This window comes from Oryza sativa, chromosome 11 (genome assembly GCF_034140825.1).
Source record: "Oryza sativa Japonica Group chromosome 11, ASM3414082v1".
Classification (NCBI taxonomy): domain Eukaryota; kingdom Viridiplantae; phylum Streptophyta; class Magnoliopsida; order Poales; family Poaceae; genus Oryza; species Oryza sativa.
Window position 1 is genome coordinate 12,140,155 of NC_089045.1, and position 71,431 is coordinate 12,211,585.

General features: G+C 46.8%; 3 protein-coding genes, 2 long non-coding RNA genes and 1 other non-coding gene across 10 annotated transcripts; 4 read left to right on the top strand and 2 right to left on the bottom strand.

Moving 5' to 3' along the window:
• Positions 1 to 978: 978 nt before the first annotated feature.
• Positions 979 to 2,091, top strand: LOC4350346 (uncharacterized). The gene is made up of 2 exons (XR_001541126.3): positions 979 to 1,548; positions 1,638 to 2,091. It is a non-coding gene; the product is annotated as an uncharacterized lncRNA (long non-coding RNA).
• Positions 2,092 to 7,178: 5,087 nt separating this feature from the next.
• Positions 7,179 to 9,592, top strand: LOC9272067 (uncharacterized). The gene is made up of 5 exons (XR_010737791.1): positions 7,179 to 7,750; positions 7,820 to 7,952; positions 8,537 to 8,628; positions 9,059 to 9,158; positions 9,375 to 9,592. It is a non-coding gene; the product is annotated as an uncharacterized lncRNA (long non-coding RNA).
• A 16,764-nt stretch (positions 9,593 to 26,356) lies between these two features.
• LOC4350347 (uncharacterized) lies at positions 26,357 to 46,849 on the bottom strand. Of its 2 annotated transcripts, XM_015761826.3 has the most exons (8): positions 45,942 to 46,082; positions 29,332 to 29,466; positions 29,176 to 29,236; positions 29,071 to 29,106; positions 27,374 to 28,138; positions 27,134 to 27,298; positions 26,884 to 27,054; positions 26,357 to 26,769 (listed from the first exon to the last, which is right to left on the bottom strand). In XM_015761826.3, the coding sequence occupies exons 2-8, from the start codon at positions 29,400 to 29,402 to the stop codon at positions 26,428 to 26,430; spliced, it is 1,611 nt and encodes a 536-aa protein (XP_015617312.1). In that variant the 5' UTR covers positions 29,403 to 29,466; positions 45,942 to 46,082; the 3' UTR covers positions 26,357 to 26,427. The 2 variants fall into 2 exon arrangements, with proteins under 2 accessions (XP_015617312.1, XP_015617311.1); XM_015761825.3 differs by having other exon boundaries at positions 29,176 to 29,466; positions 45,942 to 46,849.
• Positions 46,850 to 48,889: 2,040 nt separating this feature from the next.
• Positions 48,890 to 50,648, top strand: LOC112936982 (uncharacterized). The gene is made up of 2 exons (XM_066305839.1): positions 48,890 to 49,375; positions 49,470 to 50,648. Exons 1-2 carry the CDS (start codon positions 48,890 to 48,892, stop codon positions 50,646 to 50,648), a joined length of 1,665 nt encoding a protein of 554 aa, XP_066161936.1.
• Positions 50,649 to 53,866: 3,218 nt separating this feature from the next.
• Positions 53,867 to 57,356, bottom strand: LOC9270483 (uncharacterized). Of its 4 annotated transcripts, none has more exons than XR_010737343.1 (6): positions 56,790 to 57,356; positions 56,428 to 56,577; positions 55,865 to 55,995; positions 55,052 to 55,134; positions 54,746 to 54,896; positions 53,867 to 54,339 (listed from the first exon to the last, which is right to left on the bottom strand). It is a non-coding gene; the product is annotated as an uncharacterized protein (transcript). The 4 variants fall into 4 exon arrangements; XR_010737344.1 differs by having other exon boundaries at positions 55,073 to 55,134; positions 55,865 to 56,151; XR_010737342.1 differs by having other exon boundaries at positions 55,865 to 56,151.
• A 9,273-nt stretch (positions 57,357 to 66,629) lies between these two features.
• Positions 66,630 to 69,143, top strand: LOC136353844 (uncharacterized; the record flags this gene model as incomplete). Its single annotated transcript, XM_066305120.1, has 1 exon — positions 66,630 to 69,143. A coding segment is annotated over exon 1 (2,490 nt), but the record flags the coding sequence as incomplete, so codon positions are not given.
• Positions 69,144 to 71,431: the final 2,288 nt, after the last annotated feature.

The following is a 71,431-nucleotide window of genomic DNA, read 5'->3' on the forward strand; positions in this document are numbered from 1 at the left end:
AAGAGGGAGGAGAAAAGCACTGTGCCTTTGCCAAAATGCCCTTTGAATAGAATCTCAGCCCCCTTAGCCTCGGCCCTCGGCCCCTCTAGCGGGCTAGCGGCATGAACAGCAGAGTGAAAAGTGGGAGGGAGGTGGCGGATCGCGAGAATTTTCAGAATTTGACATCCAATACGCACTGTCTTTAGGATAAACCATCCAATTCGTACTACTTTCAGAATAGGCCACTAGCACGCGAATTTTCTTCATTTTGTGACACTCCGTCCACGGACGTCAGTCCTCCTCGTCGCCCGTCCGTCTGCCGCCGCCTGCGTCCTCGACTCACCGTCCATCCGTCGGCGCCGCCGCTCGCGTCCCCGTCGATACGTCCATCCGCCGTCCGCGTTGCCGTATTCCCGACCATCCGCCGGCGCCACCCGCGTTCGTGTGCCGCCGGTCGTGGCAGCCACGTCATCCGACCATTCGCTGCCGCGGCAACAACTTGCTCAAAGTCGCGGTAGTCGAGGAGCTTGCGGCAGAGGTCGTAATCGAGCGAACAGAGGGGAGAGGAGGGGCGCAGCGGCACCGTCGCCGGCGGATGGACCGAGAGAGAGAGTCACCTGTCACAGGAGACCGCGGGCACAGCGCACCCTCGCGCCGTCACGCCTCTGCCTCCGCTTCCTCAACAGCCGGCGACCCGGGGAGGGGGCGCCCCTTTCTCGACGGATGGGGACGCGGCGGCGCCGGCGATGGACGGGGAGCGAGCAACGACGCCGGCGCCGGCGGATGGACGGGGAGTTGGGGACGCGGGCGATGGCAGACGGACGGGCGACGAGGAGGACCGACATCCGTGGACGGAGTGTCACAAAATTAAGAAAATTCGCGTGCTAGTGGCCTATTCTAAAAGTAGTGCGAATTGGATGGAAAGTAGTGCGAATTGGATGGCTTATCCTGAAGAACGTGCGTATTGAATGTCAAATTCCGAAAATTCTCCGGATCGCCGGGTCCCCCTCTCCCCCTCCCCGTCATCCGGTGGTGTTCGGGCCTCCACCGTTGCTCTCCGCCCAAGAGCCAGCCGGATCCAGGAGCTACAACACGACGACAACCTCCCGCACCCAGCTCTACCCACGTCGGGCTGCATCGATGGTCCAGAAGAGGGGTGTCGCCGGCGTGAGCCTTGCCGCCGGATCCAGTGTATCCGGCGCCACCTCCCCCCCCCGACGTCCCTCCTGCCATGGTCCGGTAGCTCCGGCATGCAGTGCGTCCGTGCTATCTTACTCCAGCTCCTCGAGGTCCCGCAATGCCCAGATCTAGGGGAGACGAGAGTGGGACGAACGACGATGGTAAGCGGGGCTGCAGAGCCCTTCCTCTCGCAGCTTTCCTGTTGTCGGACGACGTCCACGACGAAGGCGAATTTGCTGGGGGCCGATTGATCCCCACCACAACATCTTTGCTGGTTCCTAGCGGTTCAAGAGCTGCTATAGCCGTTGACCTTGGTGGTTCCGAGCAGAGGATGGCTGCCTGGCAATCTGGAAGCTGCTCTCCATCCGCCGCCCGCCCCTACAACCCGAGGTGAGTGCCTCTCGATCTGCTACTTTCTTGAGTCCGATTTTGCCTCTGAATTGTTTTAATCAAATGTCTTTTCTGTTCTGGATTAACAGATGCAGGCCTTGTGCGATCGAGATGCTTGATTTGGATCTGCTGCTTTATGCCTTTTTAGGCTTGATCTTTGCATCTGTTTGGGATGATCCAAGAAACCGTTTGGTCGTTTTGGCCAGCAGAAAATTTCCGGCAGCTGAGGGAAGAAGCGATCTGCATCCTGTGCTTGTGATGAGAGGGACATGTTCATCTGAAGCATCTGCATCTTACCATCTGTTATCTATGTTTTGTATTTTGAGTTTTTTTTACCAAGGTCGTCTCTTTTGTTTCGTAGCAGACAATGGTGAAGACGCACCTGTAGTAGTTCTTCATATTTTTCTGTTCTTAAGGTCTTCGTCAACTAGTATTTCATTTCATGTTTCCGTGATATGAAACGTGGAGTTCCTCCTATACCTTGACTTATACTTTGAATTTCTGAAGATTTTAGCTCCTTTGGGGGCAGTATTGCTTTGAGCATATTAGCTCCATTGCTTCTATGTGCATGTAGAGTCACAATTTATGGACTTGGGCTGTTGGCTGATTTCTACCTTCTTCGAAAGTTTGGATCTGTAATCTCTCGATCTGTAAAGGTAATGTTTGTCTGGTTTCTTCTTGTGCGCAGCCGTGCAGGTATGCTGAAATTCTGATAAAGAAGAACGAAGCTTCACCTGGGAAGTTGGAGGTGTACTTTTTTTTCACTTCTCTACTGATGTGTTGGGCGGAGATTTATTCTCTCTACTGATGTGTTCAGCAGATTCAGATGTTGTCTTTTTTTTCCTTGGTTGTGGATTTCGTTGTAATCTTCCTTGGTTGGAACGAAATTATATATGATGTAAATAAAATAATAGCACCACAGCATTAACATTAGTTTGGCCCTTAGTTTTACATTCATTTTTTCTCTTGATTCCAAGTGCAGTCATTTTACAATTTTTATTTTGGTCGATTGGACTTTGTTAGTGTTGTTAGTGATATGCCCTAGAGGCAATCATAGAGATGATTGTATCACATACTATGTTTACACATTTATCCGACATTGTTCCTCGAAATAGATAACTCATTATTGGTTAATGAATATGTGATTCATTATTGGTTAATGAATATGTGATTCTTTCATGAGACTCTTTATGTTATGTGTTGCTATTTCTAAAGGATCTCTGATCAAATATCATATGTGAAACAAATATGTTTATATGATCAGCACATGTATTAATTGATGATCATGTCTTATGGATCATGATATAGAGATACCAAATTAATAATGTGGACACATGTTGGCGAACATGTTGTTGGATAGACCCAACATGAGACACTGCAAGAGCCATATGTGTTGTATCATCAGTGATCTCTTTTAGTGTTGGTGTTGAATCCTTAGACCTGAGATTATCATGGTTCTCAACATGTGTAGTAGCTTACTTAGGGACTGCTAAACGCTACTCTGTAATTGGGTAGTTATAAAAGTAGTTTTCGGGTATGCTATGAAACATGTAGTGGGATATGAATAATCAAGATGGGATTTGCCCCTCCTATGGAGAGATATCTCTGGGCCCCTCGATGTTGTAAATTATAGAAGTGCATGGCTATACCAAAGGTGATTGAGGAGTCAATCACAAGTTATATAATCTATTAACAGGTTCGAGTGAATGATTGAGCTATTAGAGGATGGCACATATTTAGCCTTAAGCTTAATTGATATCGTGAGGCAAAGGGGTTCATACAAGTATACACTAGAGGTTCAGCCGATATGATCTTTATATATACCCGGTGGGTCAATTTGTTCTGCTAGGGGCCGCTGTTGACACGTGGACCAAAAAGGAGTTTTCGGGTTATAGCCGAGTATACATGAACCTACAGGGTCGCACGCTTAATGGGCCGGAATAAGGGGATTGGATGGAGATCCAATATGAGCTTAATTCGGATAGGGATCCGAATAGGAGTCCTACAGGCCTTGGAGGCCCGAGTGATGGATCCTATATATTCGTGAGGGGTGTGACCGGCGGAGGCATTGCATCACGTGAGAAACCCTAGCCGTCAGTTCCCTCCCCAAGCAAAACCCTAGCCGCGCCCGGGTGCTAGCACATCTGCGCATGGCGTTCCGTCCCTGTACGTGTGGATACTGGTAGAGCCGCCGCTGGTTTGCAGTCCTGATTGACGTGGGAGTACGACGAGGAGAACGCACGAGGAGGAGAAGGTCGAGCCGGTGCGATCGACTACTTCCTATACATCGATGCGCGCTAATTCGCGAGAGTTCCTTCGATTTCTCAGCGTCTTCTTCTGCTGCGCAGCGCGTCGAGTGGTAACGATCTATGATCTAATACTTGCATGGTTCCTGGTTTACACGATAGAAAATTTTGATTTATGCTATCGTAGTCTACGCATATCCCAACAGTCGTATCAGAGCCGCCTTGTATAGTTTATGATCTAGATCATTGCATATAGTTGATATGCAGGTGTAGTAGATAAGATCAATTATATTGTACATGAGTTCTTAGGTGATCGGAACGTGAGATGAACCGATAGCCGCATGGGTTGATGAGATCAATCGGTATGTGTGTTGGTGACTTCACTAGAATGTCTAGTACTCACCAAGGCTGAGCGCGATTGTGTTCATCGGATAGTCTGATGTCCACTGGAACCGCACGCCAATGAGAAAAAACGAGCCAATGAGATTGACTCTGTTTCGGCATAATTTGATTACGCCGTTAAGGTTTTCACATGGCGAATCGTAGATGAGATCTATGTACCCCGTGTGCGTTGCCCCTTAGATTTCGCTTGGGGTTTTTATATCTATCTTACTTTATTGCTGTTATATATTTGATATGACATGGTAGGATAGATTCTCTCAGAAAAATTAAGTGTAATTTATGCTCTTCCAGTAATTGCACCTATTACGGTTCACTACAAGAATCTATTTAATCTGTGACGAAATTTGACGAAATTTTCGTGATGTTTTCAGAGATTGTCACGGATATGCAACTATGGATACAAGGCCCATAATACCGTGACAGTTTATCGATTTCGTCATAAACCGGCCCAAAACCTGTGACGTTATAGCAATTTCGTCACGATTTAAATACTTCAAAACCATATAAGAGATATGTAAATTTTGTGAACAATGTTACTATCACTTTATCGGATGAAGAAATGACCAAAATAAAAGTTATAAATATTGATGAGTTATACAACTTGGATGTTGATGACTTTTTCCGTTGAAATAATTTAGTATATGAAAATATTGTTTGAACTTGTCATAATTTGAAATTCAAATTCAAATTATTGAAACAGAGTCATATACCAAAATGGCCAAAACAAAAGTTGTAGATATTGATGATTTATACAACTTTGTTGTATATGACTTTTTCAGTTGAAACCATTTGGTATTTGAAAATGTTGTTTGAAGTTGTCATAATTTGAAATTCAAATTCAAATTATTGAAGAGAGTCATATAGCAAAATGACCAAAACAAAAGTTGTAGATATTGATGATTTATATAACTTTGTTGTTGATGACTTTTTCAGTTGAAATCATTTAGTATTTGAAAATATTGTTTGAAGTTGTTATAATTTAAAATTAAAATTCAAATTATTGAAACAGAGTCATATAACAAAATGACCAAAACAAATGTTGTAGATATTGATGATTTATATAACTTTGTTGTTGATTACTTTTTCAGTTGAAATCATTTAGTATTTGAAAATGTTGTTTGAAGTAGTTATAATTTGAAATTCAAATTCAAATTATTGAAACAGAGTCATATAGCAAAATGACCAAAACAAAAGTTGTAGATATTGATGATTTATACAATTTTTTTGTTCTGGACTTTTTAAGTTGAAATCGTTTAGTATTTGAAAATGTTGTTTGAACTTGTTATAATTTGAAATTCAAATTTTATATAGGTCAATTAAACTCAGATGGAGAAATAATCAAAATAAGATAGGTAGATCTCAATAAGTTATACAAGTTTGTTTTTGACAACTTTTCCACATAAGTTTATTTAGTATGATAAATTCGATTCAAAGGTTTAATATTTTCAAATTAATTGGAAGGAGGGAGGCAGTACAGACTTCTCGGTGAGGGATGAACAAAAGGGCTGGCTCGTAACAGGCCTTTTGCTCCTCCCTCACCGAGAAGTCCATTCTGCCTCCCTCCTTTCAATTAATTTCAAAATATTAAACCTTCGAATCAAAATTTTTCATAGTAAATGAACTTATGTGAAAAAGTTGTCAAAAATAAAGTTGTATAACTTATTAAGATCTACCAATATTATTTTGAATATTTCTCCATATGAGTTTTATTGACCTATATAAAATTTGAATTTCAATTTATGACAACTTCTAATAACATTTTTAAATACTAAATGATTTCAACTGAAAGAGTCATCAACAACAAAGTTGTATAACTCATCAATATCTGCAACTTTTGTTTTGGTCATTTTGCTATGTGACTTTGTTTCAATAATTTGAATTTAAATTTCAAATTTTGACAACTTCAAATAGCATTTTCAAATACTAGATGATTTCAACTGAAAATGTTATCAACAACAAAGTTGTATAACTCATCAATGTCTATAACTTTTATTTTGGTCATTTATTCATCGGTAAAGTGATAGTAACATTATTCAGAAAATTTACATATCTCTCTTATAGTTTATAAACTATATAAGAGATATGTACATTTTGTGAACAATGTTACAAATCACATTGTCGGATAAAGAAATGATCCAAATAAAAGTTATAGACATTGATGAGTTATACCACTTTGTTATTGATGACCTTTTCAGTTCAAATCATCTAGTACTTGTAAATGCTGTTTGAAGTTGTCATAATTTGAAATTCAAATTCATACCGTTCAAACAAAGTCATATAGAAAAATGACCAATATTAAAGTTGTAGACCTTGATAAGTTATATAACTTTGTTGTTGATGACTTTCCCATTTGAAGTCACTTACTACCCAAAAAATTATTTGAATTGCTTATATTTTTAAAATTCAAATTTTATATAGTACAATCAAACTTAGATGGAGAAATGACCAAAAGAAAATTGGTAGATCTCAATGAGTTCTACAACTTTGTTTTTGACAGTTTTTTCACATGAGTTTATTTAATATGATAAAATTCGATTCGAAGTTTTAATATTTTGAAATTAATTTTTTTCCCTCCTCCCTCCTTCAAATTTTTTCATCTCGTCTTCTCTCTCCCATTCTCTCCTATATTTTCACTTCCCCATCCTTATCTTATCCTCTCCTCTCCTCTCTGCCTCTTAGGGCATCCATAATGTTGCTAAAAACCAGGCATTAGACATTCAATACATCCTTACTACCTGGTAAGAAGTATTGTGAGGGTGATACATAACTACTATTTAGTCATATAGCTAATACCTAGTAAGAAGCGCTGTATGCCTGACACATGGAGTAAAAAATTAAATGAAAGCAACTGGTTGCCACGTGCAGGTGTACAATTGAGTGATGGATGATGTTTTTTCAAGAGGGGTCTACCTTATTCCTCCCTATTACACATAAGCATTGTGGCCTCCTGTGATATACTATTGCTATGTACTGTTTGGGCCCACCCTCCTACCGATTTGGGTAGGATACATTGAGCTTGCCCTTACTCTTTCCTCCTCTCCTCTCTCTCTCTCACCGACGGCAGCGGCGGGCTCGGCACCGGCGGCGGCGGCCTCGACCGCCGACCGCCGACGCCCCGCGCCGCCTCCTCGCTCATCAGGATGGGCTCGGCGGTGTATGCCGGTGCCGGCGTGCTCGACGACTTCCTCCGGCGGCAGTCCACTTTGTTCGCGGTCGCGGCGACGTCCCCAACCTCCATGACGTCGTCGCCCTCGGCTACTCCGGAGCCCGCTGCCCCCGGCCGGATTTGGAAGCCAGCTCCACAACGACGGGCGCCGTTCTTCGCCCTCGGCCTCCACCGGCTTCCCTTCCGACGTCGCCGCCTTGAGCTCCTCCTCACGCCCTCCCCGCCGGCCCTTCCCGATCTGCTCCACCCAAGCCACCACGACGACCAGATCCAGGAAGTCTCTCCATCGCTCTGGTCCTGACAGTGGCTGGAGGACCCCGGCCGGTTGCAGCACTTCATCCCCGCAAAAATATCAAACTTGACATCGTCAGCCTCCTCATTTGGATAAGTAAGCCCCTTCTTCACCCTGATTTGTGCGCTAATGCTGATCTTAATCGGTGAATGGTTGTGTTGCCAGGAATTTGTGAATCAGGATGTTCCATCTAATTTGGTTTTGCTCGGGTTGTCAAATACTCGATGGATATGTACCTGCGCATGTGCATCAGGTTGGTGTGTTTCGGCATATGGTGGGTTGATTTTCTTCAGCCAAGGTTGTGCTCATCTCTTGTATCCTCAAACACTAAGATACTGATGTTCTTTTCCTCTTCTCACCATTCCCTTGCATGCCATTTTTTTCAGGTAACCAGGTTCAATGAAGAATGGGAGAATTATGTTTACTGATAATGTGCATTTTTATTTACTGTGCCTTATTAGTTCATTTGGCATGGACGCCCTTACTTTTGCATCAGCTCAGGCTTAGCAAGAAAGATTCTCATCCTGTTTTAATTGCTGACCCATGAATGATTAATCTTGACCCCCCACCCTCAAGCAACTCTGTTGCTTTTCGCTTGCGAGAACGCAGTTCTGTAATCTAGCTTAACTCAGACCGATTCCTTATTTTATTGATAATCTCATCTATTTGTCATGTGAGTAATTTAAGTGGCGCTTAAACAACAATGAAACAATTGTCCAGATGTGGTTGGAACAAAACCATATCCACTTGCCGTCAAAAAAAAAGAAAAGAAAAATAAGTGCAAATTTGTTATTTCTTGTTCCTCGTATGGTTAAAGATGGTCTTCCTCGTATGGTTGAAGATGGTCTTGTTTCTCACTATGAATTATTCTTGTGCTTGCAGATGGATGATACTCTGACAACTGGAAGCATCAGGAGTACAGAGGGGGAAAAGAGACGTTTAGCAGAGGCTTCACTTGCCTACAACTGTGAGAGGTAATTCCATCATACATCTATTTAGGTTTGTGGGAAATGATAAAAGCTCTTGCAAGCATGTATTGTTAGGGAGTAACATACTTGCCATAAAAGAAACAGCTCAATTTTCAGTCCGAATGATCTTCCCAAGCGTAATGAATTATGTTAGATGGGTGACATTTATTACTTGTGCTGATGTGTAATATGATGCCATCAATCCTTCCCTGTTTGAAGCCATGGGACACTAACAAGCTTACTTTGTTCTTGTTTCCAAAATGTGTTAATATTGCGACTAGGTCTTAATTCCAAAATGACAATGGAGAAGTGGGCACTGAAAAGAACAGTTGATCATGCTCTCTATGTTATTTTTATGCCTCCATTTTCTTTTCTTCCCCTTCCGTTGTTGTTCTTCTCTTCTTTTGCTTAACATGTATCTGTTTTGCACTTTCAGCACCATCATCCACATATTAACGTGCGCAGCGTGAAGCCGCGCTTGTTCTTCTAGTAACATCCAATGGCCAATGCTATCTAGAGAATATTCATCAAGAGCAGTTAAGTATGCAAATTATTCAGGAGTTGAATAGTTCCAAAAAGTTGGTATAGAGCATGCTATCTAGTAATTCCTTGATGACATGCACATCATTTTAGAACACTTAGTCTTTACTTGGATTTTGAATATTTCTGTTGAAATGTGAACACTGACTTTCGACATGGTCACTACCTCAAATGAATCATTAATATACCTTGCCTGATTTTTGTTTTTGCAGGATATAGAAGACTAAATGATTTACAGATTACAGGGGAAAAGAGAAACGGCCAATTAATCAGTTCTACATGTAGAAAGCTGTAGATAGCTTTAATTAGTGAGACAATTGTGTGAACTTCATTTTTTTTTTGCCATTGCACCTTTTTTTTTTGGTTTAAATGTACCGTTGAGCTGTAACTTCGATGATTTATCCAATATAAATAAAAATAGTTATGATCATATAAATTTTACAGTTAAATAATGGGCCGTCATTAAATAATCAATGGACCAATGTAAAAAAAATAATGGGTTGTTTAAAAATTAATGAGCCGTATAAAAAAGTTGCTGACGTCAGCTGCCACATCATCATTGACATGTCATCGCACACGTGTCAAAACGACCATGTCACCTGCCATGTTGGTCGCCACGTGGCAACCATCCGTGACGTTTAATTTCATCACAAAGGTTGGGCCTGGGCTGGACTACACGAGCCCATAAGCGTTTTATGACGGTTAAAAAACGTCATAGATTGTGCTGATCCGTGACGATTTCGGAGAAAACGTCGGCACATTTAATCTGTGACGCTCAATAGATGACAATAAGTATAATCGTCACAGACAAATTCCTGTGACGAATTTTCAGTGATCCATGACGATTTTTTTTCGTCATAGATTAAATAGATTCTTGTAGTGGTTGTGATCATAAGTGATGGGTTTGCTATAGCAAAGTGTAACTTTTTATCATGATAAAATAGGATAGATGTCGGACATCTATATGCGGAGATTATTGGTTTACTTGACAAGGTTATCAAAACAGTTTTGGACCTTGGGGCATAGGTTGGGTTGGACATGGAGATGTCACCTCAACAGCACAAGAGTCACATATGATGTGATTAGCAAGGTGTTGCTTACCTATTTTGATAGTTGTCTAGCTGTGATGCCAAAGCTCACTAGAGACTAATAAAATGATGATCTTGACTCACTATGTTACTAGAGGGAATTTTGTTTCACAATACATAGTGGCAGTATCTTTTGTTAAATTTTTTAATGAAAGGTTAAATGTAAACATGGTGCTGATTTTGCATACATATATTTCTATTGTAGATCATGGCAGCTCCTGCACCATACAATTTTATCTTGCAGTCTATTCTTGAGAAAGAGAAGTTGACTGGAACAAACTTCATGGATTAGTATTGCAACCTGAGAATTGTTCTCAGGCAAGAGCACAAAGAGTTTATGCTTACACAACCTTTTCCAGCTGACTTGCCCAACAATGCTCCTGTTGCTCAACGTAGGGAGCATGAAAGGCGATGCAATGAATACCTTGATATAAGCTGTCTCATGCTTGCTACTATGTCCCCTGAGCTTCAAAGGCAATATGAGGCATTGGATGCTCATATGATAATCACGGGACTACGTAACATGTTTGAGGACCAAGCAAGAGCTGAGTGGTTTAATACCTCAAAGTCCTTGTTTGCGTGCAGGCTTGTAGAAGGTAATCCAGTGAGCCCACATGTGATCAAAATGATTGGTTACATCGAGAGTCTGGATAAGCTTGGCTTTCCCCTTAGCTGAGAGTTGGCTACTGATTTGATTCTCTAGTCGCTCCCTCCCAGCTTTGAGCCGTTCATAATAAATTTCAATATGAACAACCTGAACATGACCTTGACAGAATTGCATGGGATGCTAAAGACTGTCGAGGAAAGCATTAAGAAAAACTCCAACCATGTGATGGTTATGCATAAGCGCAAGCCCAACAACAAGAAGAGTGGTCAAAAGAGAAAGCTAAACTCTGATGAGATCACGAGTACAAGCAGCTCTAAGACCAAGGTTCAAAAGACAGGGCCCGCTAAGGATGCAGAGTGCTTCTTTTGCAAGGAGACAGGTCATTGGAAGAGAAACTGTAAGAAATACCTACAGCAGCTCAAGCAGAAGCAGCAGGATGGAAAGAGTTCCACCTCAGGTATTAATGTTATAGAAATTAATCTTGCTACTTCCTTTACTGATTCTTGGGTATTTGATACCGGGTCAGTTGCTCACATATGCAAATCGTTGCAGGGGCTGAAAAGAAGTAGGAGCTTAGTGTCACACCCTGAAGTTCCTTTCCCAAGCCTAAATTGAATTTTAAAATCACCTAGAGAAAATATCGGTGTAAAAGCAAGAGAGAAACCCCAATAAATTAATGCAAATAATAAACAGAATTGGCATGTGGAATTTTTTCATGAGTTCTACATGTCGAAATATGGTAACAAGATTTTTAGTGGAATTTTTTAGAGCTCTGGAAATAATTTTAACTAATTAAAAACGAGCACAAGCAATATTTAATCCCTGGAAATTCTTTTCCATTTTTCTTTTTCCCTTTTTCCCCCTCCTTTTTCCCAAATGGGCCGCTGGCCCATTTCCTCCCCCTCCCGCGCCCTTGCTGGGCCGACCGAAGGCCCCGGCCCAGCCGCTCGCCCGAGCCCCCTCACACCCTCGGGCACTAACAGATAGGGCCCACCTGTCAGCCCTTTCCCCAACCTCTAGCCGCTCCCCCCCGGGCCGGCAACCGCCGCCGCGCGCACGCCGCCCGCGCCCGCCTTTCCCGCGCCATGTCGGCCACGCCCGCGCGTGCGCCCGCCCCTCCCGCGCCCCTCAACCCCCTCTCCCGCTCGTCCGCGCCCCGAGATGGCCGGGATTCGAATTTCGAATCCTGCCTCTCTCTCCACCTCCACCTCCCCACGTCGGCCGGTGATATCAGGCAACTCCCGGCTGTTCCCGACCTCTCCGCCCCTATATAATCCATCCCCACATCCTCCTCCTCATTTTTCCTTTTTCCGCCGGCCTCTCCCAAGCTCTCTACCGCTCCCGCACCGTGCACCCATCCGCCGCCGCCTCTTCCACTACTCCGGCCGCCTCTAGCCGCCACTAGGGCCGCCGTCGCACCGCGCCGCCGCCGCCGTCGGGTTCGCGCGGTCGAGGTCCACCTCGTCCACCCCTCCTCCGTCGAAGTCCGCCGCCGGAGCCCGCCTCTCCCCAAGCGCCGGTGAGCATCTCCATTACCATCGCCTTTGGCTGGCTATGCCGTGCGCCGTGGACTCCCTCTCTCCCTCTAACCTCTCTCATCGTGTTCCCTAGGTCTCTCCCGACGCCGCCCGCTGTTCGCCGACCTCCCTCCATCGCTAGTCGCCCTCGTTCATCGTCGGTAAGGCCCTCCCCTTCCTCTCCTTTCTCTCCGCCGCTCGCCACTTGTGCACCGCCGTCGCGTCGCGGTGCCGTGTCGCCACGGTGGCGCCGCTAGCCGCGGTGCCGTCGCGTGCCGCCGCTTGCCGTCGGTCGCCGCCGGTTGCCGTCGCCGGCGACCGCGCGTGCCGCTGCCACTCGCCATGCTGGGCCGGCCGGTTTTGAAGCCGAGCCGAGCCACCAGCCGCGTCCCTCCCGCCTTGTGCCTCTGCAAGTGGGGCCGACGTGCCGGCGCCCCCTCCCTCTCTCTCGAGTCACTGACCCGGGGGTCCCGCATGTCGGCGCCGCCCCCTCCTTGATGACGTCAGCCCTGGGATATATTGCGCAATAAATAATTAAGGTTTTTCTCTTTATAGTAAAACACAGTGAATCTTCTAAAATTCATAGAAAATTCATCCGAGCTCCGTTTAAGCCCATTCAAGTCTCAGTAAATTAAGAAAAATGCATAGAATCCATTAAAAATGGTTTTGTTCTCTGTTTCAGTAGTATTATGGCCTGTTTGTATTGTTTGCTTTGTATGTCGCTTAGATTCCGGCTCTCCCAACGCTCCGGTGTATTTTGAAATAGTCGCCGAGGCTCCTCCAGCAGCAGAGCAAGGCAAGTCATGCTTATCACTTGAACATATTGAACCTATGTTGCAAATGCTCTACCGTTTTCCCTTAAATACTGCATTGTTTTAAATTGTTACTATGGGATATTTACCTACTGTTACAGCCATGCTATTTTTGTACCTCGCTCCTTTGTTAGCTTGGGGTTGTAAAATGATTCGCTGTTGGATTAGGAAGTTCCTAGCCTTGCTTAGTTCAACTAGCACACAATGGTGGACTACATTAATGCATAGGTATCAGATTCTACTAATGATGTTGGTTATTGCCACCGTTCCGGTGTTGGTTAATTAAAAGAGAGAATCCCTTATATGCCACTGAAAATTGGTTTGATCCCTTATATGCCATTGAAAATTGGCTCTTCCCTTATATGCCTTTGATCCAAATTTGCACACCCTCTCATGCCACTCCCGTCAGTTGACTGTGTGTTGACCGTTAATTCTCAGGGAAAAAAGACATATTTACCCTTCTGAGTATTGGGCATGCCTAACAGCTCAGAGAGGGCAAATATGTATTTTTTACTTGAGAGTTAACGGTCAACACACGGTCAACTAACGGTAGTGGCATGAGAGGGTGCGCAAATTTGGACCAATGGCATATAAGGGAAGAGCCAATTTTCAGTGGCATATAAGGGATTAGATCAACTTTCAGTGGTATATAAGGGATTATCTCTAATTAAAATGTATTAAATGGTGGGCTTCGCACTTAAGGACCGGTTCGCGGGATACCCTGGAAGAATTCCTCGTACTTACCACAAGCCAGCGTGGGCAACGGCTGGGCTTGTATTGTAGCTTTCCTCTAGCTGACGCAACCAGGCAAGGGTGGGCATGATGGAGTTTGGATGGGCCCTGCGACGGCCTATGCAGCTTCCGGATTCACCTAGGCACGAGAGGGGACTGCCCGCTGCCTTGCGAGGAGTGGGGGTGAAACCTGAGGTGTGGTGTGTTTGGTTATGCGAAGGGTCCTGTCACGGCCTCTTTCCGGTATGTCGTGGTGGCATGTCGGCACACGGAAACGTGTCGTGGGGCTGTGTCTTGTGGGTACAGTTGTACACCTCTGATCAGAGTAAAACTATTCGAATAGCCGTGCCCGCGGTTACGGGCGGTCAACCAGATTCACCGTGATTAGTCTCACCCTAGCTTAGTCTAATGGAATTGAGTAGTTCAGGTGGATGGTTGGGCCTGTTGCAATATGGTGTAGCGTTGGACAGTGGATGGTTAATATTGATTAATTATTACAACTGTTTTACTGCTTTCAACTACTGTTTATAAATGCTCGATTTATACAAATGAACCGCTCTATCTATCCTTTGATTATATCCTGCATCATACCCTCTATTCCGGTATGACTTGCTGAGTACAGTGGTTGTACTCAGTCTTGCTCTATTTTCCCCAAAACCCCAGAGATTGAGTGCGTGTCAGATGGTGGCTTCTCCGAGGAGTAGGCTTCGTCCGTGCCGTCGAGGATGCCTGTGGAGTGGTGTTCTCGCTGCAGTCCAAGTCAAGGCTTAGCTCCATTTATCTTTTAATTTTCCGTTGCATTTATGTAAGACTTTTATAATGTTTGTAAGACGTGGATCTGTATGTCAACTTTGTCGTTTGTGTACCCCGGCCGGTCCTGGACGGGGGTTTAAATGCACATTCTGCTTGGAATTCTATTCGGGAATTTCTGGGCGTGACAAGTTGGTATCAGAGCCGACCTTGACCGTAGGACAAGCCAAATGGAAAACCTAAGAGCCCTCTGAATCCTTTTCATTGCATATGTTCTTCGCAATTTGATTTGCTCCGGGAAAATTGGGATTTGTTCCTGTGGTTCAAGGGAAAAAAGCTTTGTCGCTTGTTTAAGTGAGATTTGTCAAATCAGGTCAGTCTAGGATTTTAGTAAAATTATTTGAGGTTTATTTGACAGTGAAGTCGGGATTGGATGGGAGGAATGCATTAGGTCCTAACTCAGGAATATGGGTTGCAAGGTATTTATGCTATTATCGTTATTATTAGTATGTATCTAATTTCTCATTATTTTATCGCTATGTAAGTCAGTCTTATTTGTTCGTTCTCATGCAAAAAAAATGATCTATGCACAAAATTCCGGTCTCATTCGCTTATTTTATTTGAGTTCATTGCCGTTTATTTTATAATTGGATTTGAGCATGCATTGACTCTCCATCCTTTGTCTTCTATAGATGGCCGACTGTCCCCTCACGCACCAAGGTCAGACTATGGGAGGCTTCGTTGCAGAGTTGTCCCGCATAGCGTTTGTGATTGGTTTTCCAAGGGAGCCGCAGTACACCAGCATTCACCCCCTCAGTGGCGAATTCCCGCATCAGGTCCGCTTGGAGATTCATGACATACCCACCTACCTGCCCAACATGGAGGTGACAGCTTGTGGGGGCACATTTGAGCATGCTTGTGAGGAGGCCGCCCTCAGGATGATGGCCCATCTGAGGGAGCTGCATGACGGCGTCCTGAACACCACCGCCTACCGCTTCCACCCTTGCCGCGGTTCCAGCTCCAACAGCAGCACCTTCAAGTCAGCGTGGGGAGAGAACGACGTCACCTTCGGCCACATGAGTGACGTGATGAGGAGCTACGACAAGTTGCACGCCATGCTCCACAAAGCGACCAAGAGTCTCAACGACCAGAAGCTTGTGAGGATCGCAGATCTGCAGGATGAGAACGCTCGACTCAAGAAGGAGGTCCCTAGGCTTTAGGGACGTCCACCGCCAGGAGGAGCCCGCATCCGCACCACGCCAAGGAAGTCGACCACAGCTCCAGTGCGCATCCAGCTTGCGCCTAGGAACCCGCCGCAGCCTCCACCTCTAGCACCGCCTGCAGCTCCGGCGCCAGCTCCAGTTCTAGCTCCAGCTCCATCTACCGCAGCATCTTCAGCCCCCGTGCCAGAGTTCGGCTTCACTTTCGTGCCAGCTTCGGCCTACAGGGGTCTAGCAGGTGGCAGTGGAGGATGGCTGCCAGCTTCTCCCAGTGGTGGTCGTGTGGTCATCAGCAGTTCCAGCTTGGAGTCAGGCAGCGGCAGCACCTATCAGCCTGAGTACTCCAGGAGCCGCTCAGAGGGGCCAGGCGACGAGCAGGAGGACGCCTTCGACTCCACCGACCGCAGGAGCCGTTCCGAGCATTAGTCCCATTATCCCTTAGCTTATCGACTGCTTAGTAGTTGTCTGTTAGTTGTGTGTTTAGGTTTGTTCGCTTATGGGTCAGTTGACGGTCGACATCATGTGTCTATGATGTGGCTATCTTAATAAGGATTTGTTTGCTATTTTAAGTGTTTTAATTCAGATCAGAACAATTGCAGTTTAAATTCCTATATAATAAAGCTTAGTTCCTGAGCATATGTTTTTTCTTCTTTTCCATCCCCTCCGCCTGCTCTTCCTTTAGATGGTCAACACTAGGAATGGCAGCCGTGCAGCAGGTGAGGGCAACAACAGCGAAGAACGCACCGACGGTGGATACCCCAACAGTGCCTCCGGCAATGGTCCGCCACCGCTCCCCGAGAATCCGACTCTTGCATAAGTGATGGCCCATCAGACCCAGATGATGGCAGCCATGATGTAGCAGATGCAGCAGCAGCACCAGCAGATGCACCAGAGGATGCAGCAGCAGGCTGAGCAGCAGCAACAGCAGTTTGGTCCCCCTCCCCCTTAGTCCAAGCTGCTGGAGTTTCTACGAGTCAGGCCACCCACCTTCTCCAGCACCACCAACCCCATGGAGGCAAATGACTGGCTCCATGCCATAGAGAAGAAACTCAATCTTCTGCAGTGCAGTGATAAGGAGAAAGTCGCCTTCGCCACACACCAGCTCCAGGGTCCCGCGTCAGCTTGGTGGGACAACCACATGGCTACCCGTCCGCCAGGCACAGAGGTCACCTGGGCAGAATTCTGTCGCAGCTTCAGGAAGGCTCAGGTGCTAGACGAGGATGTGGCACAAAAGAAGAGAGTATTCCGGGCACTCCACCAAGGCAACAGGACAGTAACCGAGTACTTGCATGAGTTCAATCGCCTAGCGCGATATGCACCGGAGGATGTCCGCACTGACGCAGAGAAATAGGAGAAGTTCCTAGCGAGCCTGGATGACGAACTGACCAACCAGTTGATCTCCGGGGATTACGCTAACTTCGAGAAGCTGGTAGACAAGGCAATCCGTCAGGAGGACCAGCGCAACAAAATGGATAGGAAGAGAAAGGCAACTCAGTTCCGATCCAACCAAGGAAGTCATCAGCGACCGTGCTTCACTTCTGGATAACAGGGTGGACCTACCACCATGATTGTTCGACAGCATCATCCTTACAACCCAAGCAACTTCCATCCCGGCAGCAGTGGCAGCCATCTTGGCTAAGGGCAGCACAACCGCGGCGCAGCCCCACGCCCGCCAATGGCGCCAGTTCAGCAGACTGCACCCGTTCCCCCAAAGAAGGACACCGGAGGCAAGCCAGGAGCCTGCTTCAACTATGGTGAGTCTGGTCACTTCGCCAACAAGTGCCCGAAGCCGAGGCGCGCTGGACCCAAGTTTGTCCAGGCTCGGGTTAACCACGCGTCCACAGAAGAGGCGCAAGCAGCACCAGAGGTCGTATTGGGTACGTTTCCTGTTAACTCAATCCCTGCAACAGTACTTTTCGATTCTGATGCAACGCATTCATTCATTTCAAAGAAGTTTGTTGGGGTGCATGGGTTAAGAAAAGAAGAGCTTAGTACACCAATGAGGGTTCATACCCCGGGAAATAGTTCAACCTCGGTCAGTTATAGCCCTTCCGTGCTAATAGAAATCCAAATATCACGATTTCTACCCAACCTCATCCTTCTCGAATCCAAAGACCTAGATGTCATCCTTGGGATGGATTGGCTGACCAAGTTCAAGGGTGTCATTGATTGTGCGAATCGCACAGTCACTTTGACCAATGAGAAGGGAGAAACCATGGTGTACAAGTCACCAGTCTCACCGAATCAGGGAATCTCCTTGAATCAGATTGAGGTGGAAAATCCGGTGGTCACCGAGGAGAAGGGTTCGAGGAAATTGGAAGGTATTCCCATTGTCTGCGAGTATCCAGAAGTGTTCCCTGAGGACCTCACTACCATGCCACCCAAGAGGGAGATCGAATTCCGGATTGATTTGGCACCGGGAACTGCTCCAATTTACAAGAGACCGTACAGAATGACAGCCAACGTGCTAGCAGAGGTCAAGAAGCAGGTTGATGAGCAACTGCAGAAAGGGTACATTCGACCAAGTACTTCACCTTGGGGTGCTCCAGTCATTTTCGTGGAGAAGAAGGACAAAACGAAGAGAATGTGTGTCGATTATTGCGCACTCAATGAGGTCACCATCAAGAACAAATATCCTTTGCCGCGGATCGATGATCTATTTGATCAGCTGAAAGGAGCCAAGGTGTTTTCCAAAATAGACATACGATCAGGCTATCACCAATTGAGAATCCGGGAAGAGGATAATCCCAAGACAGCCTTCACCACTCAGTATGAGTTGTATGAGTGCACGGTTATGTCTTTTGAACTCACCAATGCACCTGCATTCTTCATGAACCTGATGAACAAAGTGTTCATGGAATTTCTGGATAAGTTTGTCATGGTATTCATTGACGACATTCTTATCTATTCCAAGTCGGAAGAAGAGCATGAGCAACATCTCCGTCTGGTACTCGAGAAGTTGAAGGAGCACTAGTTATATGCCAAGTTCAGTAAGTGTGACTTCTGGTTGTCGGAAGTCAAATTTCTGGGTCACGTCATTACGGCCCAAGGTGTGGCAGTGGATCCATCGAATGTGGAGTAAGTTACCTAGTGGACCCCACCTAAGACAGTGTCACAGATTTGGAGTTTCCTTGGACTTGCGGGTTATTTCCGTCGGTTCATTGAAAATTTCTCTAGGATTGCCAGACCTATGACTCAGTTGCTTAAGAAAGAAGAAAAGTTCAAGTGGACGGCCGAGTGTGACAAGAGTTTTGAAGAGCTCAAGAATAAATTAGTGTCTGCTCCAGTTCTGATTCTGCCCGATAAGACGAAAGACTTCCAAGTCTTCTGCGACGCGTCCCGCCAAGGGCTAGGATGTGTTCTGATGCAAGAAGGTCAAGTGGTCGCATATGCCTCGCGGCTATTGCGCCCACATGAAAGCAATTATCCTACCCATGATTTAGAGTTGGCAGCAGTAGTCCACGCTCTAAAAATCTGGCGGCACTACCTCGTCGGTAACCGTTGTGAAGTTTACACGGATCACAAGAGTCTGAAGTATATCTTCACCCAGCCTGATTTGAATCTCCGACAGCGAAGATGGTTGGAATTGATAAAAGATTACGACATGGGGATACACTACCATCCAGGCAAGGCTAATGTAGTAGCAGACGCTCTGAGCAGGAAAAGCTACTGCAACGCCTTGGGTATTGGAGACATGAGTGACAAGTTGCTACAAGAGCTTGAACCCCTCAACTTAGGAATTGTAGAACACGGGTACGTGGCTGCCCTTGAGGCACAGCCCATGCTCGTGGACCAGGTCCGAGCAGCTCAGGTAAATGATCCTGAAATAGCTGAGCTGAAAAAGAATATGAGGGTCGGAAAAGCCCAGGATTTCCATGAAGATGAACATGGCACAATCTGGTTGGGAGAAAGATTTGAAAGACCTGATACTCACCGAGGCTCATCAGACTCAATACTCCATTCATCCAGGAAGTACAAAGATGTATAAAGATCTCAAGGAAAAATTTTGGTGGGCCAGCATGAGAAGGGAAATAGTGGAGTTTGTCGCACTCTGCGATGTTTGTCAGCGAGTTAAGGCAGAACATCAGAGACCCGCAGGATTATTACAACCCCTCTAGATCCCGGAATGGAAATGGGAAGAAATTGGAATGGATTTCATCACGGGTTTGCCCAGGACATCATCAGGGCACGATTGTATCTACATGGGTCATGTGTCTGCATGGGGTACCTAAGAAGATTGTATCTGATCGAGGGAGTCAGTTTACCTCAAAATTTTGGCAGAAGCTGCAAGAGGAATTGGGGACCCGTTTAAATTTCAGCACAGCTTACCATCCTCAGACAGATGGCCAGACCGAGAGGGTCAATCAGATCTTGGAGGATATGCTGCGAGCCTGTGCACTCGATTTTGGCGGAGCTTGGGATAAGAGTCTGCCTTATGCTGAATTCTCTTACAACAACAGCTACGAGGCCAGTTTACAAATGGCTCCATTTGAAGCATTGTATGGCCGGAAGTGCCGCACACCTCTCTTTTGGGATCAAACCGGCGAACGTCAGTTGTTCGGGACAGAAGTGCTAACTGAGGCAGAGGAGAAAGTCAGAACTATCAGGGAAAGGCTGAGGATTGCACAATCTCGACAGAAAAGCTACACAGACAACCGTCGAAGAGAGCTCACTTTTGAAGTGGGGGATTATGTGTACCTTCGTGTCACTCCGCTCCGGGGAGTGCACCGTTTCCAGATAAAAGGCAAGTTGGCACCACGCTTCGTGGGACCATACAAAATCTTGGAACAAAGAGGAGAAGTTGCATATCAGCTAGAACTCCCATCCAACATGGCCGGTATACATGATGTGTTCCATGTGTCTCAGTTAAAGAAGTGCTTAAGGGTACTGGGAGAACAAGCCAATTCGGAGCACATCGATATCCAAGAAGATCTGACTTATGTGGAGAAGCCAGTTCGCATCCTTGAGACCAATGAAAGGAGGACTAGAAACAAGGTCACCAGGTTCTACAGGGTTCAGTGGAGCCACCACTCAGAGGAAGAAGCAACCTGGGAAAGGGAAGATGAGTTGAAGGCCGCCCATCCGCACCTCTTCGCCAGCTCTTCCGAATCTCGGGGTCGAGATTCCGTTTAAGGGGGTAGGTTTGTCACACCCTGAAGTTCCTTTCCCAAGCCTAAATTGAATTTATAAATCACCTAGAGAAAATATCGGTGTAAAAGCAAGAGAGAAACCCCAATAAATTAATGCAAATAATAAACGGAATTGGCATGTGCAATTTTTTCATGAGTTCTACATGTCGAAATATACTAACAAGATTTTTAGTGGAATTTTCAAAGCTCTGGAAATAATTTTAAGCAATTAAAAACGAGCACAAGCAATATTTAATCCCTGGAAATTCTTTTCCCTTTTTCTTTTTCCCTTTTTCCCCCTCCTTTTTCCCAAATGGGCCGCCAGCCCATTTCCTCCCCCTCCCGCGCCCTTGCTGGGCCGGCCGAAGGCCACGGCCCAGCCGCTCGCCTGAGCCCCCCTCACTCCCTCGGGCACTGACAGGTGGGGCCCACCTGTCAGCCCTTTCCCCAACCTCCAGCCGCTCCCCCCCGGGCCGGCAACCGCCGCCCGCGCCCACCTTCCCCGCGCCACGTTGGCCACACCCGCCCCTCCCGCGCCCCTCAACCCCCTCTCCCGCTCACCCGCGACCCCGAGATGGTCGGGATTCGAATTTCGAATCCCGCCTCTCTCTCCACCTCCACCTCCCCACGTCGGCCGGCGAAATCGGGCCACTCCCGGCTGTTCTCGACCTCTCCGCCCCTATATAATCCATCCCCACATCCTCTTCCTCATTTTTCCTTTTTCCGCCAGCCTCTCCCAAGCTCTCCACCGCTCCCGCACCGTGCACCCATCCGCCGCCGCCTCTTCCACTACTCCGGCCACCTCTAGCCACCGCTAGGGCCTCCGCCGCACCGCACCACTGCCACCGTCGGGTTCGCGTGGTCGAGGTCCACCTCGTCCACCCCTCCTCCGTCAAAGTCCGCCGCCGGAGCCCGCCTCTCCCCAAGCGTCGATGAGCATCTCCATTACCATCGCCTTTGGCCGGCTATGCTGTGCGCCGTGGACTCCCTCTCTCCCTCTAACCTCTCTCATCGTGTTCCCTATGTCTCTCCCGACGCTGCCCGCTGTTCGCCGACCTCCCTCCGTCACTAGTCGCCCTCGTTCATCGTCAGTGAGGCCCTCCCCTTCCTCTCCTTTCTCTCCGCCGCTCGCCGCTTGCGCGCCGCCGTCGCGTCGCGGTGCCGTGTCGTCGCGGTGCCGCCTCTAGCCACGGTGCCATCGCGCACCGCCGCTTGTTGTCGGTCGCAGCCGGTTGCCGTCGCCGGCGACCGCGCGTGCCGCCGCCACTCGCCATGCTGCGCTGGCCGGTTTTGAAGCCGAGCCGAGCCACCAGCCGCGCCCCTCCCGCCTTGTGCCTCTGCCAGTGGGGCCGACGTGCCGGCGCCCCCTCCCTCTCTCTCGAGTCACTGACCCGGGGGTCCCGCATGTCGGCGCCGCCCCCTCCTTGATGACGTCAGCCCTGGGATATATTGCGCAATAAATAATTAAGGTTTTTCTCTTTATAGTAAAACACAGTGAATCTTCTAAAATTCATAGAAAATTCATCCGAGCTCCGTTTAAGCCCATTCAAGTCTTAGTAAATCAAGAAAAAATGCATAGAATCTATTAAAAATGGTTTTGTTCTCTGTTTCAGTAGTCTTATGGCCTGTTTGTATTGTTTGCTTTGTATGTCGCTTAGATTCCTGCTCTCCCAACGCTCCGGTGTATTTTGAAATAGTCGCCGAGGTTCCTCCAGCAGCAGAGCAAGGCAAGTCATGCTTGTCACTTGAACATATTGAACATATATTGCAAATGCTCTACCGTTTTCCCTTAAATACTACATTGTTTTAAATTGTTACTATGGGATATTTACCTACTGTTACAGCCATGCTATTTTTGTACCTCGCTCCTTTGTTAGCTTGGGGTTGTAAAATGATTCGCTGTTGGATTAGGAAGTGCTTAGCCATGCTTAGTTCAACTAGTACAAAATGGGGGACTACATTAATCCATAGGTATCAGATTCTAGTAATGATGTTGGTTATTGCCACCGCTCCGGTGTTGGTTAATTAAAATGTATTAAATTGTCGGCTGTGGGTGCATGGTTTTGATAGTCACGCCCATGGCACTTAAGGACCGGTTCGCGGGAAACCCTGAAAGAATTCCTCGTACTTACCACAAGCTAGCGTGGGCAACGGCTGGGCTTGTAGTGTAGCTTTCCTCTAGCTAACGCATCCAGGCAAGGGTGGGCGTGATGGAGTTTGGATGGGCCCTGCGACGGCCTATGCGGCTTCCGGATTCACCTAGGCACAAGAGGGGACTGCCCGCTGCCTTGCGAGGAGTGGGGGTGAAACCTAAGGTGTGGTGTGTTTGGTTAGAGGGGGTTATGCGAAGGGTCCTGTCACGGCCTCTTTCCGGTATGTCATGGTGGCATGTCGGCACACGGAAACGTGTCGCGGGGCTGTGTCTTGTGGGTACAATTGTACACCTCTGATCAGAGTAAAACTATTCGAATAGCCGTGCCCGCGGTTACGGGCGGTCAACCAGATTCACCGTGATTAGTCTCACCCTAGCTTAGTCTAATGGAATTGAGTAGTTTAGGTGGATGGTTGGGCCTGTTGCAACGTGGTGTAGCGTTGGACAGTGGATGGTTAATATTGATTAATTATTACAACTATTTTACTGCTTTCAACTACTGTTTATAAATGCTCGATTTATGCAAATGAACCGCTCTATCTATCCTTTGATTATATCCTGCATCATACCCTCTATTCCGGTATGACTTGCTGAGTATGGTGGTTGTACTCAGTCTTGCTCTATTTTCCCCAAAACCCCAAAGATTGAGTGCGTGTCAGATGGCGGCTTCTCCGAGGAGTAGGCTTCGTCCATGCCGTCGAGGATGCCTATGGAGTGGTGTTCCCGCTGCAGTCCAAGTCAAGGCTTAGCTCCATTTATCTTTTAATTTTCCGCTGCATTTATGTAAGACTTTTATAATGTTTGTAAGACGTGGATCTGTTTGTCAACTTTGTCGTTTGTGTACCCCGGCCGGTCCTGGACGGGGGTTTAAATGCACATTCTGCTTGGAATTCTATTCGGAAATTTCTGGGCGTGACACTTAGCAAGAGGCAAAGTGGACATTCGCGTGGGCAATGGAGCAAGAGTTGCTGCTGTTGCGGTCAATGTTGTAGATTATGGAAGTGCATGGCCATGCCAAAGGTGATTGAGGAGTCAATCACAAGTTATATAATCTATTAACAGGTTCGATTGAATGATTGAGCTATTAGAGGATGGCACATATCTAGCCTTGAGTTTAATCGATATCGTGAGGCAAAGGGGTTCATACAAGTATACACTAGAGGTTCAGCCGATATGATCTTTATGTATGCCCGGTGGGTCAATATGTTCTGCTAGGGGCCGCTGTTGACGCGTGGACCGAAAAGGAGTTTTCGGGTTACAGCCGAGTATACATGAACCTACAAGGTCGCACGCTTAATGGGCCGGAATAAGGGGATTGGATGGAGATCCAATATGAGCTTAATTCGGATAGGGATCCGAATAGGAGTCCTACGGGCCTTGGAGGCCCGAGTGATGGATCTTATATATTCGTGAGGGGTGTGACCGGCGGAGGCATTGCATCACGTGAGAAACCCTAGCCATCAGTTCCCTCCCCGAGCAAAACCCTAGCCACGCGCGGGTGCTAGCACATCTGCACGTGGCGTTCCGTCCCTATACGTGTGGATACCGGTAGAGGCGCTGCTGGTTTGTGGTGCTGATCGGCGTGGGAGTACGGCGAGGAGAACGCAGAGGAGGAGAAGGTCGAGCTGGTGCGATCGACTACTTCCTCTACATCGACGCGCGCTACTTCGCGAGAGTTCCTTCGACTTCTCAGCGTCTTCTTCCACTGCGCAGTGCGTCGAGTGGTAACGATCTATGATCTAATACTTGCATGGTTCCTGGTTTACGCGATAGAAAATTTTAATTTATACTATTGTAGCCTACGCGTATCCCAACAGGTGTCAAAGCTCTGAAATGTTTTGAAAATTATGGGGCTTAGAAACATCATGCTCTGACTGTCAATTAGAAATCTATCATTCGTTGATTCAGAGAAATGTATTTTTGAAATGCTATTTACAGATGTATCATGTTTTTTGATCTGACACTATTTTTTTTCCCTAGATGGATCTATTTGTTTTTGCTGAAATGCTCACCCTCTAGGCCTTCTAGAACTGTGCCATCTGCCCATCTATTTTTATCATCTCTAAAAATAAAAATGTCAGCACACATATAATAGATCGTATGTAAGTTTGTAAACATTATTTTTGCTGAATAGAGATATACCATTTCTACAAAGCTTGTCAGCAAGTAGATAGAAACGGTGAATGCTGTTGTTTATTTTCCAGCTTCTACCTACCAAAATATGAATAAGCCAATTGGCTGGGCTGGAAAACACAGTGCCTAGATTTTTCCTAAAACAACTGGATCAAGAATGAGCTCTCATTTTTTGGATGTAATGCACCTGGTTTATTTCCATGGTTGGCTGCGTTCCTTCCACAAGGTTCTAGACCCCTCTCCCTCGTTTTCCGCGCACACGTTTTTCAAACTGCTAAATGGTGCGTTTTTTTCAAAAAGTTTCTATACGAAAGTTGCTTTAAAAAATCAAATTAATCCATTTTTTTTAAAAAAATTAGCTAATACTTAATTAATCACGCGCTAATAGACCGCTCCGTTTTCCGTGCGGTCGAGTTGGGTTCCTAACCCCAAGTATCAAACGCAGCCTTACGCCATGCTTAGTTCCGAAATATTTTTTCAAACTTCAACTTTTTCATCACATCAAAACTTTTCTACACATGTAAACTTCCAACTTTTTGCGTCACATCGTTCCAATTTCAACCAAACTTCTAATTTTGGCGTGAACTAAACACAGCCTTAATGTGCATGCATTTTTTGGTGAATGGAGATATATATAAATATCAATTATATGATGGCACAAATAATGTGCATACATGGGATGTTTTTGTGTCTGGAACACCGCCGCAAGTACTTGTCTGAAGCTATCTATTTTTTAAGGAAAAACTATGTATATTTTTGGAAATGTATTTACAAATAGTGAAGGCTACTGTCTGAACTAATGACATGTCTCAACGAATGACATATTTTTAGGTTACCTGATATATCTACATATCATTTTTGGAATATTTTCACATGGTGATTGAAGATATATTCATTTTTGTAGTGTAAGCTTGGTGATATATTAAGGCTGTGTTTTGTTCACATCAAAATTGGAAGTTTGGTTAAACTTGGAACGATGCGACGGAAAAGTTGGAAATTTGTGTGTGTAGGAAAATTTTGATGTGATGAAAAAGTTAAAAGTTTGAAGAAAAAATTTGCAACTAAACACGGCCTAAAGATATACTTCCTCCATCCAAAATAAGTGCAGTTTTACACTATTCACGTTTAACGTTTGACCGTGTTGGTTGGTTGGTCCAATTGACTAGCATCTTTTGTAGCATGTGTGGAGTAGTTTGTGGGTGTGTGGTATCCCATGGCAGTTGTGTCTCCCCATGGATGGAGAGGCCCTTGTATATCCTCAATGGTATCAATAACTTTCGTTATTGCTGCCCTTATCACTATCTTAACTGCCACTGTAATATTAGTCTTGAAAGCTCTCTTGAATAGGTTAGATGCGTGAATAGCAGTTTGCATGGTGCTTATGTCGACGAAATCTGATATGGTAGGCAAAATCTTATCGATCCGATCGAATCCATCCTGAACGGAAGATTTCAACTCCTCGTATGCCTGTTTTATGTTATCATATATACCACATGTTAGTTTAAAATCCCTTGATCATATGAAAATTACAACTTAATGAAGAAACAATCAAGTAACATAGCATACGGATGGTTGACATACCTGTGACCCGACACTTCTATGTACGTCTAACGAAGAGAAGTGTGAAACCAGGAATTTTATTAAATTTTTACCGCCATCAATGGCTCTAGATGGGATCTTCGAACAGGAGCATAAGTTTAGGGGAGATAGCTCTGGCACATGGGGGTTGTTTTCTCTTGGATCCTTCATCAACTGAACAGCATGTATGTTGGAAATTAGCTAAATTTTGCAGCCCGAAATAGGCATATTACGGCCAGGGTATCGTACATACCTGGAGTTTCCCATAACGAGGGAAGGGGAATCCTGGGTTATGTTTACTAACTACATCTTGTTGAATCATCCTAGCAATTTGATCATCCTCAAACTGAGAAATGTGACATGTTTTAACACATGTGATCCCAACCTTCCGGAACAGGAGATTTCTCAAGTATTTTACCTGAAAAAATGATTCACAATGACAATATGTGTGTTGATTATATGCTGCATTAACAAGTCAGTTTTAAATGCTAACCATTAGAAAGATGATACACCCGTTAATGGATAGTTGAGCCTTATTCGGAAAGCAGGTGGGCATTGATTCTGCTGCTTTCTTCACCTCATCTACAACGAATTGGGACCAGTTGTACTGTTTTATATTGTCAACATCAGAAACAGCCATAATAGACCTAGGAGATATGAAGTTTGCACAGGATTGCGGTGCCAAAAGCTTCGTTGTGACATAAAGCACAAAAGCCGCCATGAAAACCCTCTTTTCATCTATTGTCATGGGATAACCATACTGCTTCTTTAGGATTCTCTTTAAGAGTGATATTTTCAGGTGTGAAAAGTTTGGTATCTTAAATATTTCACACAATATTTGTTTCTTCCCATCCAATTCATCTTGAGAGCAAGGGATAATAGGTTGACCTGAGCATGGCAAGCCAAAAACTGCATTCACATCATTGGAACCGAATGGCAACTCCTGGTTGACATCTTTAACAGTAGCGCATGATTTCGGATCAACTTTGCTTAGTAGCCATGCCCCAAACTGCCTGTTTACCTTAGTAAGCTTGATATCCAAAAGTCCATCAAATCCAATTTCACCAATCAACTCCTTCTTCCTATCATCGAATTCTTTAATGATATTCACTACGCATTTGGGCTGACACCTGCAGTTGATACCAAAGATAGTGTTGTCTTTCTTCTGTCTATTTAAAACTCTGCTTTGCCGATACCTGGATACCACCCGTGCAACAGTCTTATTTAGGCTGCCTCTTGTGCCAGAAACCTTCAAAGCCTGCAGATAATTAGTTTTTCATTTCATAAATAGACAATACTACATGGACCAGTGTATTTAAAAATTCAACATATACTTCTGTTTTAAAAAAAACAGCATACACTCATATATGTATGGAAAGATGAAGTACATAATACTGCGTAGCAAATTCTACCTTTGTGTACCCTCTAAATAAAAAAAATCATGTGTACTGACAGAAAAGTCAGTATATGCACAGTTTAGAGCATACTACTGTATGTAAAAAATCAGCATATACCTCTCTGTGTAAAAATGCAGTATATACTTCTTCGTAACAAGGTCCAGTATGTAAACCACTATGGAAAAGCCTCTGTATATATGTGGAAAAATGCAGTATATGCTATCTTCTAGAAAAGTTCAGTATGTACCACATAGAAAATTCAGTACATACTATATGCTGTCGTATAACAAAGTTCAGTACAAAGCCTCCCATAGAAAAATTCAGTATATCTGTGAAAAATTCAGTAAATACTGGTGCGTATCAAAGTTCAGTCTATAAATCATTGTGGAAAGATTCAGTATACATGTGGAAAATGCAGTATATGCTATCGTCTAACAAAGTTGAGAACAAAGCTCCCCACATAAAAATTCAGTATATACTATCGTCTAACAGAGAGTTCAGTAAGAACCCTGCCACACCAAAATTCATTACATAATACCGTCTAGCAGATTCCAATAAGTATCCCTCCAAAGAAAAAATGAGTATATACCGTTGAAAATTCAGTACGTACTACCATCTACATTTTTCTTTAGGGGGGTGGGGGCTAAAACAGCATTTACTTCATCAACCAAAAAAACATCATATGCACTAAAAGGGGAAAAATTAGCATCTGAAACTGAGAGCGTACATGAACCGAACTATACACCTAATCCCTCTCTACAGGCATACATATATTCAATTTCAGGAGGCATACCTTGGACTGTGGTGACAAACTGATTTTCCTGTGACCCTGCGGCGAAGGAGAAAATTTTAGGCAACGTGTCTTGATCTTGCCATACAAAAATAAACGAATACTAACCTGCTGCTTTGGATGAAATCCACTGCTATGGCCCGTCGATTTTGCCATGGTTGCCCCGCTCCTGCATTCAGCCGACTCCAAATCGATTACTTCTGCTTCAGGAACACATGCTGTTGAGAGAGGAGCCATCGCTGGAGGAAGGGGAGGAGTCATCACTGGAGGAAGGAACGAGCTGCTATCTCTGTACCGCCGCCAGCCATCCAGTCGCCGCTGAATCGCTGGTCCATCGTCGCGCTGGTCCGTCGCCGCGCCGCCCCCCAAAACCCCAATTTTCGGGATAAGCAGTTCGGCCTGTTGGGAGCAAACCCCAAATTACGGGATAAGCAGTCCGTCTTTTAATTAGAAAAACTAATCGGATCCACCGAGCCAAACCCGTTATAATGAGGGAGGGAGTACATATCTGATCGATCAGATGAACGGTGGATGGGAGAGGGAGTACTTACTCCCTAGGAGTATAGAACCACACACACACACACACACACACACACACACACACACACACACACACACACACACACACACACACACACACACACACACACACACACACACACACACACACACACACACACACACACACACACACACACACACACACACACACACATATATATATATATATATATAGGACGTGTCTACAACGAGACCGTTGTCTGTATGGTCATAACCAGCTACCTCAATCGCTTATCCAGTTGCTACTAGTATACTCAAAAGTGCATGTATTTTTCTTCTTCTTATGGAATTTTCTTTTAGATTATCCATCCGATTTACGATCCGATTACACTATTGTGTTCATAACAATTAAATCTTTATAACAAGATCTCACATGACTATATTTTTATGAAAAAATAGAAATTACTTTTATAGTATATCTAAATTACTTTTAGATTTCATTAAATTACTTCTTAGCCATAAAAGTAATTTAATAAAGCCTGGAAGTAATTTACCTATATTATAGAAGTAACTTAAAACAAAAGTGAGTAAAGTAACATGTTACGGCATTAAAAGAAATCTGTACATTCATGTTGTGAGTTGTTTATTTTATAATCATTTTTAGTCAATGATGTAATTTATGCTGATTAAATTTAATTTCTATATAAACTCATGTTTTTACCTCCATAACGGATTTACTTTAATGTCATGATAAGGTTATTTTCTTTTTGTTCTAAGTTACTTATATATTAATATATGTAAATTACTTTTAGGCTTTATTGAATTTACTTTATGGATCTAAGAAGTAATTTAGTGAAATCTAAAAGTAATTTAGATATATTATGAAAGTAATTTCTAATTTTTCATCAAAATATAATCATGTGAGATCTTATTATAAAGATTCAACTCTTACGAACACAACGGTGTAATCGGATCGTAGATCGGATGATTAGTTTAAGAGAAAATTATTTTTGAAGCCGGCGTAGCGTAGAGCATCACATGGCTTCCAATTTGGATTACTCTAGATGATGCCACGTCCATGAATCACCAGGCCATGTTCGGACGCACCAGCGCTTGTTGGATCGGACGGCCGATGAGCGTGTCGCGCGATAAGACAAAACAGAGAGCGCACGCGATTTAGATTTTGCCATATATATATATATATATATATATATATATATATATACACGTTTTTCATTCATAACCATGTCGATGACAATCAGAAAATTGGAACATCTTAAATGTAATAGCCCAACCTCGATGATGGCAACCTTACGATGTTTGCTTTACCTAAAATAATTGAATTATTTATATAACAACATGCATATAATCTAAAATATTCTTTTAATCTCATTCTTACAACCAATCAAATCCTACACTGTCTCGTATGGTCAAGTCTACACAAAATAGAGTCACTGTGCACTCTTCTCTAAATAACAATTAAAATATGTTTATTTTCTAAGATTATTTCCATATAATATGTAATCAAGAATAAGAGCTATAATATGTTATCAAGAATAATAGCTATACTTCACAAAAATAGTATGATAATTGCCTACAAAAATGTGCAGGGTCTCCACTACAGGAGAATAGATGACAAATAAAAGTCGTGTAAGAGATGGAAAAAAGTGGATGGAGCCTATCCGACCAAGTATCCATCAATTTAGCGTTTTTTTCTAACAGTTTTTTTCCTCATATGCTTTTTTTTTTTCCTTTTTACAGACGATGGAAATATTTTTTTCTCGCGTGTTTTTTTTGGGACTATGGAACTTTTTATTCTAACGTGTTTTCTTTTGCGCTTTTTTCTGGCATTTTTTTCCTCACGCGTTTTTTTAAAACCGTTTTAATCTTCTCGCACATTTTTTTTCTTTTTTAATATACCATAGAAACTTCTATAGTTAGATTAGATTAGATTAGAGATAAAGAAGAGATATAAACGGACTACTAAAACGATGAATAGAAATTAGACTTTTTTCCGCCGTGCTTTTTTCCGCCCTTTTTATTTTTTTTCTCGTGCATTTTTTTTCGAACGGTTTTTTTCACCACTTTATTATAGTGTCGGACCTTTCTAGACATAATAGGATTTGATTTTTTTTACCGCGTCACATATAATTTATTTTTCTTTGTAATCAGACTTTTTTTTAATTTTTTTCGCCCTTTTTTTACCGCGTCGACGGAGTCGGATTCGTTTCGATTTTTCTTCCCTTTTTTGCCTTTTTTTTGGATCGGACATAATTGTTTTTTGTTTCGCCCCGTTTTTTTTATCAGACTTTTTTTCATTTTTTCGCCCAGTTTTTTTGCTCGCTTTTTTTTTCGCCCGGTCGATTTTTTTTACCGTGTCACATATAATTCCTTTTTCTTTGGAATCGGACAATTTTTTAAATTTTTTTCGCCCTTTTTTTACCGCGTCGGCAGAGTCGGATTCGTTTCGATTTTTCTTCCTTTTTTTTGCCTTTTTTTGGGTCGGACATATTTGTTTTTTTTTCGCCCCGTTTTTTTATCGGACTTTTTTTCGCCCAGTTTTTTTTCTCGGCTTTTTTTCGCTCGGTCGATTTTTTTTACCGTGTCATATATAATTCCTTTTTCTTTGGAATCGGAAAATTTTTTAAATTTTTTCGCTCTTTTTTTACTGACTGTTTCGTTTTTTTCTGCTTTTTTTTGCCCCGTTTTTTTTTGATCGGAAATTTTTTTTCTCCCTTTTTCGCTTCGATTTTTTTTGGATCAGACTATTTTTTCGCCAGGTTTCTTCGCTCGTTTTTTTCGCCCCGTTCCTATTTTTTTGGTCGGACAGAATTGTTTTTTTTTTGCCTTTTTTTTAGCTCCGTTTTTTTATCAGACATTTTTTTTCTCCCGTTTTTTTTTCACTCCGTTTTTTGGTCGGACTTTTTTTCGCCCGGTTTTTTTCGCTCGGTTTTTTGGCCCGGTTTTTTTTACGGACGACCGAAATACCTCTTAGTAGAGATAGAGAAGAGATAGAAGTAGATGTAGAGATAGAGATAGAGATTTTTTTTCGCCCTTTTTTTTGGCACGGAATCGGATTATATTTTTTTCACGGAATCGGATTTTTTTTTCGCCCTTTTTTCTATCGAACAGTTACGGTTTTTTCGCCCGGTTTATTTTCACCGGTTTTTTGACAAACGACGGAAGCATCTCTTATTTTTTTAAATGTATATATATATATATATATATATATATATATATATATATATATATATATATATATATATATATATATATATATATATATATATATATAGTTCTATTATACACTCTCCCTTAGAATAACTATTCTACACCCCCCTCCCCTCCCCCCTCACTCCCTCCTTATCTCTCTCTCCTCCTCCCGCCTCCCATCGCTCCTTCCTCCCTCCCCCTCCCAGCGATTCTCCCCCTTCCCCCTCCCGATCGCTCCTCCTCCTCCCGCCTCCTGCCGCCCCTCGCTCCGTCCTCCCTCCCCCTCCCCCTTCCCCCTCCCGATCGCTCCTCCTCCTCCCGCCTCCTGCCTCCCATCGCTCCTTCCTCCCTCCCCCTCCCAGCTCCTTCCTCTCCCCCTCCCAGCGATTCTCCCCCTTCCCCCTCCCGATCGCTCCTCCTCCTCCCCACGATCGCTCCTCCTGATTTTTTCTCTCCTTCCCATCTCTCATTTTTCCTTCTATTATTTTCTTTTTTTTATAAAAATTAAAAATAAATTGATGAATTCATTACTTGAACCCATGATCTCATGGTTCATGGCAAGCTTTCTTAACCAAATCACCATATGACAATTTGTGAATAGAAAACATTGTTTGCATGCTTTGTATGTCTATTCAGATTATGTGAGAACCAGTTATGTTACTGTAATAATTACATTGTTACTATGAGTCAGCAGTAACATTATCCCAGAAAGGTAGTAACATGATACGTTACTACAAAATCAGTAGGTTGTTACTGCAAAATTTATAGGTTGTTACTACACTTTTGGCAGTAACAACATGGCAAAATTTGTAGTAACAAAGAACATGCATAGTAACAGTGGTACTACAGTAGTAATGTTTTTTAGAGCTAAAATATTTTAAATCTTAATATTTAGAGAGTAGTAACGGTTAGGAAACCGCCGGCCCACGAAGACCCGGCCCGGTTACCCACTAATTGGGCCCATCACTAAACATGAAAAGGTGGAAGAGGGAATGGCTATAAATAAAGGAGTAGAGAGGAGGATTGTACACTTGAGAATGCAATGGATGAATGAGAAAGGATAACACACCCTCATATCTTGTGTCTCCACTTTTTGTAGAATTACGGGACCCTCTTGGACTACTTCGTGTAGCAGTAGGGTTGCGTAATACGTTATCAGCACGATGTTCTACCGGAGACCGAGAAAGAAGAAGGGTAAGAACTCGCAGATCCGCATTGCATCTCGCCGATCTACCGCGAAAACGAATTCCTCTTTTCGTTCTTGTTCCGTTTTTGCGATTTTCGTCCAACACCACCATTGCCGACTTGAAGTCGCCGGCATCTTGCCGATTGGTTGCGAGTCCTTTCGAGGCTGCCAAGAAGTCGCCGGCATGATTGACGAATCGCATCGGAACTAGCCATGCATCACGCCAACATTGTGTGATAGCAAGGTTGCACCATGCACAACGGTAGCGAGATGGCCGCACCTCGCCGTGCATCGGCCGCATTCTGCAAGATGCCGTGCCACTGCCACAGACGCGCCATGACCGAAGAGGAATAGAAGAAGAAAAGCAAAAGAAAAAGAGAGAGATGCAATCCGAGCGCCGCCCGCACGCCGGCTGCCCATCCCGCCGCGCCGGCCAACGGCTTGCTGTGCCGCACCGCCTGACAGCCGCTCGCCGCGTCGTCTGCCGCCGCGCACAGCACCGCCCCGCCGGCCGTCGACCTCACCGTCAGCAGAGGCTCTGGTGCTCGGCCGAACCGGAGCCAGAGCCGCCCACGCTCGGGGCCGCCGCGCCTGCCGCCGCACGGGCGCGTCCCGCCACCGTCCGCTCGTCTCGTCCGCCTCACTCACCCGCATCGCCGCGCCCGCGCAGGGCCGCGCCGCTGTGCCGCGTGCCGGAGCAGCCTGGCTGTCCGCCACGCCCGCGCAAGCCTTATCCGGCCGCCGCACCATGCCGCGCCTGCCCGGCCGCACCGCCCGCAGGACGGCCGGAATCGTGCATGCCCCGAAGAAGAAAGAGAACGGGGAAGAAAAAAAAAATGAAACGAAAAAGAAGGGAGAGAAGGCCGTCGATGGCAACGCCGGCTGCCGTGTTGCCGCCGACCGTGCCGACGCCCGGCCTCTGCGCCACCGAATAGAAGGGCAGGAGGCAGCACCGGCCGCCGCCGTCGCACCTGCGCCGCCCGGCCGCACGCCTTCGTAGCCGCCGCGCTGCCTGCACTGCCCGGCCGCACGCCGCCGTGGCCGCCGCATCGCCGCCGCACGGTGCTCGCCTGGCCGCACCGCCACGCGCCCCTCCGCTGCGCCGTCGTGTGCCGCTCCGGCTGGCCACCACGCGCCGTACCGCCGGCCGGCGCGCCTACCGCCTCACGGCCGTGGCCACTTGGCCGCCTCGCCGCCGGCCGCCAGGCCGCCGTGCCGGTGCCGCCCGCGCCCTCCCCTGCTGCGCCTGCCGCCTCACGGCCACGCCGCTTGGCCGCCTCGCCGCCGGCCGCCGGGCCGCCGTGCCGGCGCCGCCCGGCAGCCGCATATGGCAGGCGGCGCCATCGGCGGAGGAAGGGGGAAAGAAAGTAAGGAAAGAGAAGAAAAGCAAAGAGGAGGAGAAAAGGAAAGAAAAAGAAAAAGAAAAGGAAAGATTCCCCTGTGATTTTGCAAAAATGCCCTTGTTGTTTTCGGAAATTAACTGCATGTTCCCCTGCATTGGAATCTTTGCCTTTTAAACCCTGAACTTTCCAGAAAACAAGAAAATAACCCTCTGCATTTGGGATATTTGTTTGAATGGCATTAGAAATTTGCAAATATCACCAAAATCATATTCTCGCGTAAAAGAGCCACGGGACATTGAATTTCGACCCCGACTTTGCATTTAAAGTACCTTTATTGCTGATGTTTATGATTATGAAATTTAATTATCGCATTTACGATTATTAATTATTTGTGATGTTTTTATTACTTTTAATTAATATCGCTGCGATAAAATGTATAGAATTGCATAGAATATACTGGAATTATTTGCGGGAATTTTGTGTACCATTATATTGCAACAATTGTGCATTTTTGCCTGAATCTAATTTTGCGCATATATAGAAAAATGACGTGCATCGCGAATTAGAAAATTTGCCGAATCTTGAATACCTCTGACATATTTATTCAATGTCGAAATTACAATAGAGCAAGAAGCTCTATGGTACCATTAATCCAATCACGCTGTAGGCATTGACTCGATGAGTTTGATCTAGCATTTCAAACTCTCGCCAGTGCCTCCAAACTACTCTCACGAATGAGTACGCTAAACGAATGAGCGCATTAGCATTTAGAGTATTATGGTATATACATTACCTTTCGTAGAGCAAGAACTATAAGCAAGAACATGTATTTTTCGACTATGATTCACCAAGCAAATGACCCAGAGAGAGTATGGTATTACGATGCATCGCATTTGCATTGAATACCGCTGAAACTCTTAATGTTCTACCCGAACATGACGAAAGTCGCATGCAAGTATCACTAGTACACATACAAGAAGTATGCATAACTAGTCGATAATAGAATCGCGAAACGTTCAGGATAGTGTTCACTAGAAAAGCATTATCTTCCAAAAAAACCAACTAGCACAGTTGATAACGAATTCAACATGAGCAGCTAGCCTGGTGCAGTTACCTTAACGGAAGAAGAGGAAAAGGGGGAGTAGAACATAGGTCAAGGTGAACAATCTAGAACTATGAACATGAAAAAAAGAGGACAATCCTAATAGCACACTCATCATGACTTGAGGGGGAGAACTCCTAGCCTATTTGCATGGCCATGGACGTAGAATCTCCTATGCTAGATTGGATTGGTCCTAAAATTTATGTCAGAATGCCATAGCTGTTGAGCAAGGAGCTCGCTATGAAGTTAATTGAATCCGATGTACCAGAATACTTTGTTAAATCAATATACTTCGTCATCAATTGTTGCAATTCTTGAATAGAGCATTGCATCAAAGAAATGGTTCTTGCCCAAGTAGAGCACACATTTTCCCTGCAATAAAGAATTATTTCCAGTATAAAATAGCATATTTAAAGCATTTACTATTTTGTTGCTCTTTTCTAGCACATAGTTATTATGCTTTGAATTTTGTGTAGCGCCCAAACATAAGAGAAAAAGAATGAATTGTGGTCCGCATAACCACAAATAACATTTTAAGAGAAAGAGGTATTTCCAGACCCATAGAACTGGAAACATTATGACTATTGCTAGCACCAACAACTGAATTTGTCGGCCTAGAATGCGCCACAATCATATTACCTATGGAACAATTGTGCACTTTATAGAAGCATCTATTGTCCGTCAATCCCATTGAACTCTCTAAAAAGTGTGATGATTTGGGCTACACCCTTTTAGCAATGGATTTTCAGCCATTTTCGGTCTTAGAATTATAAGAATAAATATTACAACTCGTATGATCATAGCACATATATGCATAATTTTCCTAAATCATGAAGATTTGTGTGCCAGTATGCACCGACAGGAGATCAATGCATAAACCGCATATTGTTCTAGCATCCCTGAATTGGATTACGAAGAATATATGTGGCTTCCATTTGGTACTGTATGCATAAATGCGCTTCCGAAGCAGCAAACATCCAGTGTCTCTTAGACACCATGTCTTTGCCAAGACTGATCCAGCAAGATCATGTGAACTCCAATAGAACTCACTAAATCATCTTCAGAAGTCTGCGAGGACAATGCTAGCATTGTATTTGATGATTGGTGAATTGGCCGCACGAAGTACCAAATATCCGCATATGCTATAAGTCTTAGAAAACTTCTTATTTCAGATACTGATGTTGGTACCTTCCATTCCATCACATCTTTAATCTTCTCTGGATATACGACAACTCCATTCTTGGTAATTATATGTCCCAAGACTGCAACTTGATCTAGCTAAAATTCACACTTACAGAATTTGGCATAAAGTTGGCGTTGCTTTAACTTCTCCAGTACCAATCGGAGATGTTGTTTATGTTCTTCCTCATTTTAGGAATATATAAGAATGTTGTTAATAAACACGACAACAAATTGGTTCAAATACTCCACAATATCTTGTTCATGAGATTCATAAAATAAGTCAGAGCATTTGTTAGTCCAAATGCTATAACTGTAAACTCCTATAATCCATACCTTGTCACAAAGGCAGTCTTTGATATATCTTCTTGTCTGATCTACAATTGATGATACCCCGATCGAAGATCTATTTTAGAAAATACACTAGCTCCTTTTAATTGATCAAATAGATCGTCGTTCGTTGGCAAGGGATATTTGTTCTTAATAGTTACTTCATTTAAAGCTCGGTAGTCAACACATATTCTTAAGCTTCCATCTTTCTTTTTGACAAATAGCACGGGAGCTCCCCAAGGTGAAGAACTTAGTCGAATAAAACCTTTTGTTTCTAACTTGGCTATTTGTTTCTTTAATTCTTCTAATTCATTAATTGGCATCCTATAAGGTCTTTTTGATATAGGTGTCGTTCCAGGAAGTAACTCTATGATGAATTCTATTTCCCGATCTGGGGGTAATTCACTTAGTTCTTCAGGAAATACATCCAAATACTCTTGTACCACTGACACTTCTTCCTTTGGTATATATATCTATATATATATATATATATATATATATATATATATATATATATATATATATATATATATAGATAGGTAAACACTGAATCCAACTAGCTTTTGTGGATAAAAAGGAATGAGAAGCATCGGAATCGAATAGGACAGTAACTGGTTTAGAGTTTATGGTAAGCATACCCATTAAGATGTTAGGGTCCTGCTGAGCTTCTTCTGCTTTGATATGGTGTACCTAACCATGTTCAAAATTTGGTCCGCCTTTAATGATTGGAGGATTTTTCTTTATAAAGCCTGAGATAGGTGGTTTTTGATTGGAAGTCTGGGCACTGTGTTTTGGCGATTGGGGCATTGCCTAGCGAAATGTCCAGTCTTCCCACAAACATAGCATGGGGAATCTTCCATACTAATACATGGTATTTGGATTATTGGTGGCATACCCGGCCTTGTATTAAGTAGAGATGGCTTAAAAGGATAGGGCTTCCGAATCTGTTGCGGATTTTTAGTTGGTGATTGTCGTTGAAGATTCATTCCTCGCTTACGAGGTCCTTTCATTATCTTGCGGTCATTCTCTAGCCTGACCACTTTATTGACTAAGCTTTGAAAAATTTCATGATTTTAGCCGATCATCAGTCCTCGTAGCTCATAGCATAATCCTTCTATAAACCTTTCAATCTTTTCTGTTTCATCTTAAATGTCCGAGGCAGCATATCGAGCATGTTGTGTAAATTTGTTTAGATATTCTTGTATTGACATAAAACCTTGTCTCAGTCTTCGAAATTCATTCTTCTTCATTCTAATTACTGCAGTGGGTATGAAGGTTTTTCTAAAGGCTGTAGTAAATTCTGCCCATGTAATAATATGGGTAGGGTCTTCTATAAAGACTTGATATGCTTCCCACCATATATTGGCTGGTCCTTCTAGCTGATGGGTTGCAAAAGTTATTTTCTCTTGCTCATTTATTCTGACTAAGGCTAATTTCTTTTCGATAGCCCTTAGCCAGTCCTCGGCGTCCATAGGTTCTTCTGTTTTGGAAAAGATTGGTGTTTTAACTCTCATGAATTCAGAATGGGCACTGTAGCCTTTATTTTCTTGATTTTGAACTATAGCCTGTAATAGTTGGGTTTGTCTTCCATTAATTCTACTAAGGTGGCAGGATTTGGTAGAGGGATATCTCCTGTCTCACCTTAACCTGAACTGCCATTGACTGAATTCCTCTAGAAAAGGATAGTTGCTGTCTTTTCAAAGGGGAGTTAACATCCTTAATTAACCATAGATTTTATTTCTGGACAGTGTATCGTAAATGATGCATACCACAAAAGTAATAACCAAAAGCAAAAGAAGAAACAAGAGAGAAAGCAAAAGAAACCAAGGAAGGGATAATTTCACATAGGGGTTAGAGAGGAGTATGGTCATTTGCTAAACTATACTAGCAAGTTTATTTATTTATATGACCTCTAACTATTAACACTCTATCTACAACTCCTAATCATCAAATTACTCACCACTACCTTCAGCGGGGTTAGTGAATAATGATGTAGGTGCGAAATGTAAAAATTCAGCATGAGGTGTAGAAGTTGATGCAGCAGTATTAGGGGCAGAGCATGAGTAAGGATCTTCATCATCTCCTTGATCATCAGCATACATAGAAATATGTTCTTGCATCTCAAACACTCGTTCTTCTGGATCCTCCTCTTCTTCTGGAGTTTCAATCCAAATTGGGGGAACATTTAGGTCATTAATATGAAACATCCGGGTTCCCCTTGCTACTTCAAGCTCCTGACTTGGCTCACTGATGTCCATAGCTGAGGGCGTTTCTTCAGCTTCATCCTCGGAATGGATAGGATATAATGGTGGTGGCGATGGTGGTAAACCTTGTAGAACTCCCTCACCATCATTTTGAGGATTTGGCCCTTATGGCTCATCCCCACTTCATCATCATCATCATCACTATCTATCCCAGGGACTTGGTGAAGACAGAATGACGCGCCCACAACACAAATATTAAGTATAGAGTTTTGTTTATCATCATATAATTCTTGTAGCACATGATATATGTGCTTAAGAACAGCTTCTCATCGCTCAGCTTCTTCCAAACGTTTGGACTACATATCCATGTGTTCTAGGACTTCCTCATACATGTCATCAGCAGCTTTCATCCATATAGACATGGTTGCCTTCACTGGTTGTTGATGACGATCTATATTCTGGAGGGTGCAATAGTCTTCGCCTGGTTCTTGCATAGGATGAAATAAATAGCGAGAATGCAGAAACTTGTCTTGATAAATATGGTTGAGGCGTAGGAAAGCCTCCCTACATGCATCATATAAAGCAGCTTATAGTGTATCTCGCCTATGACGCGTCCGGAAATAGTATATATCATCTTCTCCTTTAGGTGGGTTGATCTTTATGGTCATATCATATTCCCAATAATCTCCCTTCTGATAAGCATGGGAATAGAATTCTGTTTATTCACTTATCTTTAGCTTCGTCATTAACCTGATTAGCTGATCAGTGCAATCATTATTATGGATAGAAATTGCCATCTCAATATGTTCTCGCTCATGCCTTTATGCCATTAACCTGAAATACATAAATGGAATATATATTGTGTGCTCGCAAGTCAAATCTACCCCCCTTAAAGCATTAAGTTCGAAGTAAACTCAAACTTAAATTGGTTAGTAATCCTTAGGGTTTGTCCTATAGTCCAAACATATTCTCTGATACCAGTCCTGTCGGGTCCCAAAACTAATAACTTGGATCCGACTGAGATTAATGTATCAATCCCTGGATCAGTAAATATTGATACATGTAATACAACTGGTTCTTCATTGCATACGTTAAAGTTTACAATACTAGGGTTTTTACAAGGGTAGGTACTCACCTAATTAAACATAGGTGCTAATAATACACAGCGGCTGTTCTAGTACATTCTGACTAGGGAGGTATAACCTCTAGGGATTTTCTAAGTTATCAAAGTCATCATAATAATAATCATAGGGGTCCTCTTGACCCAAATCTGAAAAAGGGTTAATAAGAGCAGGGTGAGTATTCACAATACTCAGCAAGTTACCATGGAAATATGTTATGCGTTGGCATGGAGTGGAGTTCTTTGCAGAAAGCAATAATAGACAATCTGGAAATATTAAAGCAAGAGTTTGTAAAAATATATACTTTAGGTTTCTAACCAGGGTACCATATGAGTCCCGGTACTCAAATCCGTGAGCACGGCTATTCGAATAGTTTCAATGATATTCTACTGCAGCAGATGTACGCTTTACCCGCAGTCCACGACTTGCTGATAATCATCAGCTTTAGCCATGGCCCAGTATTAGGTTATTAACAATTGTGGCACCTGTTCCATGAACTTATATCCTCATATGCTCTGAACGTAATGTTAACAGCAGCAAGAGGATTTCTGGCGTTCCCGAGGTATTTAAGGGGAACTGATCGTATGACACCACGTCATATCGATCAGGGTTTAGAAATATACCATATAATTTATACTCGAGTATCACAAACCATTTACCTGTACATGGTAACGGTTAAAAGTTGCCCTTCGCAGCTATAGTTGCCTCCTACGCGAGGACTTAAAAATAAGAACCACTATACAGAGGTACCACATTGCTAATTAACATAATAACTAGGTCTGTCCCCATTCTAGAGACTGCGGTCGTACCCGTTCGTTCGACATAAGTACCTGGTAAAAACTATATCGATCGAGACAGTACTAGCCACCCGGAAATCATCCAATTCTAACGTACTGTCCCAATCTAAGTATAAAATATTTTAACCAGATTGTAAGCAAGATAAGCAATACTAAATTATCTGGGTTTCTATGGTTGAATTATGCATATAAAATAGAGTATTGAATAGAAGGCTATAAATAAATAATTTGTAAAATATAGGCTTAAATGATCAAAAGGTAGATAGTAACTTGCCTTGCTTGATGTCCTGAGATTGATTGAGATTATCTAATAGGTTAGGAGACTCCTAAAGACCTAGGGTTAAGCATGTAAAATTCAAATTCAAAAGGAATTCGAATAAAATCCAAAAATAGGAAAAATAGAGAAAATAAAATAAAATGCAAAAATAGCAAAAAGGGGCTCAAAAGATAGAGAAAGATTTTAGAAGAATTTTGGTCCAAGTTTCACTGGAATTGGGTTTATATTTTAAAAGATATGGGCTTCTAAAGTTTGGATTTTGAATTAAATGGAGAAATTAGAAAGGTTATTACGGAACAGGGGCCCACCCGTCAGTATTTTATCTTTTTCTTCTTTTCTCCTTCTTCCTTCCTTCCTTTCTTCTGTTTCTTTTTCCCGTGTCAACACAAAGAGAGAGGGAGAGAGGGCGACGGCTTTCCGGCGACCGGAAGGTGGTGACGCCGGCGGTGGGTGGTGTTCCCGAGCACCACGCACCTGGGGAGGGCGGTTTCTTGCGGAGAGGGAGAGGGAGGAGACCGGAACGCCGGCGGCAAGAGCTTGGCTCAGCCGATTGGGAGCTGGCGGTGGTAGCTTAACTCAAGGTGGAAGGGATGGGGGAATGGGGTGAAATGGGTTCTCCTCGTCGAGGCAAACGTGATGGAGCAAGGGCTTGGCCGACGGGGCAACGGTGAGGGAGATCGGCCGGTGACTTGGTGGTAGCCGGCCATGGTGGAGAGAGAGAAAAGCTCGAAGAGCTTAGTTGTGGGGAGGGATGGCGAGCATGCCGACTATTTATAGGCGGAGGAGGTCGGTTCGCAAAGGAGGGAGAAGGGAAACACGGCGCCGGTGGAGTGGAGCGGAAGAAAGCGGCGCCGGCTTCATTCGGTGATTGGCTAGGCATGTCGGTTTGGAGGAGAGAGAAGGGGAGCACGGTGGCAGTGGCGTGGAGAGGAGGATTACGGCGCCGGCTCTCCTTTCTTAGCGGCGACGGAAGCGAGTTGGCGGCGGCGTGCAGAAGAACACGGCACGACAAAAGTGGCGGCGCAAGCCGTGGGTGGTGCGCTCCTGTGGCGCACGGCAACGACGGCTGGGCCGCGTGTGTGACGTCACACGCGCCCACAAAGAAGAGAAAAGAGGCGGCTGCCTCTTGGGCCGGCTGGGCCAAGGGAAGGGGCTAAGTTGAAGATTTTCGGCCCAAAGGAATTTTGAATATTTTGCCTAAGGAGAAAGAATTTATCTAGAGATCTTTGGAAGAGTTTTGCAAAGATTATGCACTATAACAATGTCTCACTAATAGAAGGGTAATCTAGAGAAAGTTTCTAAGTTTTGGAACTTGAAGAAAATTTGCTAAATTCACTAAGGTTTAGGATAGGGTAACAATTTATGGTTTATTGGTAAACTAGGTTAAGGGAATTCTAGGGGTAATACTTGAACCAAAATCAAGAATAAAAAGAGAACTTTTAAAAAGAAATTTTGATTTTACTAATCTAAGATTAAAACCAGCATGATGCAGTCAAATTTTAGTTTAAAATTTGAGGATGTTACTAGAACTCAACCTAAATATTGATAAGCATTGAAGATAGAATCAATGAATGTATTTCAGGAGCTTGGATCGAACACTTGCATAATAGTACATGAAGAAGTACTAGGTTCCGAACCAACATAGAAAGAATAAAGCAGAAAAGAATCGAAGAAGCAAACTCGTTCGTTTTGAATTTGAGTTTAATTTTGAAATATTTGGCTGAACCCAAATCATGCTCACACTTGCAGCTAAAAGCAAGCGATAGATGGAAGTCTACTACATCAGTCCAACCGCACTTAGAAATGTTCATGGTGCATAGCTTTGGTTAGTCAATTATCGCCAAAATGGGACGGAATTCCCAAACACAAGTGTGCCATAGCAGCACACAAAAACTTGGCTAATTGAACTAAACCGAACTAAACATCGTTGAACTATTCAGAGCCTCGGCATGGTTTTGAGATATGGTTACCCGCGACAGCAATCGCGATTTGGAAACTATCTCAACCCCACCATTTATGAAACTTAAGCAACATATGTCGCACATATGCAAATGAGTTACGTGAGAAGCATACTCACTAAGCACATGAACCCCAAGCTTTTCTATGTGCATGAATTACATAGGAGCTACGAACTAAGTCATATGGAAGTCTTGCAGATTTGTCCACTAACTCATTATTGACATCTTCTCTTGAATAGGTCTGTCCGAGAAATCGGAATAATGAGACTTAGATAAATGCAAAATTCAGGGGGAGAATTTCGCTGACTCATTCTATAATCTTGATATAAAAAATCAAGTACCCAAAATCAATCTAGAAAGATTGAACAGAGAATTGGGTGGATTGTACTCTTTTTCCCTTGGATAAGTTTTCCTAGCAGTTTCTTATCAAGGTTTTTAACGAGGCAATTCATGCGACATTGCAAGCGTATGCTATGTACTCTTTCTCCAAATTTTTCCCACTGGGTTTTTATGGAGTTTTGATGAGGCATAGGCATCACGCAGTGAGAGCCCAAGGGGGAGTGTTAAGAAACCGCCAGCCCACGAAGGCCCGGCCCGGTTACCCACTAATTGGGCCCATCACTAAACATGGAAGGTGGAAAAGGGAATGGCTATAAATAGAGGAGTATAGAGGAGGATTGTACACTTGAGAATGCAATGGATGAATGAGAAAGGATGCCACACCCTCATATCTTGTGTCTCCACTTTTTGTAGAATTACGGGACCCTCTTGGACTACTTCGTGTAGCAGGAGGGTTGCGTAATAGTAACGTACACGTCATGTCTTACTTTTTTAATCCGTTTGCATCATGGCGTTCGTAAAAAAAGTTCTAAACGAAACTAGAACCATCATAACTATTTTTTAACGTCGTTACTGCGGAAAGCAGTTGTGGTACTATACACTGGCTGTCACGTTACTACGCTGTTTCAGTAAGACGAGGACTAAAAAGAGGTAAATCTCAATCTTTAGAGAGCAATATCTCTCACATCATACCTTGTATTTCCAATACGTTTGCACCATGTTCATAAAAAAACGCTTAACGAAACAAGATCCATCATGGCTACTTTTTGACGTTGTTACTGCGATAATGTTGTCTTGGTACTGCACGATGACCGTCCTGTTACTGCACGATTCCTGCAAGACGAGAGCAGCAAAGTAGTGGACGGGGGAGGGAGTGGTGGGCGGGTTTGACCGGCGGGAGGACACTTTGACCGAGGTGGGAGGGGGGTTTTGGGCCCTAGGGAGGGTGGGGGAGGTGGGTTTGACCCATGGGAGGAGGGTGTAGAATAGATTCACTATATCTATAACTAATATAAATATTTGGATTTTTCCGGTCGTCACCTCGTGCATGCGGTGATTTTTCGTCCCGTCACACCCCGCCCCCCAAATCCTAGTCGGAATTCCATATCACACAAATAGAATCCCACATTCTCTCCAAAATCTCAAACCATCACAATCCAAATCAAAAACAAAAACAAAAACAGAAGGGCGGATACCAAGTTCAACACGAAAGACATAGCGGATTCGATTTGGACTCAAGAACGGATGAAATCAACCCCATAAATACAACTAGGATTCCACAAGATTGCTACGGAGCAATTGGTGAGATGAGATGAGATCCAACCTGATTTCGGGGGATGGCTTTGACTTGCGGTGTCAAGCTCCAAGTGGCAGTGCACGGCCTCGGCAAGCGGCGGAAGCTTGGCGGCGGCCCTCACCGGCAAGGCGCTTGGGTGTCCGGGTGTTGAGGGAGCCAGGAAATCGACGAAGGCGACAAACCATGAGGCAATTCCTCGCAGCGGCGGCTCCCACGAGCGGCGATGTCGAGGAAGTAGGCGACGGCGGTAACTTCGGGAGGCGGGATGAAGTATGCTTGGAAGTCGGCTAGAACTAAGACGCCGGATACACGCCCTTGAGCCTCCCTCACCACCAGATCCGCCGCCCACCAGCCTCGCCACCGCCCGCCCACCTCCCCCGCCGCCCACCATCCTCGCCACAGCCTGCGCGCCTCCCAACACCGAATCCACTGCCCACCAGCCCCACCGTCGCCCTCGAGCCTCCCCACCGCCGGATCCGCCGCCCACACGCCTACCACTGCTCACCAGTATCGTGGCCGCCTGCACGCCTTGGCCGTCGCAGCTGTCGCGGGGCTGTCACCGCCATGGCCACCTTCGCCAACGCCATCGCGGCCACTGCCGCCTTGGCCATTGCCTCCATGGCCGCCGTAAGAAGGCTGAGGTTGAGTTGGCGGCGACGCTGATGGAGGATGCAGTCGACTCAGGGAGGTGGCCCAGGGCGGAGGCCAAGGTGGAGTTGGGGGCAGCACGTCGGACGTCGTGGTTGAGGCAGGGAGGTGGCACGAGTGGAGGGTGAGGTTGAGGGGGAGGCGCCGGTGAGGTTGAGGGGGAGGCGCCGATGGCCGAGAGGGAGAAGGCTACGATGAGAAGGGAGGGGTGGAGGGTGAGGTTGAGGGGGAGGCGCCGATGGCCGAGAGGGAGAAGGCTACGATGAGAAAGGAGAGGAAACGAGGACAGGAAAGAGGAGAGGAAAGGGGATCGACCTGATCCCGATCTAAACGGGATGGGATCTCGATCGGGTTGACTAGGAAAAAAACATATCATTATTGATTTTTTTACTAGGAAAAAAACTGACCGGTATTTTTAAAAAACATGGAAACAGAATACAGTGTGTGTTTTACTGGGAAAAGAAAATTCGACTGGTAATTTTTAAAAAACATGGAAACTGAATATGTGCATGGTGTGAAACTTCACACAATATCTCCGTTCCTTTTATCTCGATTTTTGTCACCACGCTTTTCAAACTTTCTATAGAAAATTTGTTTTGAAATATCTAATAAATCTATTTTTAAGTTTACTAGCAAAATGCTCGTGCTTCGCTACGGTGTATTAAGACTAAAATTATTTGTTTTTAACCAAAGTTATTTTCACACTGCTTTGGTACTTTTGCTCGCTAGAAAAAAGTCTCAAATGATAGAGAGAAATATAGTAGCTCATAATAAATTATACTCTCTACTAGGCTACTACTATAAAAATTGAAGATGTTTTTACCGGTATTTTGGTACATCATCCGTGTATGAGTCGGTTTTATATTCGTTCGCTTTGGAAATATATATCCGTATTTGAATCGGTTTTTAAGTTTGTTCGATTTTGGAAATACATATCCGTATAAGAAACACATTTAGCGAATCAGCGAGCAACCTCAGGCCAATCGACGGATGATTGATGACTGTCCGCTGCCTCTCTTCTTCCTCCGGCGGCGGTGGCAGCGTCAGCGGCGGGCGCGGATGGATCCGGCAGCGGTGGTGACGGCCGAGGGCGGATCCGGCGGCAGGGGAGTCAAGTGTTGTGAATTATGTATGTTGTTGTTTCATTGATGTAGACATCGTTCTTTGATTTTGATCTAGTTTTTTTGCTCAACTTTTTTTTCTGGAACCGAGTTGGACACAACAAACAAATCGCATAATAGAAATCGGCTGCGGTGGGAAAAACGGAAAAACATGGAGTGAAAAGGATGCGATGACGGAAAAAAAAGAGGTTACGGACGAAAAAACACGTGGGGTGAAAAGATGTGACGATTAGAAAAATACGAATCTTTTAGTTAGTTAAGATAATAATTAAAAGTTAACTAATTATGCGCTAAAGACTTATACTCAGAGAGGTTTTCTAGAAAAGAAAAAAAAAAGGAACGGTTAGGTCCGGTGGCACTATTTAGATTTAGTCGGTCAGGGCATTACATTGCGAATATAAAAATATAATTTAAAATAATTAATGTCCTCATAATATTTCATCATCGTCTTCTATGCAAAGGTGTGTTATTCAAGCCATCCATTTCTCCAATGCTACAATCATCGTCACCATTGGTCAGGACAATCATTCATATCCTACATGTGTAGAATAGACTAAATGTCCAAACACAAATATTTCTTTGTGATAACTGTGCGCATCGCTGGTTCTTATGATCATACATGTACTTTGATAAAATCATTGAGATAAAACCTTATCCATCTCGCAATCTGATCATACTTACATTCTTTGATGTATTATTGAGGTCAAACTTTATCCACCTTGTCATTAACCTGTGCAATGCACGGGCATTTTGCTAGTGTGTATGTCTCTCTCTATATATATATATATATATAACAAACAAACAAAAGTAATGTCATGGTCGGGATAACGTATCAACGCAGAAGCTGCACAGGGCAGCAGGATGCAGCGTCAGGAGATGCAGCGCAGCGCGCGTAATCCGCCGTGCCGGACGACAACAGTATTGCGATAGGATAGGTTCTGTTAGCCAGTTTTCTTATCAGTTTGTTAGCTTGTTTTTAGTAATTTGGTTAATCAGTTGTAAGCCTATTTAGAGGCACAATTCGGAGAAGTTAATCAAGCAGATTCAATTTCTAATTCTCTCATCTCCTATTCTCTATTTGTTCATCCCTTGCTGTTCATCACGGGTCGCCGTTCCTCCAAACTCCCTCGTCCACGTCCGCCAATCACACATTCATATCCCATACGTTCTTATGCCGGAGCTCGTGACAACTTGGTATCAGAGCTCATGGCAACGGACGAATCCTCCACCAACGTAGCCACCGCCACAGCCGCAGCTACGGCCGCAGCTCCGGTCTCCAATGCCGACATCGCCAAGCTCCGTGAGTCCATGGCCGACATACTCCATGGCATGTCGCTCCTCGCATCCAAAAGTGACTTGGCGGATCTCAGCCATTCGGTTGCCGTCGCCTCATCTCGCCTTACATCGTTGGAGCAGCAGGGCGCCACGTCGACCTCAACTCTGCCACGACTCGGTGGCGACGGAATGTTCTGGCGACCACCACCACCACCACCGCCACCACCTCCGCCGCCTCCGCCGCCGCCGCCGCCGCAGCATCGCACGTCCTTGTCCTCGGACACCAATGCAGGCACGGGTGTTCCTCGCTTTTATAAGCTGGAATTTCCTAAATATGATAGCAAGGAAGATCCCCTCAATTGGTTCAACCATTGTGAACAATTTTTTCGGGGACAGAAGACGCTAGATGGTGATCGCGTATGGTTGGCCACCTACCATCTAACCGGCGACGCTCAAGAGTGGTATTTTCACTACGAGCAACATCACGGACCTCGATTGGTCCGCTTTCAAGGACCTGTGCCATGCTCAGTTCGGGCCACCAATTCACCGTAATTCTCTGGGTGAGTTGAAGCGGCTGTCCCAGACATCTTCGGTGGCAGCATATCAGACGAAGTTTCTGGCATTGGCTAGCCGGACGACGGAGCCACTCATGGATTCGCAGCAAATACAACTCTTCACAGCTGGCCTACGCGAGGAATTGGCCATCGACGTCGAGTTGCATCAGCCGGATGACCTGCAGGAAGCCATGGGGCTTGCCAGGGCCTACGAACGGAAGGCGTCACGGCTGGCCAGCGGCACGCGTCCGGCACTCCGCGCACCGTTCCGGAGCGGACCGGCTGCTGCCAATCTGCCAACAGCGCCAGCCGCGACCACCGAGGGCTCACAGGAGCAAGCGCCCCGACAATTTCGTCGCCTCTCACCGGCGGAACTCGCGGAACGTCGGTGCCAAGGGCTGTGCTACAACTGTGACGAGAAATTTGTGCGCGGGCACAAATGCGCTCGTCTGTTCTACATCGAATATGACGACAACGTCGAAGGGGACATGGAGCCGGCCCCCGACGAGCCGCGTGTGTCGCTCAACGTTCTCGCCGGGTTGGACGGGGCCAACACGATGCGCCTGCCCGTTGAGATTGCCGGCGAGCGCGTGGTCGCACTCGTGGACTCTGGGTCGACACACAACTTCATCCATACCGAGCTGGCGCGTCACCTGTGCCTCCATCTGTCTCCAGTGCGCCATGATCTCTATGTCGTCGTGGCGAACGGCGATCGTCTGGTCAGTCCAGGCCGGTGCGCCAACCTCCGTCTTCGCATTGAAGGGAAGCTGTTCACAGTCGATTGCTTCGCACTCGACATCTCCACCGTCGACATCATCCTCGGCACCGAGTGGCTCAGCACGTTGGGGCCAATTTTGTGGGACTTCCGGAATATGCGCATGTCAATTTGGCGCAGTACGCGCGAGGTCACCCTTCACGGCCTCGCCAACCGCCGGCCGCCCCATTGTGAGATGCTGGAAACAGAGGACCTCCTACCCCGCCTACTTGACGACTTCGCCGACATCTTCGCGGAGCCGCAGGGACTGCCTCCCGCGCGGCCGATCGATCACCGCATCCACTTGAAGCCGGATGCATCGCCGGTGGCGGTCCGGCCGTACCGCTACCCGCAGCTGCAGAAGGACGAGCTGGAGAAATAGTGCGTGGCAATGTTACGCCAGGGGATCATCCGTCCTAGTACCTCGCCATTCTCCTCGCCGGTACTGTTGGTCCGCAAGCAGGACGCCTCCTAGAGATTTTGCGTCGACTACCGTGCTCTAAACGCCGCCACCGCCAAGGACAAGTTCCCAATACCCATCGTCGACGAACTCCTCGACGAACTCCGTGGTGCTCGATTCTTCACCAAGCTGGACCTTCGCTCGGGCTATCACCAGGTCCGCATGCACGACGCCGACATCCACAAGACGGCGTTCCGCACTCATCAAGGCCACTTCGAATTCTTGGTTATGCCGTTCGGACTCACGAACACGCCGGCGACATTCCAGGCCCTGATGAACTCGGTGCTCGCTCCCTTCTTGCGTCGATTCGTCCTCGTATTTTTTGACGACATTTTGATCTACAGTGCGACATGGGCCGAACATCTGCAACACGTGCAAGCTGTCCTTCGCGCCATCCACAACAACAAGCTGGTGCTCAAACACTCCAAGTGCCGTTTCGGCGAGCGCCAAGTCTAATACTTGGGGCACACCGTCTCCGCCGAAGGAGTAGCCATGGATGAACTCAAGGTCCAGGCCATTGGTGCGTGGCCGACGCCGCGCTCCGTCCGAGCCGTCCGCAGCTTTCTGGGGCACACCGGCTACTACCGCAAGTTCATCAAGAATTACGGCACCATCGCCGCCCCACTGACGGCCCTTCTCAAGCGGGAGGCCTTCCGGTGGTCGCTAGAAGCGGACGCAGCTTTCGCGGCGCTCAAGGCGGCGCTCTCCTCTGCCCCGGTCTTGCAACTTCCAGACTTCGCCAGGACATTCACCGTGGAGTGCGACGCCTCTGGCTCGGGCATCGGTGCAGTGCTCCACCAAGGCGCCGGCGCACTGACCTTCTTCACCCGGCCACTCGCGCCGCGACACGCCAGCCTCACTGCCTACGAACGGGAACTCATTGGGTTGGTTCAAGCCGTGCGCCACTGGCGTGCGTACCTGTAGGGACGACAGTTCGTCGTTCGTACGGATCATTATAGCCTCAAGTACCTCCTCGACCAGCGCCTGTCCACTATTCCTCAGCACCGTTGGGTTAGCAAGTTGATGGGCTTCGACTTCACCGTCGAATTCCGCCCGGGCCGGAACAACGTGGTGGCTGACGCCTTGTCGCGCCGCGACGAGGACATGGCACCCACACTCATGGCACTCACAGGACCGGCGTTCTCTGTGTTCGACGATTTGCGTCGCGAGGTCGCGACCGACTCATCCCTCGTCGCGCTTCGGGACAAAATTGCCGCCGGCGAGCTGGGCGCGCCCTGGGCATTCACGGACGGCCTCCTCACCAAACAGGGCCGCGTGTTCGTTGCCGCGAGATCGCCATCCTTGCCGGCACTGCTGGACGTGGCTCACACAGGGCACGAGGGCGTGGAACGCACTCTGCACCGCCTGTGTGCCGACTTCACCGTGCCCAACACCAAGCAAGTCGTCCAGGACCACGTGCATGCATGCACGATCTGTCAAAGAAATAAGGTCGAACACCTTCATCTGGCCGGTCTGCTTCAACCTCTACCGGTGCCGACGCGGGTGTGGGAAGATATCTCCATGGATTTTGAGGAGGGGCTGCCGCGCGTCAACGGCAAGTCGGTGATCCTCACCGTCGTCGACCGCCAGTCCAAGTACGCGCACTTCCTTCCGTTGGGCCACCCGTATACGGCAACGTCCGTCGCTCACGTCTTCTTCAACGAGGTGGTTCGCCTCCACGGCATACCGCTCTCCATCGTCAGCGACAGAGACCCCGTCTTCACCAGCGCGTTCTGGACGGAACTGTTTCGCCTTGCCGGGGTCAAGCTCACCATGAGCTCGGCGTTTCACCCTCAGAGGGACGGCCAATCGGAGGCGGCCAACCGGGTGATCGGCATGTACCTGCGCTGCCTGACGGGCGATCGCCCTCGCTAATGGCTGCGATGGCTACCGTGGGAGGAATATTGCTTCAACACGGCGTTTCAATCATCCCTCCGCACGACGCCGTTTCAGGTGGTTTATGGCTGGCCGCCGCCCGCCTTGCGCGCTTATGATCGTGGGACAGCACGGGTGCACGCCGTTGAGCAAGCACTCACGGAACGCGACACGTTCCTGAACGAGGTTCGCGAACGATTGCTGCAAGCATAGGACTACGCCAAACTCTTTTATGATGACAAACACCGGGATGTGGCGTATGGTGTTGGTGACTGGGTCTGGGTTCGACTGTTGCAACGCCAAGCAGCATCACTTCCAGGCTTCTCCAAAGGCAAGCTGTCGCCCCGTTACTATGGGCCATACAAGGTGATGGAACGAATTGGAGAAGTAGCGTGCAGGCTGCAATTGCCAGCAGGAACACGCATCCACGATGTGTTCCATGTTGGTGTTCTCAAGAAATTCCATGGAGAGCCGCCGGAGATTGTGCCAGCGTTGCCGGCAATGGCCTATGGGCGCGTCCTGCCTGTTCCTGTGAAGGCAGTCCGTGGCAGAATCGCGCGTGGCGTCTGGGAAGTGCTCATACATTGGGAAGGGAAGGCAGCATCGGAAGCGTCGTGGGAGAATGAGGCGGAGTTCCGGCGACGGTATCCGGCATTTCAGCTCGAGGACGAGCTGTTTCCGAAGGACGGGAGAGATGTCATGGTCGGGATAACGTATCAACGCAGAAGCTGCACAGGGCAGCAGGATGCGGCGTCAGGAGATGCAGCGCAGCGCGCGTAATCCGCCGTGCCGGACGGCAACAGTATTGTGATAGGATAGGTTCTGTTAGCTAGTTTCCTTATCAGTTTGTTAGCTTGTTTTTAGTAATTTAGTTAATTAGTTGTAAGCCTATTTAGAGGCACAATTCGGAGGAGTTAATCAAGCAGATTCAATTTCTAATTCTCTCATCTCCTATTCTCTATTTGCTCATCCCTTGCTGTTCATCACGGGTCGCTGTTCCTCCAAACTCCCTCGTCCACGTCCGCCAATCACACATTCATATCCCATACGTTCTTACGCCGGAGCTCGTGACAAGTAAACTTGTTCAAAACAAGTAAAATAAAAGTTTAGGATGTTTGAAGTTACAAATTTTCTTCACCATAATGCTCATAACCTGAATACTGCGTACATCATATGCTCAATAATTTAGTTTGTAATTTACAATTGGATACCCATCTATCAGTAAGTCATAGAACAATATAGGAGTACACTAAAGACTACTTGAATAGTGTTTGAAACAAATTCAATATACCATGTCCGGTGCCAGATCAATTCTCACCGTTATTATTGACATGTGTAGAAACAAAAAAAAAGTTTATAACAAGCAAAGACATAGATTGTCTAAAAGTTCTCTAATGTTTCCATGCTGCGGTATAGTACGTAGTATATACCACCTAATATCCAGATCCTGTGCTACTAAAAAATTACCGTCAGTCTTAGGTAGCACAAATTTGAACTATCATTCTCTAAGAGCCAACTGCGTATTTCATGATATTTTGCAATTTCTCTAGCATCCCTTCTCTAAGTAAGTCTGCTATGATAAAAAATAGAAAGATGAGGTAATCAACATTGCACAACTTGAGGAGCACCAACCCCCTGCTTCTTAGGCTATTCCACATGGCATTCAGGTAATCAGCATTTGTACCCAATCCTTTTTTTTTTCAAATTTGTATTCTTCATAGTTGCAAAGTAGATGGTCCTGCATGCAACAAAATTATTTGTCAGAATCATTGGTTCAGAAATTTGAAAAACATAATTTTTGTATATGCATGTGCATAAGTTGAACTCTAATAAGCATGGACGAATAATGGTTTATATAATTTTTTTTTAGAAACTGAGATGATACATTTGAGATTCTTTGCGAGCAGAATTCATGCCAAGAAAAAAAATCCCAACTATGCTCACCTAATTTAGTGTGATGATAAATCATAAATTGATGGATCAACCATAACTTTCTGTTAATAATATTCAAGATTTCATCATCAAATGGTTCTCATTATTCACATTATCGACTGAGATGAAATGCAGTAATATCTGACAAAACTGGAAAAAGAATACATGATTAACACAAATTTGGTCACATTTTGCACATTAACTTAACTTACCTTGTGAGTACCTCTATAAATGATGAAACATCAAAAGACTTGGCCATTTGCTTTGTTGTTACCATCATCCATCCTAAGCCATTGATTTTAGTACCATCGATGGGGTGAAATTGTTTAGCAATCACATATGCTTCTCTCTTTCCTATGTTTCCTGAAACAAGCACCAGCTTGATTGGTGAGCAGGAAGCATGCCTGAGAACAAATAAAATTTTTTACACTACTGTAGCTTAAACAAAATGATAGGGGAAATGTGCAACTCAGTGACTACAAAATCTCACACATTCAGGGAAAATAGTAAGAAAGTACATGTTGCAGAGTCATAATCACATTGGAAATTAATATGTTGATGGCGTAGTCCCTGCTTGACACCATTGGTCATGCCAAAAACCCTGAAAATGTAGAAGCAAATGGTATGAAAGGAAAATATATTCCTAACAGGTAGTAAAAGAGCTGTGCACAAAGAGCAACAGCTTGAATCTTTCTAAAGTGCATCATCTAGCATAACCATGCATTGATCGATGGCATAAGTCAAAATATTCATTTCACAAACAGAAACATATATCAGTTTCTCTTCTTCCACGTCTCCATCCAAAGCATCATCTGTAGCATCCCCATGACATCACTCATCATCTCCATCTCTAAATTTTGGTGCTCAAAGTCCATCATAATCGAATTAATGCATAGCTTGTGTTGAAATTAAATAAGTCAGGGATTTCAGCCCATTGCATCGCATATCTAGCAGCTACAGCATCTTAAGTAAAAGATTGATCCCAACCTGACCATGTTGCTACTACTGCTTAGTACAACTTAATGAAGTCAAAATCATGTACTGACGGCAAAAAACTTAGACTTTCACGTTTTTCCTTATAATGCACAGTAGATTCATAGACCATGTAAAACACATCGCTTGGTCAGCATGGAAGACACTGCTAGTTGACGAGGCATGCACACATTGTATAAATAGCAATAATTAGCATTTAGCAAGAAAGCGGCAGAACAAATGCACAGTTATCTCAACACTCTTAGAAAAGCTCCTTGAAGCTGAGATTTAAGTTGGTAGATCTTTGTGGTATGATGTTGTGTACAAATAAGATCTTTGGCTATCATTTTCACAGCTACCTGAGTGCGTCATGAGAAAAACCGGCATATCGTTGTTGAAATTGCATGGAACACAAGAAACTACAAATAATGGGCTCTAATTTGTCTCCACGGTTTTGGATGATGTCAACAACCAACTTGTGGGATGCTCCCTGAGAGATGAAAAGAAGTGAATTAGCATTAGCTGGACAAAAACAAGTAAATTAGCATTACCTCAAACCATAAGCTTGTAACCAAAATCTCTATCGCATTTGCTTCTTAATATTCCAGCGCACTTAAATTAGAGATGTCAAAACGCAGTCCTTCCCCTAATACATTTTGCAGCCAGTAAATACCCACAATATCCGTACAATGAATCATACAATGGTCATATATGCTTTAAATAAAAAAATGACAGCCTGCCAACAGCAAACGGGTTTGTCATGCATACGCATTACAATGATTGTGTCAAAAGTTCTATTATAGTACTACAAAAGTAGATCAGTTGCCTTATCACTGCAAAATAAAACCAATGTTCTACTGATCTGTATGAGCACTATATAAACTTGTATTAGCAAGTCAGGCGAAAGTTGGTGACTAATTACCTATCATTATAAAGACTTGCGGTGTAGATATGCAATTATTCTTGTATATTGTCCAGTCCATTGAAGTAAACCCATGTGGAATGGAGGACGAAGACACCGACAGGGCAAGATATTGCTAGACGCGAGTGATTCCCCTATGCAATCAGCTCACTATCAATAAGTTCAAATCAGCATCTTTAAAAAAGCAAAATTCTGTTAATTTTCAACAGAATAAGATATTCTCTGTAGTGGTGATGATCAATAATTAACTTTCATCAAGCTGTACAATGGATCGAGAATGAAAAGAGGAGAAATTTTCATATAGGGGATTAATGAGCTTAAAAGGGGAATCACAGAGTAATTTTCAGATGAATCAATCTAACCTGCACAAGAGAGGACCAGCGTCCAGGGAGGACCGGCGCCCTGGAAGCATCGGAGCTGCTTGATATGGGCAGACTCTACCCCTTAACTGTCGCGGCCACAAGAGGCGTGGCAGGGAGCCAGTGGAAGGCAGGATCACAAGGACGTGACGGGGCGACTGCGCCGGTGGAAAGGAAGCTCCACCAGGACGTTGATTGATGCGGAAGAACTTATGGCAGCGCGAGCGAACAAGAAGGCCCCCGGGGGCGGGAGGATGGGGAGGGGGGGCAGCGATGGGAGGAGGCGGACGGCGATGCAGAAGGGACCGAAGTCGGCTCCGGTGGCGGATCCGAGTGGGAGAAGCACGATCTGGCCGCGTCTCCGGCGAGGACGCGGCGTAGCGCCGGCAGCGGGGCGTGGCGGTGGGGAAGAAGGAGGACGGCCGCGGCGTAGCGGTGGCAGCGGGGAGTAGGAGGAGCGAGCGAGGAGGACGGCCACGGTGGCTCCGGCGAGGACGCGGAGGAGCGGCGGCAGCGGGGAGTCGCTCCTGCGAGGACGCGGGGAGGAGTGAACGAGGAAGAGAAGCGCGCGGTCTCCGCGGCCGCGGGTGGAGGAGGAGCGATGTCTTCGCGCGTGGAATCCTCAGCTGTGAAATCTTGGGGTGGAGAAAACTTGCGTGCGGATGGACGGTCCAGATTAGTTCGGATAATTTGGCCTGTAGCATTGGAGAGGACAACTCCTTTATGTAAGTAAATACCATCTCTTTAAACAGGTAATAGTTATTTTTATTTTAATTCTCTCGTACAGTGTGTTCTGTTTAAATTTTGTAAATCAACAGTGTAAATTTTCAAATTACAATGGAAGTTTTGTAATTTACATTGTGCAAAAGTCTAATCTAAGTGTTTTATAAAAATATGGCGCTAATCTAACTGTTTTATAAAAATATGACGATATAAATATAGCTTATGACTAATCTAAAACAACCAAAGTACCTCGGAATAATCTAGCACACGAATGATGAGGAAAAAAAATAAGGATAATGGCATGATAAATTGGGAAAAGATATATCCAGAATCATGAAATGCCAAGTACTTTTTGGAAATAGGTTCAAGCGTATAAGTTACTCGAAAACTGAAGGAGCAATAATCATTCTACCGTTCCATTCTTTTATCTTTGGTTAGGATGTAGAATTTTTATGTTATACCCTCATAGAAGTTTAAAACCATTTCATTATTAAAAAAAAGTTTTAAATTTAATTTTGTTTCTCAAAGTCTACAGGAGAAGTGTGTACATGCATGCATCAACCAATCGATGTTAAGAGGTTTGGTGGTAAGTTCGGTGACAATTGGATGCCCCATTGATAAACATTGCGATCATTTGTGTTCTTCAGGATTAATGATTAATTTCACAAGGTGCAATGCCCATCTGAAAAGCCGTGGTACGTGCAATCTAATCTACCTATGAGCTGCTTCCTTTTAGAAAGCGAATGATTGGATTCAGCATCATTACACCAAGGATTTTTCAAACAGGAGGGTAGCTTAGCTAAAAGAGCAGATAATTAACGAGATAGCACATGATTCTGTCAAAAAGGGAAAAGGGAGTCCTACCACACTCTTTGCTCAAAAGGTAGACGTGACAAGTGACATACGTCGTCCTTTAAAGACCAAAAGGTGTTGGTCTGCCTGCTGAATGGATAAGAATCTCTACAAGTATTTCCACAGAGCTAATTACCGAGGGATTGAGATCCGAGAGCGTCTCCGACGTTTAGGCGATAGCAGTGCAGATGTATCGCAATTTTTTCTTTTTTTTGAGGGAACAAATGTACAGCATTTTTTGGGATCCCCCTACAAATCAGGTGCCCGATGGTAGGTGGGAAAAAATCGGACGCTAACGTCAGCATGACGTCGCGCCCGATTTACGTACAAAACTATTTTAAACTGATTTTTCTCTTAAATTACTTATTCAAATCATGATCCGATTGCACCATTAAATTCATTATAATTAAATTTTCAAAACAAGACCGCACATGGATGTATTCCGACGAAAAAAAATTAGCTTATTATTGAATTATTTTTAAATTTTGCACGATGTTCCACCAGGTATATTAGAATTGTTTCACTAGGTTGATCAAAAATGTTTCACTTGTTTAAATTGGGTGTTGTTTCATCTTATATAAAAACAATGGTTCAGTAAATAGCAAAAAATTATTTCAGTTCATTGCAATATTTAATCCATACATAGTGAAACATTATAAGTACACTAGGTGAAACATTTTTTGGTGGCACAAAAAATAAAACGAATTCCCTTAATAGGGGTTTCCAAAATATGTGGGTTTTTTGTTGCACTAGAATATTTCGTTTACTGCAACACTAGATCTATACATAGTAAAACATTGTGAGTATACTAGAACAAAAAATAAACCAAATTTCCTTAATAGAGAATTTCCAAAATATGTGGGATTTTTGTTGCAAATGAGTATTTTAATTCACTGTAACATTAGATCTATAAATAGCGAAACATTATAGATAGATTAGGTGAAACATCTTTTGTGAAAAAAAGGGAGAGAGAAATGGGTGGGTCCACGTGGAAGGAGGGGCGTGCGGGGGGAGCGCCCGATCTGGCTCCCCCCGCGCCGGTTGCACGACCGAGAGCATTTTTGCATTTTTTGAGTCTTAGGTTACGCTAGAGTAGACCCAAGCCCCTGAAACTGTGCATGCTTGACAGTGCAGGTTACTTCTGGTATATCCCACCTCTTTTACTTTCAATCTCTCTCCTGTCTCTCCCCCTCTCTCTCTCTCTCATGTCTGCGACTCTATATCTTTCCTCACCGGCCGAGCGAGCCAAGGCGTCGTGTGGAGAAATCGAGGGGGTGACGGTGCCAGCTTTGGCCTAGGGCAAAAGTGTCCCAAGCGACGACAGCGATGGTGATGAGTGGCGTGGTGGCGAGGCATCCCAAGCGGCGACGGCAACGACGCCAGGCGGAGCAGCGGCGGGGTGGCGAAAGCGGAGTATCAGGCGACGGCGGCGGGGTGGCCAGATCTAGCCTGCTGCTCGCTAGCGCACCACCCCTCCTCTCCTCCCCTGATCGGCAACCCTTCGTCCTTGGCGAGCACGCCGACAATCTCGACACCACCTCCTCCGTACCAACCACTATCGTCGAGATCCTGTCCTCGCCGCTGGATGGGACGGCGAGCTTGGGGCGGATCTGGTGGCGTCGGCGCCCCTACTCCTCTCCCCTCTTTGGCAAGCTTCTACGGTGTGGATCGAAGCTGGCAGGAGCTTGACGGTGTGGATTAGGAGGTATGGGACGGCGAGGGCACTATCGTTAGGGTCTGGCTTGCCGCCGCTTCACCACCTCCGCACCCCTCTCTAGCAAGCTTCTCCTCTCGATCTGATGCTGATGGCGGCAAGCTCCAGTCGGACACCATTCTCCCCCTTCTCTTTCTCCTACTTTCCTCCCCTTTTCTGATAAACTGCTGCAAGGCCACCATGATCAACTTTGGTCACGTGAACCCGGTGAAGGCATGGCCCCTAGGCCCCCAGTCCACTCTCTCCCCTCTACGCAAGCGATTTCTCTATGTGGACCAACAATGTCACACGTCATGTATGTGCATTGTGGATGGCCTTTTAGTCATGTGGTCACATACATATGTTGGCCCTATGTTACGAAAAAGTTTATGTAAGAGTATTTGCTTCACTGTTTCCATCTCGGAGATTCTACTCTAGTACGAGATGTCCTGGTATTTTTTTTCTAACATACTCCCTCCATCTACTTTTGATAGTCATATTTCCAAATCTAAAAAATTTATTTATGATAGGCATATTTCAATCCAACAACTTATCATCTTAATGACTTTCTTGGATTTAATGCGTGACTCTCCATTCTTCCACACAAGATTGGCTACATGGACATCGAGAAATGTAAATATTAATGAATCGCTTGTTTACGAGGAATGACTAGTAGCATGTTTAAATGGATGATAAGTAGAATCACTTATCATTGATCTGTGTGCCAAGATAAAATATGACTATCAAAAGTAGATGGAGGGAGTAGTATGGATGGAGATACTCAGGTATACGTGCAACGTTCATCATCTTGTAAACACACACAGTTACACTAAGTACTTTTGAAGACTGTGCCAACATATCTTAGGATTGATGAAGTCATCATCGATGCCTTTGTCGATGGATACATCATCTTCTATTGAAACATTTTAGCGCGCTTATAAGTTAAACACATGCCTAATACAACAAAATGAAACAATTTACGGTAGGATTTTTGCACTTTTACTCTCAATTCTAGTGATAAGGGAGATGTTAAAATAGACACTTCAATCTTGGATTGCCCGTTACCTAAGTGGAAAGAGGACAAAAATCAGTTAGCGGAGTCAATATTGATCAAATTATAGGTAAATACCTTTTTAGTAGACAAACATATAAATGATTTTGTAGGATCGAAACACAATAATTAAGCCAACCAAAGGAGGGGTGAATAGTTGGTATACCCAAAAACCAAAATTTTTAGCGGAAATAAAAGTTACCCTCAAATTCGATGGATCGCGGTCTGACCGAAGTGTACAAGCCGGTTTGACCACCTGAAGATCGTCGGTCTGACCGAGATTAAACTTCGGTTGAACCGTCGAGATTGCCTGCTGTCGACTGTCGCCGCCGCCGGTCTGACCGCCGCGATGCTGCCGGTTAGACCGCCGAAACCCGGTGAAACATAAATCGAAGAACTCTTAAAGTGGATGACGACTTTATTGATTCTCTCTGTGCTTACAAAGTGCACAAACAACACTCCTTACAAAAATCTCGACTAAACTCGAAACCCTAACTCAACTATCAATTCAATTGCTCTCAAAAGCGATACCAGGAAGCCCCACTCTCCCTCTCTATTTATACCCGAGGTAGGCAACCTAAAGCCATGAACCAAACTCATACTAGAAGTCCTAATCACCCTAGGAAACCTTCTCGTACAAGAAACAAACTTTACATAACCACTCATAACAAATTTGGACTCCTTCCAATTTCGACTCCGCATCCCATACGCACACAATACCTCCATCGTATGCCATATGGAAACTTCACCAACCACGTGCATTGAACTCTAGCCTTAGTATCCCGCATGATCTCTGACCACCCTGGACGTCGTCTTATCCCCAAGCCAACTCCCGATCCATCACCGCAAATACTCTCCCGGCATCTCAAGTCACCTATACATAGAACAAACAAAGAAACCATATTCCGAGACCAAGCTATCCCCAACTTGACTCATTAGTAGCAAACGACAGTATTACATACGCATAGTATCCATCTAAAAGCCATAATCATGAAACAATCACATATATCCAAATAAACAACCCAAAACCGAAACCGACACAGAGTCGGCCGGTCAGACCGCGGGCTGCACTGGTCTGACCGTGCAATACACGCCGGTCTGACCGGCAGCCACTACCCGGTCTGACCGGCAGCCACTACCCGGTCTGACCGGACCCAATCCAGCACAGTACCTTTAGATCACCTGTGAAATCCAATCATCTCCAAAACCACTTTGCAAAAATAAATTCCAAATATCAAAACCAATAATCTCCAATGCCAATTATTCATCACAGAATAACAATCAAAAACACCTTTAATTTTACAGATTTCACGATCTCGCAGCGAAATTGGACGGCTGATCTAACAGCTTCTAGCACAAAATGGCAAAAGTCTATTAAACTAGGGATACAAGTTAAGTGCACAACTAGAATAAAAAGTAAAAGATTGTTTCTTGTGTATGGTACTGTGTTCCTTCAATTGAACCACCCATACCCGGTGTAAAAGGGTGATCTTTAAATAAACATAAAGTCGGATGAATTAGCACTCAAAAAATCTCTGATTCAAACAAGAAAATATCTCACAACTTCAAAGAAATTAGAGAGAAGATAGCATGTTTCATACTTGAAGAAATCATATCTTCCAAAGGAAGCTTTAGATTAATGTCATTGCTCGTCTCCATTTATGTCTGTCGGTGACATGGGATCAGGAGTATCATGACTAGAGGTTTGAGGCAGACACAATCGCACACGTGGCCTGGTACCCCTGAGGGATGTCGGGCCCGAGGGTGATGCGTTCGCCCTCCTCTTAGTCCCCCCGAGGGGGTCGGGCCGCACCCCCTCGGCCCCGAGGGCCGAGGCGCCCCGACCCCTCGTGGGTTTTTGCTCCGCGTGTATGGGTTAGGTGAGCACAGTGGGGCTCACCTAACCACATTTATTGCGGTTTGGCTGAGCGTGTCACGCCGCATGTAACGCAGTGCAGTGCACTCGTTTATCCGGTCTGTGACCAGTCACAGACCGGTCAGATCGTGGGTTAGGTGGCGACAGGCGATCTGACGCACGCCTTGCCCCATCCCGTCAGGACGAGGGCTTCTAGGCGCTCGTCCCCAGCTGGAGCTAGCGTGTTACCTCCCAGAGATGGCACGTTAGTCCTGGTCAGATATATGCCAGGCTTCATCCTAACCATTACAGGCAAGATGTTGTGTGAAGAAGGGCGAGCATGTAGATTGCTAAGCTGACACGTGGTGGACAAGAATGACCGACGTGACTGGTCTGATACCGGTCATGTCGTCAGCAGACAGCCACGATTCCACGTCGCACCTGCTCCCGGCGAAAGTGGAGGTAGTTGTGGGCCGTCTCATCAGAAGGTGACTCGGACGGCAACTATACAAATCTCCGTCCATTTATGAAAAGGGGGGGGGGGGGTAAGTCCCCACAAAAAAGAGAGAAATGGTGCATGTGGTATCCCCTTAAGATATAAAAGGAGGACCTTGCCCACTGAGAGGGGGGACTGGACTTTTCCAGATTAGAAACCCAGAACAAGGGAGAGGCTGGCTGATACTTTGTAGCTCCTTCATACACAGATGTCCCAAAACACAGGAGTAGGGTATTACGCTTCTCAGCGGCCCGAACCTGTATACATCGCCCGTGTCTTGTGTGTTTCCTGTCTCGCGAGCCTTCCACATACAGAGAGCTTAGAATCTCTCCCTGAGTCCCCGGCCGAACCGGCAAAGGGGGGCCTGCGCGGTCTCCCGGTGAGGAGCCCCACGCTCCGTCATCTGGCGCGCCAGGTAGGGGGCTCTGCGAGGGATTTTCTGAGCTCTCGCACTCTTTCGTGTGCGCCAAGCTTTTCCTGTTCAGCCCAATGGCCGAGCCAGCAAAGGCGCACGACCTCTCCCCGAGTATGAGCGGTGACGACGGGGAGCCAAACCCACGCCGTCGAGCTCGTACTCCACCGCCCCCTCCACGCCAAAGTCCTAGGCGGGAGAAGGCGCTCGAGAGGGCCGAAGGATCCGCGACTTCGACACCCACAGGAGGTGGAGAAGGGCGGTGAGATGGGGAGCGTCGCCTCCTCGTCTACGGCGACGGCAGCACGCCCAGGGCGCGCTCCAAGCTGCGGGCGCGCTCCTACGTCACCCGCCCGTCGCCCATGACCCGGAGTCTCCAGCCCAACGTTGGCTGGACGATGTGGCCAAATTGGTCATGACTGCACGGCAGCGCCTAGATGCTGGTGGGCGGTCCTCCGCCACCAAGGCCTCTGGTGCTGCTACCACCGGCTCCGCATCGTCAAGACGGAGGGCGCGGCGAGCGGCAGCCGCTGTTCGCCATTCGGCCGCCACTCCTTCGTCAACGCCTCCGACCCGGGAAGATCTGCGTGGGGAACCGGATGCTCGCATCAGTATCGAGCGCCGGCGTAATGGCCGACGTGCTCCCCACGCAACGGAGGGCGCCTCCTCGTCCGGAGTGTCACCTCACCACGGACGCGGGGATCAGCCCTCCGTGCCCCCGGTTGGTGGTGTCGGCTGTAGAGCCTTTGTGGCGAGCCTTCGGAATGTCCGTTGGCCCCCAAGGTTCCGGCCCACCATCGCCGAAAAATATGACGGGAGCGTCAACCCCGCCGAGTTTCTCCAGGTCTACACGACCGGGATCGAGGCCGCCGGGGGTGACGACAGGGTCATGGCGAATTTCTTTCCCATGGCCCTGAAAGGACAAGCGCGGGGTTGGCTAATGAACTTGCCACCCGCGTCTGTCCACTCTTGGGAGGATTTGTGCCAACAGTTCACCATGAACTTCCAAGGCACATATCCGCGCCCAGGTGAGGAAGCGGACTTGCACGCAGTACAGCGAAGGGATGATGAGTCACTTCGCTCGTACATTCAGCGGTTCTGTCAAGTCCGCAACACCATACCATGCATCCCTGCGCACGCGGTGATTTACGCGTTCAGGGGGGGTGTGCGGCACAACCGCATGCTTGAAAAGATCGCCTCCAAGGAGCCCCAGACTACCGCGGAGCTTTTTCAGCTCGCGGACCGAGTGGCTCGTAAGGAGGAGGCATGGACCTGGAACCCCTCCGGTTCCGGTGTGGCAGCTTCGGCCGCCCCCGGATCCGCCGCTCAGATAGGGCGGCGTGACAGGAGGAGGAAGAAGAGGTCAGCCCATACCGACGACGAGGGTCATGTCCTCGCCGTCGAGGGCGCTTCGCGGGCCACCCGAAAGGGGAGGCCTGCGGGAGGCAAAAAGAACGAGGCCGGCGCTCCCAACAGGGAGCGCCCAACCGGCAAGTGGTGCACCGTCCACAACACTTCCCTTCACGACCTCGCGGACTGCCGTGCAGTCAAAAGTTTGGCTGAGCGGACGAGGAAGTGGGAGGAGGAGACGAGGCAGGAGCGCCGAGAGGGCAAATCCCCGGCGGTTCCTTCCGGTAATCGGCGAAGTGAGGCCAAGCAGAAGGCCCCCGCCGAGGACATCGATGACGGCGATGATGACCTAGGTTTCCAAGAGCCTGGGGCCACCATTGCCACCGTCGATGGGGGAGCGTGTGCTCACGTTTCTCGCCGGAGCTTCAAGGCCATGAAGCGAGAGCTTCTGGCCGCGGCCTCTACTCATGAGGCGACGTGTCGGGCGCGGTGGTCGGAGGTTGCCCTCACCTTCGACCAGACCGACCACCCACCGTGCGTTGCCCGGGGAGGGCAGATTGCGATGGTGGTTTCTCCCACCGTTTGCAACGTGAAGTTGGGGCGTGTCCTCATTGATGGGGGAGCGGCCCTCAACATCCTTTCCCCTGCGGCCTTTGACGCCATCAAGGCCCCGGGGATGATGCTCCGGCCGTCCCAGCCAATTATCGGTGTGACGCCGGGGCACACGTGGCCGTTAGGTCACATCGACCTACCGGTCACCTTCGGTGGATCCGCCAACTTCCGCACGGAGCGGGTGAACTTCGATGTGGCGGACCTCAGTCTGCCCTACAACGCGGTCCTGGGGAGGCCCGCGTTGGTGAAGTTCATGGCGGCGGTCCACTACGCCTACCTACAGATGAAGATGCCGGGCCCCGGTGGCCCCATCTCTGTCCATGGCGACCTCAAAGTCGCGCTCGCTTGTCTGGAGCAGCGCGCGGACCACCTCGCCGCTGCATCCAAGCCCAAGGGTGGCGACGAGAGGCTTGGCGCTTCCGCCCCCGCCACCCCGAGGCAACGGATGATCACAGGCGACGAGGTCCCGGTCAAGGAGGTTGCCCTGGGCGACGGCCCGTCCAAGACCACACGGATCGGTGGTCTTCTGGACGGCAAATAGGAAGACGCGCTCGTCTCCTTCCTGCGGGCAAACGCTGACGTCTTCGCATGGAGACCGGCGGATATGCCCGGGGTCCCCAGGGAGGTGATTGAGCACCGTCTCGCCGTGCGGCCGGGCGCAAGGCCGGTCCGGCAGAAAGTGCGGCGGCAGGCCCCGGAACGTCAAGCCTTCATCCGCGAGGAGGTGGCGCGACTTCTGGAAGCCGGATTCATCCGTGAGGTCATCCATCCGGAGTGGCTGGCGAACGCGGTGGTCGTTCCCAAGGCGAACGGCAAGCTTCGGATGTGCATCGACTACACCGACCTTAACAAGGCATGTCCTAAGGATCCTTACCCCCTGCCTCGCATAGATCAGATTGTCGACTCCACTGCGGGGTGCGACCTTTTGTGTTTTCTAGATGCATACTCTGGTTACCATCAGATTCGCATGGCTAGGGAGGATGAGGAAAAAACTGCGTTCATTACCCCCATAGGAACCTATTGTTATACGACAATGCCCTTCGGGTTAAAGAATGCAGGTCCTACTTTTCAACGTACTACTCGAATTTCTTTGGGTAACCAATTAGGACGTAATGTTGAGGCTTATGTCGATGACTTGGTTGTAAAGACGCGCAACCAGGAAATGTTACTCTCAGATCTAGCGGAAACTTTTGAGAGTCTCCGCTCCGCCCGCATAAAACTAAACCCCGATAAGTGTGTGTTCGGTGTACCTGCGGGCAAGCTTCTAGGGTTCTTGGTCTCTGCCCGAGGCATTGAGGCCAACCCTGAGAAGATACGGGCTATAGAGCGGATGCGCCCCCCCAGCAAACTTAGGGATGTGCAATGCGTCACCGGTTGCATGGCCGCCCTAAGTCGGTTCATATCGAGGCTGGGAGAGAAGGCGTTACCCTTATTTAAGCTTCTCAAACGCTCCGGACCGTTTACCTGGACGGAGGAAGCCGAAAATGCCCTCACCCAGTTGAAGGCGTATCTAAGCTCTCCCCCAGTTCTGGTCGCCCCGGAGCCAGACGAGCCCTTGTTACTCTACTTAGCGGCGACCCCGCAAGTAGTTAGTGCGGCATTGGTTGTGGAGCGCGATGAGAACAATTCTCATTTCACGCTTCCCCACCCTGTGCCGACTTGGCCCGGGGGAGAGCAGGGAGGAGAGGCTCCCGAGCCGAACGGTGGCCCAAGGCCCCCGACGACCGGAGTTGGCCCTCTGCCCGCTTGTCAGACGGTGCTAGGAGCCCCCGACCCCCAGGAAGGCCCTGAGGCCACTGTGGGAAGGCCGCACCTATCGCCCTTCGACCCCGAGGCTAACCCTGTGCTGACCCGACCCGGGAAAGAGCAGGGAGAAGAGGCCCCCGAGCCGAACGGAGGCCTAAGGCCCCTGACGACCGGAGTTGGCCCTTTGCCCGCTTTTCCGACGACGCCAGGAGCCCCCGACCCCCAGGACGGCCCCGAAGCCACTGTGGGAAGGCCGCCCCTGTTATCCTCCGACCCCGAGGTCATCAGCACAGAAGATAAGTGCGCCCCGCGAGGCTGCTTGGACGAAGAGTGCCCCAGGGATGCGGCCCCTAGCGAAGAGGATCGGCCCCACCGAAAGGTGCAGCGGCCCGTCTACTTTGTTAGTGAGGCCCTCCGGGACGCCAAAACCCGATACCCTCAGGCCCAGAAGATGCTTTACGCTATTCTGATGGCCTCGAGGAAACTGCGCCATTATTTCCAGGCGCATCGGGTCACAGTAGTTACGTCTTACCCCCTCGGTCAAATCTTGCATAATCGAGAGGGTACAGGACGGGTGGTGAAATGGGCAATCGAACTTTCTGAGTTCGATTTGCACTTTGAACCACGCCACGCTATCAAGAGCCAGGCCCTCGCCGATTTTGTGGCAGAGTGGACCCCGGCTCCCGAGCCCGTCTCGATCCCCGAGGCCAGCACGGACCCCTCGCAGCTGCCTCACACCGCCCACTGGGTGATGCAGTTCGACGGCTCCCTGTCTCTTCAGGGCGCCGGTGCGGGGGTCACGTTGACCTCTCCGAGCGGAGACGTCCTCAGATACTTGGTCCGCCTCGACTTTCGAGCGACCAATAATATGGCAGAATACGAGGGACTCCTTGCCGGACTAAGAGTGGCAGCTGGACTGGGGATCCGCCGCCTCCTGGTGTTAGGCGACTCCCAGCTGGTCGTTAACCAAGTCTGTAAGGAGTACCGGTGCTCTGACCCGCAGATGGACGCCTACGTGCGCCAAGTACGGCGTATGGAGCGCCATTTTGACGGGATTGAGCTTCGGCATGTGCCCAGACGGGATAACATGATTGCCGACGAACTCTCACGGCTCGCGTCCTCGCGAGCCCAGACCCCACCGGGCGCCTTTGAAGAAAGGCTTGCCCAGCCGTCGGCGCGACCCGACCCCTTAGGGGAGATGGATGCGCCTGACCGGCCCCCGAGGCCTGTCGGAGTCCAGGCCTCGGGACCCGAGGGGAGTGCTCCCAACTCCCTTAGATTGATTGCTTGGATCGCCGAGATCCAAGCATACCTCACAGATAAGACTCTACCCGAGGACCGCGAAGGGAGTGAACGCGTCCATCGCATCTCCAAACGCTACGTGCTGGTAGAAGGGACCCTCTATCGGCGCGCGGCTAATGGAATCCTCCTGAAGTGCATTCCTCGAGAACAAGGCGTTGTGCTTCTTGCCGATATCCATGAAGGCGAATGCGGAGCCCACTCCGCCTCGCGCACCTTGGTTGGTAAAGCTTTTCGCCAGGGTTTCTATTGGCCGACAGCTCTTAATGATGCAGTCGACCTGGTCCGGCGATGTAGAGCGTGTCAATTCCACACCAAGCAAATCCATCAGCCGGCCCAGGCCCTGCAGACCATACCACTTTCGTGGCCATTTGCTGTCTGGGGACTCGATATCCTGGGACCATTTAGGCGGGCCCCGGGCGGGTTTGAGTATCTGTATGTCGCGATCGACAGGTTCACTAAGTGGCCCGAGGCTTATCCGGTCGTCAAGATCGATAAGCACTCCGCACTTAAATTCATTAAGGGCATCACGGCCCGGTTTGGAGTGCCTAACCGTATTATTACGGATAATGGCACCCAATTCACTAGTGAACTCTTCGGCGACTACTGCGAAGACATGGGCATCAAGCTCTGCTTCGCCTCACCTGCCCACCCCAGAAGCAATGGCCAAGTGGAGCGCGCCAATGCGGAAATCCTCAAAGGCCTTAAAACCAAGACCTTCAACATACTCAAGAAGCACGGCGATTCATGGATCGAGGAGTTGCCAGCGGTGCTCTGGGCAAACCGAACTACACCAAGCCGAGCAACCGGGGAAACGCCTTTCTTCCTCGTCTACGGCGCGGAAGCGGTTCTCCCATCCGAGCTCACCCTGAGGTCTCCTCGGGCTACCATGTATTGCGAGGCTGATCAAAATCAGCTTCGCAGAGATGACCTCGACTACTTGGAAGAGCGAAGGCGGCGCGCGGCCCTCCGAGCCGCGCGCTACCAGCAGAGCCTGCGGTGCTACCATCAGCGCCACGTCCGGGCCCGATCACTCTGCGTCGACGACCTCGTCCTACGCCGCGTCCAAACGCGTGCTGGATTGAGCAAGCTTTCACCAATGTGGGAGGGTCCGTATCGAGTGGTCGGCGTCCCCCGGCCGGGCTCCATACGGCTGGCCACGGGCGACGGCACTGAGCTGCCTAACCCGTGGAACATCGAACACCTTCGTCGCTTCTACCCCTGAGGGGGGGTCGGGTGTCAGGTTTCGGGCTCGGGCCAACCCCGCACCCCCCTCGGGCGTGCAGGGTTGGCCGGGGGCTACAACATATGCATATTCTTATTTCTCTTATATCTGAATTTCTATAAAAGCAGTTTCAATTTCCTAAAGGCTGTATCTGTGCTGTTTTTTCCTTTTGAAGAATCTTGACTTGAAATAGGTCACTCGTGCTCAATCCTGCCCTCGGGGGCTCGGGTCGGCTAAAATCGCCAAACGGGGCCCAGAACCGAGCCGTGCCCCGAGGCGTGGTGAACTCCGGGGGGGAATCGGCAAAAACCCACAATCGGGTCACCCATAACCCTCGGTCACCACGTTCCCGGCCTGGCCAGTCTCGACATGTGGATCTCCCCAGGCACTAGCCCCGACCCGCGCCTTTTGAGGACCAGAACCTGGGCACAAACCCTTATTCAAGCTAAGACACAAAAGGACCACGGCACAGATCATCCTCATCTCATACTCACAGCAAGATGAAATTAACACAAAAATTTCTTCATTTTTGATTACAGATTAAGTTGATATATACAAAAAAGAGGCCCGAAGGCCTTAGAAGAAAGAAAAGAAGAAAAAACTAAAGAATGGCGGGGGTCTGGGGGCTCAATCCGATGCGCCCGGATCGCCGGCCTCGACGTCACTGTCGTCTGCACCACCGGCATTGCCCTCCTCGTCGGAGTTGGGGGCGAACGCAAGCCGAGGGGCCGAGCCCTCGAAGCTGTCAACGATATGGTCGGCGGCATCCCGGACCTACGCGCGCGCGCGGTCCTCGGTCCCAGGAGGGAACTCATCCAGCGCCATCCATGGAGAGAAATTGGGGTCCCTGGCCTGGTAACTCGCCAGGACGAGCTCCACCGCTCCTTGGGCGAGGTCCCTCGAGGATGACTTAATTGTCTTCTCGAGCTCCTCGGGGAGCCGTTGGAGAGCCCCGGCCATCTTCGAGAGGCGCTGGGCGAGGCCTCCCTGGTTGGCGGCGTACTTTACGGTCCGCCCTCTCCAGAGGCCCACTTGCCGACCGGCGCAATCTAGGCGGGAGATGGCGTCCCAAAGCATGCCAGGCCCTACCTCGCCTGCCAAGCGGAGGGCTTCGACCTCCCCGGCGGACGAGTCCAGCGCGCCCTGCAGATCGGCGATGGTGCGTTCGGTAGCTGTGAGGCGGGCGGCTAAGTCGCTTTCGCCCGTGGCCGCCCCGCCGCTGCGCGCCCTCGCGTCCAGCTCCTTCGCCCGTGCCTCGAGCTCAGCGGCCCGTTGGTTCAGTACGGCCCTCTCGGCGCGGGCACCTTCCAGATTGCGGCGCGCCTGCTCCT

Bases quoted from the DNA above. Each gene is read 5' to 3' on its own strand.
- LOC4350347 (XM_015761825.3), bottom strand. From the start codon at position 29,328: ATGACTCCTCCCCTTCCTCCAGCGATGGCTCCTCTCTCAACAGCATGT. The intron at 29,107-29,175 runs GTTAGTATTCGT...CCTTCGCCGCAG, and splicing joins GATTTCATCCAAAGCAGCAG to GGTCACAGGAAAATCAGTTT. The intron at 28,139-29,070 runs GTATGCCTCCTG...AATTATCTGCAG, and splicing joins GTTTGTCACCACAGTCCAAG to GCTTTGAAGGTTTCTGGCAC.
- LOC112936982 (XM_066305839.1), top strand. From the start codon at position 48,890: ATGGCAACGGACGAATCCTCCACCAACGTAGCCACCGCCACAGCCGCA. The intron at 49,376-49,469 runs GTATGGTTGGCC...TCCGCTTTCAAG, and splicing joins AGACGCTAGATGGTGATCGC to GACCTGTGCCATGCTCAGTT.